Here is a 72089-nt window from a genome sequence, read left to right as displayed (position 1 = left end):
ATGAAAGCACACAGGGCTTTATATATATATATATATATTGTGAAGATGTGACCCCCATGTCACAGGTGAATGTGAGCAATGTATACCTGATTTTGGCAGGAATACTGATTGCACGCCTGTGGGCTGGGTTTATTTTCCTATCGGGAAGACTGCTCAGGGCTCACACTTGGGAACAGCTCCACCCTACAGGCAGGTGGCCTGGTGTAGAAGTCGGGAGGGCTTTCAGATGGAGACGGCTCCACGAGAGAGAGACAGGTGGTTTCTGGGAGTCTAATGCCATGTCTAAAAAAACAACGTTTTCCCAACTTCATCATTAAAACGATGTTGCCTACACACCATCGTTTTTAAAAAATGATCTAGCAAAGCGTGGTGACATACAACACGTACGACGGCACTTTAAAGGGGAAGTTCCATTGGCCTTTGGGCCGCTTTAACTGATTCCGTGTTAGTAAAAGACGATTCGCGCTTTTTTTGTCTGTTACAGCATGATGAATGTGCTTACTCCACTATGAACGGTAGTTTTACCAGAACGAATGCTCCCGTCTCATAACTTGCTTCTGTGAATGCGCAGGTTTTTGACGTTGTTATAGCCCACACACGATCATTTTTTACAACCCGAAAAACCAAATTTTTTAAAACGACGTTAAAAAATGCAGCATGTTCGATTTTTTTTTTCATTTTTCAGAACCCAAAAAACCATGTGCAGCCCACACACGATCATTTTAAATGACATTTTTTAAAAAGTTTTTTTCATGCTGAAAAATTATCGTGTGTACGTGGCATAAGGCTGCAGGTGGCAGATATGGCAGTGTATGTCTGAAGGAGGCAGATATGACCCAAGACCAAGCAGCACGAAGCTGAGCAAGTAAGATCCAGGAGGGAGTTTTGACTAAGTAACAGTGAGTGAGCCAGGGGGCTGACATTTATTTTATACAATGACGGTGGAACCCCCTGCGAGGGAAGATTTCTCTGTGAAGTTTGTTTCATTTAAATAAAATTGGGCAGCGCTACACCCTTAAAAATACAGTCTGGACTGACTGGTGTTCCTTAAAACACATTATTTAAATGTATTATTTATTTTAATTTTTCCCAACATAATTATATATGCAGAGTTCCAATAAAGCCTATTTTTACTTTCTCAGTTTTTTTTTCTGACTAATATTAGTATGCAATTCATTTTCTGATTATTACTGACAAAAAAAAATGCTTTATGGAGCAAGGGGGGTCTTAATAATATGCTTTGGGTGTCAATAGGCTGGGTAAGCCACTGCTTATTGTGCACCCCAACTGGAATCTGGGTATTATCAGGTGGGCTGGTCAATCCGATCATAGTCATTGGGTGAGAGGCAGACAGATGCTTTAAGCACTGTGCTTTTTATTGTAAATGATAGCATCATTCTAAAATCAATGCTAAAATCATTATTGCTTCTAGAGCTTACTGGTGGATTATTAAAGGATAATCTCATTATGGAGCACACAGAAATCTCATTTAGTCAGTGTTGTTTGGATGAAGCTGAACTAATTGCAGTACACAACACATCTTAAGAAAGTTTGGATAGCTTGAAAAAACTATTCTAGCCCGCTTAGTGCAGAGAAATATCATTGTACGCAGCTCCAAACTTGGAGAATCAAGTCATTTTTTAAGGATTCCAAACCATTTTTTACACTAACCTATCCTTGGAAAGCTCATTGTTTAAATCTGCTCAAAGGCCCCATGGTAAAACACAAAAAGTAATGTACTTAGGCAGATTTGAAATAATGTTCCAAAACATGACCCTATAAGAGGTAGTGTGGAGACAATTTGGAAGCAGCATTAAAAATGAGATGGGTCATTATTCATCGCAAGAATGTGAAGAATAATCATCCAAAGCACATTTGTAGGGCAAACCCATGCCAAGAACCAATACTGTTTGTCTTCTCATTATGCACAATCACTATAAACAATCAAGACGGGAACTATTACATCACGCTAATGCAGCGAGACTGTAATGAATGTCTAAAGCGCTTTCTACATTTAAGAGTTATCATCTAAGGAGGCAATTAAAAAAACACCCAATTAGTTTTGAAAATGTGTTTTATTCCACATTCAAAACACTAACAGGTTTATATTTGCTACTCTCCTTTAAACATGAGCCATTCAACGAGGAAACAAAGGAAAGTAACTCACAAAATCTCAAAAGCTATCATATGGTACTATACTGTTTAAACATGTGTAAATTGCTCAGTACACACGATCGTTTTTTCCATTGGAAAAAGATCGATGAGAGCTTTTGGTCGGGAATCCCGACCGTGTGTATGCTCCATCAGAATTTTTCCAACGTCAGGAAAAAATCAGATCAGAATTTCCTATCGTGTGTACTAATTCTGACACACAAAATTCCAACGCATACTCGGAAACAAATCGAGGCATGCTCAGAAGCATAGAACCTAATTTTCTCGGCTAGTCGTAGTCTTTTTATTTTTTTTTTGTGTATTTTGTGCGTGTACTCGAGAGAGGAGCCGGACTGCAGGAGTTGGGAGTAGGCAGGCCTCCCCCAGAGGCAATCTGCCACCTTTCTCCATGCCCCGGGTGGCAATGGCAGGTGTGTGAGGGGGTCCTCCCACACAGCCCGCCCTACCTGCTCCGCTTTGAAGCCCAACGGGACAGAGGGACTCCCTATAAGGGAGTGAGAGGATTTGCCCGCTCAACCAGCCCCATTAGTCCTTCGCCTCTCTTTTTTAGAGACAGCGTGGTCAAAGTGCGTGCATGTTAACCCAATTTCGAGTGCGTGTAAGTGTGGTGGTTTTTGTGGGAGGGGGTGGGCGTACTAAGCGCAGGCTTACCTCGCATAGCACACACAACGGGAGCCGGGCTGAGACCACCAAACTCAATTCACATGTAGCCGAGACCGGGATCCGAACCCCTAGCTTCACCAAACTTTTGTTTGACCATGTGTATGCAAGGCAGGCTTGAGCGAAATTCCGTCGGAAAAAATATCCAACTTTTTCCCGACGAAAATTCGATTTGTGTGTACAGGGCATCAGGTTCGGGTACCTAAAATATCACTCCAGGCTGCAACAATTTTATTTGAATACATCTTCCTGACATAATTACAATTGCAGCATGTGGCTAGGCCTCCTAAAGGCTGGGTTCCAACTGCTCCGACATGGAAGTAGCCCTCTAACTTCATGTCCGACTTCTATGTGACTTCAATGAACGGGATCCAACTTTTATCCGACCATACAAGGCCCTTTGAGTCTGGTATAAATCTTGAGGGGAAACCAAAAATACTCACCCCCCCATGTTGAGAGCATGTGCCTGGTATGGTCTAGGAGGGGGGATTGCTTGCTCGCCCCCCCTTTCCTGACCTGCCGGGCTGCTCGGATAAGTATCTGGTATAGATTTTGTGGGAACCCAATGCCGTTTTTGTAAAAAAAAATTTTTACGCTGGGTTTCCCCTCCAAATCCATACCAGACCAAAGGGTCTAGTATGGTCTTGGGGGGACCCCAATTTTGGTGTGGGGTTCCCCTTTAAGATCTTCAAAACACAAATCGCATGCCACAAGCCAGGTCAGTTAAGATGATGATCCGACTTGTGCTCTTAAAGTCGGAGCATATTTTGGACCAGGGTAAACTGACCCTAAGGGTGGGTAAGCAGGGGCCAGCAAAGTGGCAATTACAGGAACCGATCCCCTGTGGGTCTCTCCCTTCAACAGCTAAAAACAGCTTATCCTCCTCTCCCTCCTGCTTTCAGCTGCTGCAGAAAGAGACACACACACACACACAGATGATGTGTACCAATCACTCACGGTGTTCATTCATAAATTAAGCATAGTAAACTGTGTTTACTATGCTTCAATTTGTAAATGAACAGGACCCCCAGGTACAGAGCACTTTCTGGTCAATCACTGTCCAGTACAGCTGAGGCTGCTGAGAAAGGGACTGAGGGATTTATATCCTCAGTCCCTTTTCATGTCCCCAAAGTGAAATGTCAGGGGTCTGTTTCAACACTATATGCTATATCACCAAGCCCTGAATGCACACTCTCTGTGTTTGGGGCAGTAGACCTGCACCCATACATGTGTCAGATTAGAACCTGCAGCTGTGTTTGTACAGCTGCTGCATCCCAATAGCATAAAATAGGCTGCTTGCACACAGCTCCAGCCAAAAAAACAACAAAAAACACTGATTCACACTGTACAGGCCACGGCACCCATTTAAATGAGCCCCAAGACCTCATTCACACACACAGTTTTATTATTACCTCTATTCAGTTTTATCTTTTAGAATTGGCAAAAATGTTGTAAATCATATTGTGTTTGTGTCTACTAATAATGATTTTAGTGTACTTTTAGTGAAAATACCCATTTAATATTTTGGGGGTGGGGGGTAGGTTGTACGGGGCCCATGATTTCTAGCAGCAGCCTCGGTCACACCTCTTGGGAACCAGTCAACAGACCTGTTACCATGACTCATAACAAAAGGTTATATTAGGAGATGTGGTTGGAGTCAGCGAGTGGCATGTGGCCTGCAAATAATGTGATTAGGTATCACCTATCTAGATGAGCTAGAAAATGTGCTGCATCAAGGGCTGTAAATGTCCCTTCAGGAGGAAATACGCTTGGGAATGAGAACAAGAGAAAGGATTTAGGGGAATCGCTGGGAACAGATTGAACATTAGGATAGTTGATGAAAAACAGTCTTGCCACCTGAAAATGTATTATATTGCCACTTTCTAGAGAAGGTAACACTTACAGTGGAACCTCGGATTACGAGCACAATCCGTTCCAGGAGAATACTCGTAATCCAAAGTACTTGCCTATCAAAGTGAGTTTCCCCATTGAAGTTAATGGAAACAAAAAATTTTTTTTTCCACATTGACTTCAATGGCATGCAATACCACATACGGCCAGAGGCAGGGGGCCCGGAGAGCCTTCGGAAATAGCCAGAAAGGCCCGAGGACAGTTCGGCTGACCATGGCAAACCTTTGAAAGGCTCGGGAACATATTATTTCTGAATCTTTCTGAGCATTTCCGTTCAGCTCCGCTCAGCTTTGGCACCCCCCACTCTGCCAGCCCTCCTGGCTGCAGCAGCCTGACTTCAACACCAGTAACATCACAGTCTCTCCCGCTGGCTCTACAACCACTCCTGACATGCCTCTCCCAGCTCTCCCAACTGTGCCTGACACTCACCAACACATGGTGGATCCCTCCTGAAGACTTGCCTGGCAGTGTTCCCCGCTGTCCTCTCCTGCTCCTGTTCAGGACACCCATTGGGTTGCATGGGGTTCCTTCACAGCCCTGAGCCCTTGGCCCAAGGTCACACCCCCAGACTGGGGGGCTCCCTCCAAGGCCCCAACAGCCTAGCACTCTATCTCTAAGTTCTTCCACCTGAACAACTCCTCTCCAGCTGGGCTGACCCAAGGTATTTAAGGAGGTCTAACCGGGGATCGGTCAGGGCTCCTTACCACACCCCAGACAGCTCCACCTCTCTTCCCCTCCTTTGCTTCCAGAATCTTCTGAGAGCCAGAGGGAGGTAACCAAGAAGTGACGCTGCCTTTGAGTCACCAGCCTACTTTAAACCACAACCCCACAGATTAAAACAAACAGGCCAAGATTCCAGCTAAGCCTGCCTAAATATACCTGCACTGACCAAAAATCTAAGTCTAGCACCTACCTAAGGTAGAGGGTGCTACATGAATAACCCTTAGGGAGAATCCCATCGAAAATGTGGTTTCTTTCGAAAGTCTGACTTATATCTTAGTTCAGAGTTCTTCACCCAAGCAGGAAATTACATTTCTAGGAGTGTTCTGTACTCCAACTGTGTACAGAACACCTCCAGGTTTAAATTGTGCATTGAATTTTACAGATAATGACAGTGCTGCAGTTTAAAAAGGAAAGGTAATTTTTAACATTACATATGCTGTTTGTTTAATTTGCAATTTTTTTCCACAGAATTAGAGTTTCCCCTTTCAAGGAATTTTGCATTTTTAATGTTACCCTTAATGCGCTATTAAAATTGCTGTTCTCCAAACAGTATTTATACACATTTTTTTGCTTTGATACTTGTTCCCTATGGCAGTGTCCAGCCTGCCATTTGGTTGATAATCCCTTGTCTGTTGGCCTAAAGAATGGTTGTTATTGTATTTTATCAACATTTAGGTCTGATTGACTTCTGATTCGGCACCCAAAGTTTTCTCATGTTCTGAAAAACCTGCCTTAAACCAAACCCAGGTACGTTCAGCTCATCCATAGTCTATATTAAATATATTTAACAATACTCATAACATCATATTAAACTCCTAGGCCCGGATTCACGTAGAATCGCGTATCTTTGTGCGGGCGTAACGTATCCTATTTACGCTATGCCTCCGCAACTTTTACAGGCAAGTGCCGTATTCACAAACGAAAGTTGCGGCGGCGTAGCGTAAATAGGCCGGCGTAAGCCCGCCTAATTCAAATGTGGTAGATGTGGGCGTGTGTTATGTAAATTTTATGTGACCCCACGTAAATTATGCTTTTTACGAACGGCGCATGGAACGACGTCCATACTTAACATTGGTACGCCGCATCTACGCCTCATATAGCAGGGGTAACTTTACGCCGGGGAAAGCCTAACGTAAACGGCGTATATGTACTGCGTCGGCTGGGCGTACGTTCGTGAATTCGCGTATCTAGGCGTAAATCAGCGTGCACGCCCCTAGCGGCCAGCGTAAATATGCAGTTAAGATACGACGGCATAAGAGACTTACGCCGGTCGGATCTAATACAAATCTTTGCGTAACTGATTCTAAGAATCAGGCGCATAGATACGACGGCTCGGACTCAGAGTTACGACGGCGTATCTGGAGATACGCCGGCGTAACTCGTACGAGAATCCGGGCCCTAGAGTTTGGGACATGAGAACCTTTCTATGTAGAAAGCAATGTGTTGTGATTATAATATGATTTTAATGTTTTAAGAAAAAGACTCTCATGGAGCCAACCATTGACGGGGCACTATCAGTACAGATGCCAATGCATCCCTTCCAAGACATGCTTTTGCTTCCACATACTCCTCGTCTATATCACTCCTCCTCCTCAGAAAACACCACAGTGGGCAAAGAGCCATGTTTATAAGACACAGGCTTATGCTCACTTCTACTGTGAATACTAGCACTGACTGTTGTTTATAACATCCACTGCCTGCAGATCAGTCTGCCTAGGAGTACTTTGAATCCATTTAACATTCTATCATTTTACCCAGCCGAGATGAATAGGGATATTGTAGCCCCCAAAACGCATTGGCTGTCTTTTCCCCTGCTTGTTGTAAACAATTGGACAATAAAGACTTTGGACGGATGTTGGCTCAAACTTGCCTTGCATATGTAGCATTACCCCGATTGGAGCTGCTGGATTTTTGGGCGGCGTGTTACCTCGTGGCTCCTCCGAAATTCCTAGGGGTGAATGATGCATATTGCATGTAGTAGAAGTAAAGGAATGTCCAGACGGGTGCTCTTTGCTGTGCTCTTTATTACCCAGTCGGGTAAAAACAGTAAACCTATGGTGAGAAATGTAAAGCTGAAGAAGATAGGCAAATTGCAGATCAGGCAAAATGATAGGAAACAGTCCTGCTCCCAAACGTAACACTTCTTAGCACCACTCCCGCCAGAGTGGGTTTAGCGTACCCGGACAGGCCTCTCTCATTGACCTGGCAGCCGGAGTATCACTTGGACAATTGTAGGATAAAGTCTCTGCCACAGACCCTCCTTTGGTGAACTTAATAAATGGTGAAGGTGTCCAATGTTGCAAGTATTTACACCTAGGTCCTACCACATCCCTAAAAAATAGACTAACTGTATACACTCCGAGGAGTGTGTTTCCTCAGTGGGACTTTAAATTGGGAGGACTAGACAAGTCGTGAAGTATTCAAAAAATATCAATTGGTTTTATTGACAAAAAAGTGTGTGTATATATATATATATATATATATATATATATGTATATATATATATATATATATGTATATATATATATATATGAGAATTTTTCTTTTTTTGTAGTAAAGACTACACTACATATCGCATCCAAGAGATCAAAGGGCTTAACAAGAGGGGACAGCACAAACTGGGAGGCAAACAATTATTCTGTTGAGAACACTGACAACACATAAACAGACAAAAAAGATAATGCAGAGCCCAGTTGTGTCTATAGGGTGAAGACAGATAACCCAACGTTTTAACGATTCGAGGCGTCTTAATAGGACCTCTTCTTCAGGGGTAAGGGATTGCGGTGTGCATTGACAGCACGATCTATATATAAAGAACAAAATACAGACAAGAAAGAACAGAAAAAATAATAAATGATCGTAAAAATGCATACACGGTATAAAGTTTAACAACCTATTGCTCTCTATGCACAGAATGCAACATGACCATACATATGGGGGGGGGGGGGGGGGGGATAGTGTTTGGCTGTGGATCACCTTCTAAGTACAAGTAAGGATATATAATATTGTCACATGAATAGCAAATACTGACCGTTTTATGTATTTATGCGTATTCTCAAGTGGAAAAAATTATATGATAATAAGTTGCCGATTAAAAAGCAGAGGTGTCCGGGCTCACACAAAAGATTAAACGAAGGAACCTGGACCTCCACTCGAGCATGTAACCTGAAAAATTGGGACAGAAAGAACCGCTTTAAGCGAAAAGTCGCTAAAATCACATGAAACAGCAACTGGAGGACACTGGCACAGAGGGCGGCAAAAAAATGCAGAAACATACCTCTGTGTGCGCAGGTGGTTAAAGGCATCAGATGGCATGCATGATGACGCAGTCCCCTACAGCTGGCTAGTACCTAGTAATAAAGAGGGACATGTGGGGTCACCCAAATTTTAACTAAAATATGATATCCATAGTTAGCACCCAGTTGTATAGAAATATATACCTAAGATATTGGGGAGCAGATGGAAGAGGGAAGGTAGTTCATCTGAAACCTCAATATCGTGCTCAGAGCTACACCTGCCTACTTTTACACGATTGGTTCTTATTTCTTTTCTCTTTTTAGGAGGAGAGCAGGAAAGACCTCGAATCACATAAGAGAATCTATATGAATAAATAAATTGTAACCAAGTGTAGCGCTACCCCCTCAGGAGCCGCTGGTTGATTTGGGATTGGCGTATTAAGTTACCTCTAATCGTTGTCAAGGGGTGATAGTAGTGAGTAGAGCAGCAAACGAATTTCCAATCAGAGAATACGGTTTTCTGAATGCTTTATTTCTCGGCCCAACATCAACAAGAGGTAGGACAGGAAAGGTTGATGAAGTAAGAGAACCTTGCAGTATCAGGCCTGGATAAGAGGATAATTTAACTAGCACCAGTACTGTAAAATACATAGGCACTACACATACACACGGTCACACAATTGTTGTCGGAAATTCCGAATGTCAAGAACGCAGTGACGTACAACACTACGTCGAGCCGAGAAAATTAAGTTCAATGATTTCGAGCATGCATCGAATTGATTCCGAGCATGCGTAGAATTTTTGTGCGTTGAATTGTGTACACACGGTTGGAATTTCCATTGTTGTTGGAAAATTTGAGAACCAGCTCTCAAATTTTTGTTGTCGGAAATTCCGATAGCAAATGTCCGATGGAGCATACACACGGTCGGATTTTCCGACAACAAGCTCACATCGAACATTTGTGGTGGGAAATTCCGTCCGTGTGTACACGGCATTATGGATTTTTAAATTGTTGCTCCCTTTGACTTATTACACTTGGATTTCTCAACTCTGGTGAATGTCCTCTCCTGGGGGGTCCCCTGCTTTGTGGTGAGCTGCTGACAACAGACCAATTGGACTCAAGTACTGACTTCGTCCATATTTGGATAAAATGTAAAAATCTGTGTCGGGCACCCCTCTACTACTACCTCTAGGATAAAAGCTACAGATCAGGGTAAGTAGCAGATTATAAAAATTAGGAAAGAAGCCAGAGATCAGTGCAGGCAGCAGGCATTGAAAACCAAGAATAAGCCAGAGGTCAGGGCAGGCTACAGACATGGAAAACCAGTATCAGTTAAAGCGGGAGTTCACCCCCAAAAATTTTTTTAACATTAGATTGAGGCTAATTTTAGTAAGCAGAATCGGGTGTTTTTTAAAAAATCAATGCAGTACTTACCGTTTTAGAGATCGATGTTCTCCGTGGCTTCCGGGTATGATCTTCGGGACTGGGTGTTCCTATTTGATTGACAGCCTTCCGACGGTCGCATACAGCGTGTCACAAGTTGCCGAACGTCGGGAACTCGTGACGCGCTGTATGCGACCGTCGGAAGGCTGTCAATTAAATAGGAATGCCCAGTCCCGCAGTCCATACCCGGAAGACGCGGAGAACATCGATCTCTAAAACAGTAAGTACTGCATTGATTAAAAAAAAAACACCCGATTCTGCTTAGTACAATAAAATCTAATGTTAAAAATAGATTTTTTGGGTAAACCTCCACTTTAAGACCTTAGTACACAGGAATCAATAGGTAAGATCAGGGGTCTCCAAACTTTCTAAACAAAGGGCCAGTTTACTGTCCTTCAGATTTTAGGGGAGCCGGACTGTTTCCAGCGGTAATATAATTTTCTTTCTGGCATCAGTGGGAGTAAACAGTGCCCCATCTTTGGTCTTAGGGGGAGGAATAGTGCACCATTGTTGGTGTCTGTGGAAGAAATAGGGCCCCATTGTTGATATCAGTGGCTAGAATAATGCCCCATTTTTGGTGTTAGAGGACAGAATGGTGTCTCATATTAGTGGGATGAATAGTGCCCCAAGGGCCGGATAAAGGCAACCGAGGGGCCGCATCTGGCCTCCGGACTGCAGTTTAGAGACCCCTGGGTAAGATGCAGGCTGCATTGCAGGAAGGCTTAGCAGGGGCTCGGCAGCTAGCTTGCAAAATCTTGATGATGTCAAGGGCCAGAATTTTAGGAGTACCATCAAGCTGATACAGTATCATTGCGCCTATTGGTACTCATTAAGACACTTATGTAAGGATCTGCTACCCTCTACTGTTAGCTGCTGATATCACAGTGTTATGTATAATTATGTATTAGCACTTCCTATCTCTGGGAGACTAGCTTAAAAAAAAAAACACAAAGAGGAGGAATTGACACCACATGTCCACAGCTGCATTACTGCATTATGTCCACAACTGCATTACTGCATTATTGTATTTTATCCAGGCCAGAAGCAGAGACTATTAGGTCATTATTCCTGTTTTCTGGCTGTTTAACTGTAACTGTATATCGCTTCTTGATCTGAATCCTAGTGACAGACAAGTCTCTGTCCTTTTGTTATTATCTCACAGGCACAGTGCCAGGGAGCTAGGTCTGTGCCACTTTATGTGTGTAGAGGTCACCTTACAGTATATTATTGGGTGAATCTGTGAATCTCTTTATTGCAATAGTTTATATGCAGTTCCTCCTATTTTATTTAACCCTGTCCGTTCTGGTCTGAGACTTTTATAGCTAGTTTTAACTTAGGGCTAAATAACCATCATAGGCTAGAGCCTGTTTAAGCATCCGATGACCACTTCTGGAAGTTGGATGTCTGGCTACATTTAGATTAGAAACTACTAGAAAGGGACACAAATGCAGGGTCGGTTCTTCTGATGAAAACGGACTGTTTTCATCGGACGAACCGATCGTGTGTGGGCCCCATTGGTTTTTTATCCGTTGGTGAAAAAAAATAGAACCTGTTTTAAAATGTTCTTATGGTTAAAAAAACGATAGAAAAAAACAATCGTCTGTGGGGAAATCCATCGGTCAAAAATCCACGCATGCTCAGAATCAAGTCGACGCATGCTCGGAAGCTTTGAACTTCATTTTTCTCAGCACATCGTAGTTTTTTACGTCACCGCGTTGGACACGATCGGATGTTTAACTGATGGTGTGTAGGCAAGACTGATGAAAGTCAGCTTCATCGGATATCCGATGAAAAAATCCATCGGATTAGATTCCATCAGATATCGATCGTGTGTACAGGGCTTGAGTTACAGTGCCACACCACAGTTCATGCAGTGAGAAGCTGCGTTCCAGGCTGTTAGACTATAGTTGGAGGATCTTCCCAGCACTGCTGATCTTTTTTTCAGGTCTCTGACACAAAGATGGATGCTGCATTGCAGTCTTCCTCAGGCCCCTGCAATTGGACTTTGCTGCAACATTCATCTGGAGGCATCTGTATTAATAACTAAAGTATACAGGACACAGGGCGTGGCCTGGAGCGGCATGGGATAGGACGTGTGTGAGCTGAGCTCCGTCGGCAAACTATCCTGAACTCCTATCCTGGGACCCTAATAGCTATCAGAGGTGCATAGTGGATACCCCGCGGACCGGGCACCCTGAGAGACCATGTCTCCACCGAAGAAGTCTTCCGGAGCGATAGCTAAGCTGGCGCAATACCGCCATGCGGAGGCTGACCAGGCGGGCCAAGATGGCGACGCAGCACGTGGAGAAGAGACGGCTCCCGGCTCAGACACAGCCAGACTCCTCCAAGCCATTACAGCCTGTCAAGATGCGGTCACATCCTGCCAGACCACCCTCACAGCACGCATCAAGGAGGTGAAGGTAGATATCTCCTTGGTCCGGCAGGACTTTCAGAAGCTGAGGGAGAGGGTCAGGGAGGCCGAAACCCGAATAGACACAATGGAGGACTCCATCCCCCCCTTTCAGATCGCCACGGACACCATGCAGTTACAGATCACTCAAATCCTTCAGAAGCAGGATGACATCGAAAACAGATTACGCAGGTGTAATCTTTGTTTCATAGGCCTGCCAGAGGGGGAGGAAGGGAGAGACCCCCCAACGTTTCTTGAGACCCTGCTTGCAGATACGTATGGTAGGGGGTCGTTCTCAAACACATTCGTGGTGGAGCGAGCACACCGAATGTCGGGCAGACCACCGCCCGTGGGAGCACCCCCCCGCACCTTCATAGCGAAGTTCTTGAACTTCAGAGACCGGGACACCATCCTCCGCCTCAGCAGAGAAAGGGCTAACATTCCGTTCGGAAACATGATGGTTGCGGTCTTCCCGGACTTCTCGGCGGAGGTACTGAAAAAACGCAAAACCTTCATGGAAGCAAAGCGTCGCCTCAGAGTTAAGAATATCAAGTACGCAATGCTATTCCCAGCCCGTCTCCGAGTCGAGGGAGAAGACAGAGCACACTTTTTTGAGGATCCTGAGGCTGCTATAGCGTGGGTCGAGCGACTGGAAGCACACTGATAAGTATATCTGCTTTTATTCTGATCCAGCCTTTATTTTCTCTCCTGTAACTTTCTCCCCAAATCTGGCTTTATGATGTCCCCCCGGTCCGGGCCCCGCCATGTATACAACAGCCTAACTGCAACTGAGATAAGGGTGGGGATTGCATACTGAACATTGCTCACTGTTTCTATGCCCCTTAGCCCTGGCTGTGTTCCCCCGGACAAGCAGTGCCCCCTGCACTTTTGTTTATACATTCATTATTGGGCGACTGACACTCGCTATGCTCCTGTATCCCAGCGTACATCCGATGGAGTGGGGGAGAGGCGCGTACCTGCATAAAGACATTGCTCTCTGATACACCTGCTCCCCCCCTCCTATCCTCTGCGGACACCGGGGGGCTTTTGAGCGCCGCCACCAGGGGGGCTCATGGGTGGTTGTTGCCTGGCGAGTCAGGCGGGTGGCCGCCCGTGGGGCCTCGGACAGCTGACACCCCTGGAACAGTGCTGCGCCACAGGGGGTGCGGGATGACTACTGTGGGCAATGGGTGTCTTGCTGCCATTGCTCCCCCAACTTCTCTCCGTGAATTTCCCCCCCGCTTCCCCCCCCCCCCTTTTTTTTTTCATTTATTTATTATTATTTTTTTCTTATGTTTTATATGCTTTTATTTTGTGTATTTTGCCCATGGTCTTGGTCCCAGGTCTAATGCTTCCCTCAGGCCGACGGAGGGAACCACCTTGTTAGTGAGCTCACCCAGATTGGTGAGTGTTGTCCTTGAATAAGCCGCACGATACAGCGAATTATCGCCCTGTGCGCGGTGGTGTGCACCCTGAGTTGGACTGTTAGGCCTGCAGCCAGCCCTTTACTTATTGTGAGATGTGCTTATGCTGTATGGATACTGTGTTTTTTCCTCTCAGGTTGCATACTACTAATGCCACGTTGGCAGTTAGGGGTTGGCGCCCGCACCAGTTGGGGTCAGTGCAGGGCGGGGTGGGGGGTGGGTTGGGTTAAGGGTTAATTTTGTTTAGAGATGGTCATTTTTTTTTCCATACATCGCTCTCCTTTTTTATTTTTTATTTTCTATTTTTCAAACTTGCACTAATTGGTACATCTGTTGGTTATGGCTTTATCCTGATGTCTTTGGGGCTTGCGCCCGGCTGGGTACAACCCCCGTACAAGAATAATTCGGGCTCTGGGATTTCACCTTGGCTTTATTTTGACCCATGGCCACGTTGAAATTCCTCACATGGAATGTGAGGGGAGTGAGAGATCCTATTAAGCGATCCGCTGTATTTGGACAGCTGAAACAATTCAGGGCAGATGTGGTTGCCCTGGTGGAGACCCACGCTGAAGGCTCCATACAGAGGACACTTAGAAGACCCTGGATAGGATGGGCCTATCACTCCACTCACACCACTCACTCCAGGGGGGTGTCACTCCTGATAGCCAAGATGGTTCATTTTGAACTCCAAGATCTAGTGCTAGACCCACTGGGGAGGTATGTTTTTCTAAAGGCAAAACTACACGGTGATACGGTCCTTATAATGGCTTTCTATGTACCGCCCCCATTTCAGTTCACAATATTGACGGAAGGACTCAACTTTATGACATTACACCCTGCCATACCTGCTATCTGGTTAGGAGACTTCAATAATGTACTTGATAAGTCATTGGACAGGCTGGCTAGATCAGCATCACCCTCGGTGGGCTCACACCCAACGAGATTCGCACGACTCATGGGAGACTTTAGCTTAGTTGATACGTGGAGATATAGACATCCCACCCTACAGGCATACTCATGTTTTTCCGCTTCACACCACTCTATGTCTCGCATTGACTTAATCCTCTGCTCTAGCCCTCTCCTTTCTAGACTGACAGATGCAGGGTTCTCTCCTAGATCACTTTCTGACCATTGCCCGTACTGGGTTGTGTTGTTTTTGCCTCACACACGGCCACCGTTGACATGGCGACTGAACCCTTTCTGGCTGACTATTGCCAGAAGATGACGATCTCGGGGCTGAATGGGGACAATTTTTTACTACTAATGAAGGTTCCGCGCGGCCGCAGATAGTATGGGAGGCATTTAAATTACATGCTAGGATGACCCTCACATCTCGCATCAATCAGATTAAACGGACGTCTGCATCGGTGGTGGATGCTGCGACGCGGGCTTTAGAGACTGCAGAAAGAGACTTCCTAAATGACCCCACAGAAGACAGGGCTGGTAATCTCAAGGTGTGTTCTCGGGCATTAGATCAGCTGCTTTATGAAAAGTCCAAACGTAAAATGTTCTTCCTCAAGCAGAGGTCATTTGAACACGGTGAGAAAGCAGGGAAGCTACTTGCTTACCTTGTACATAGTGAGAAGCGTCCCCCGGTGGTGATTTCTTTACGCACCCCAGATGGCGCTCTGGTAAACGCACCTGCACAAGTTGCGGGAATGTTTCGGGAGTTTTTTGCCTCTCTATACGCTACCACGGTGTCGGACGACCTCTCTTTGATAGAATCCTTTATGTCAGGGATACAACTCCCCCAGCTAACTGAGGCCCAGACTAGGGAGCTTGAGGAACCCCTAACAGCTGAAGAGATTGCGCATGCTATAGCTGATTTTTCCACTTCCAAGGCGCCGGGCTCGGATGGCTTACCAGTGGAATTCTACTCCTCCTATTCTGAAGTACTGGTACCCCGACTATTGGAGTTGTTTAACTCCATTTTCGAAACGTCTGAAATGCCGGCCTCCATGAGAGGCGCCACGATAGTACTGATCCCCAAACCGGGAAAAGATTCCCACCTCCCGGAATCCTATCGTCCAATCTCCCTGCTTCAGGTGGATGTGAAGGTACTTGCAAAGGTCCTTGCCATCTGCCTGAACAAGGTCATCCTTTCTCTGATACACAGTGATCAGGCAGGATTTATGCCGGGGAGGAACACCTCCTTTAACCTACGGAGGTTGTTTATTAATCTGCAGGCCCTTCATGATAATCCGGGATCTAGAATAGTGGTTGCCCTGGATACAGCCAAGGCCTTCGACTCTGTCGAATGGTGCTACTTGTGGAACTGCCTGGGTAGGTTCGGCCTGGGCCCCAAGTTTATCAAATGGGTACAGCTTTTGTACCAAAGCCCGGTGGCCAAGGTCTTGGCCAATGGCTGGCCTTCAGACCAATTCACCCTTCACAGGGGAACCAGACAAGGGTGTCCTCTCTCGCCACTGCTATATGCGCTGGCGGCTGAGCCTCTCGCTGTAGCAATTTGTGCCCATGCGGACATTGTAGGCCTGCGTAGGGGGGGGGTGGAGAAGATCAGTACATATGCAGATGACACTCTCCTTTACTTAGATGACTCAGAAAGTTCATTGCCCTTGGCCCTGAACCTTATCGAGAGATTTGTCGCGTTCTCCGGCCTCAGGATAAACTGGGACAAGTCCCAGATCCTTCCACTCGATAGCTACTCCCCCAACAGAGACAGGGCCCTGCTCCCACTACAGAGAGTTAGCATTATAAAATATCTGGGTGTCAGGACCTCAAGAGACCCGGGAGACTACATATCACTCAACATTACCCCACTATTTGATATGCTCAAACAGAAAACACAGATATGGGCGTGCCTCCCACTGGGGGTTACGGGCCGGGTGAACCTGATTAAAATGGTTCTGCTACCTAAAATCTTATATATGCTTTGGCACTCCCCTGTATACCTTGTGCTCCGACACTTCATGACAATTGAAGCCATATTGAGGCCCTTTGTGTGGGGCGCTTCCAGACACAAACTACCATGGCACAAACTAAAGCACCCCACTGATCTAGCGGGCCTGGCCCTACCCGACTTAAATCTTTACTATCTTGCAGCTCAACTCTCGCAACTATTCCATATCGACAAGACAGACAGGGATAGATTTCTAGGCCTCATATGTCCAGAGTGGGCTAGTCGGATGATGGACCCTTTGGTGATGATCGCAGGGGGGTCAGGGAGGGGAGGTGGGTCAATTGACCGTAAGACTCTTATACATCAGTACAGGAGGGTGTGGTCCATAGCCTCGGCCAAACTTCATATACCACCCCTGACCACTTCTACCCCCCTGTGGCATAACCCGGCCCTCCCTGAACTTGCTAAAATCCCAGATGCTGAGTGGTGGAGCTCTAGAGGTGTCTTCTACCTCTCTCATGTGGTTACTGACAGTAGGCTGAGGTCCCTACCAGCTCTACAGCTGGAGTTTGCATTGCCCAATGCAATACACTTCAGATACATACAGCTACGCCATGCATATAACGCTCAGTTCCCTCCAGGGGACCTATCCCTAGATGCATGTCCATTGACGGCGGCTGTGAAGTACCCTGACCCTAAGAAACTTATATCGCAGTTTTACTCCATGTTATCACTCCCCTCAGCCACAGTGGGGGCGTATGCGGTAAAGACTCGGTGGGAGGACGACCTGGGTCCTATCGCAGATGACGGATGGAGTGACGCCCTAGATACTTGCAAGTTAGTGTCCCCTAAACTGTCGGATAGACTTACCCAGATTTTCATAGTTCACAGGTCATATCTTACACCTCTCAGGCTATCAAAGTATAAACAGGACTCCTCTTCGGCGTGTCCCATGTGTGCCCGACCAGCAGCTAATTTTTTTCATCTTTTGTGGTCTTGCCCCAAAATACAGGCTTTCTGGTCTCAAGTGGTGAAGTTTCTCCACGACAAAATGGGCTCACCGGTTGCACTTCAGCCGAAGCCCTGCTTGCTGGGGGTTTTCCCAAATCCGGAAGGTAATAAGCATACCAAGCTATTTTTACATGAAACACTCTTCTCAGCTCGGAAAGTGATTGCTAGGGTATGGATGAGAGCAGACCCCCCGAGATTATCTCACTGGATATCGGAGATAAATGCTGTACTACCATATAAAAAGCTTATATATACTCATAGAGGTTGTCCAACCAAGTATGAGAAAATTTGGGACAAATGGCTTAAAGCTCCTGATACGTGTATGTGATGGGCACAGGGGTATTGTGAAACTATTCCGTCACGGCTCCTATCCCTGCTACTTGCCCTGGTACTTAAGTGCTCGGGTTCACTGGGTATTGGGTCTGGAGGTGGGAGGAGGAGCCCCCTGGGGAGGCAAGAGGGTATGACTATACACTTTTTCTGTTGGTTGGGCCCTCGTGTCCGAAAAGCTCTATACCCGCTTATATATCTATGTACCGAAGTGAAGTATGATCAATTACTGTAACTTGAAGCCTGATGGAAAGTTTTCTGCTACATACATGTGCCATAAGATGTATATTTCCTATATGTACCATCTCTTGTTTTTTTTTGTTTTTTGTTTTCCTTTTGTTCAATAAACAGACTTTGATTTAAAAAAAAAAAGTATACAGGACACCTATTGGGTTTTTTGTTGCTAATACCTGTTCGTACATTGGATGTATGTACAGTACTGTTGTTAATCTCTCCTTATGTACAGCTCACATTATTTCCATACTGGTGTCCATCTATATACCTATAGTTAATGTTATATGCTGATTGCAGTTGTTCCTTTGTTTCCAATTACTTTGATTAGATTACTGGTCAATTTCCCAGGAAGGAAATCCCCTCTGTTCACAGAGGTCGTTTCCTTTATTATCATACCCACTTTCCCTCTTATCAAAGGTTATGGTTCTCTTATTTACCTACAGGTTTAGCATCATATCCTGGTTGGGGAGGGTCTCATTACCCCCCAAAGTAGGGCTACACTTAGAAGAAGCAACAGAAGGCACTGTTGGGTGAATATATCTCAGCTGCAATGGTGACTTGCAGGGCCGGCGCTACCACTAGGCGGATTAAGCAGCCGCCTAGAGCGCACTGCCACCTAGGGCGCATCCCTGGCCAGTCACCTACTCATCCCCGCTGGATGTAACCTCTGGAGCTGCTGTCCCTGTGCGGTGTGTCTTCGGGAGTGTATACTGGAGTTCCAGAGGAGAGGGAATGTCTGCTGCCAGGGATAGTGCAGAGGCGCGGGGAGGAAACTATCACATCCACGTGCAGCACACTGACAGGTCCCTCCCCCGGCTCCCACAGCGGCAGAGTTGTTTGGCGGTTCAGGGATCTGATGCCGAGGAGCTGGGCCGCCCCCTTCATGGTCGGGACTCGTGAGGGGGTGTGGCCAGCCAAGAGATGATCCCGCCTTTCACTGGGGGACGGAGAGCGGGCGGCCTCAGGAATGATAGCAGGTCTTTCTGGGCAGAGCAGCAGGTAAAAAAAAAAAAGGTTCTAAAAATGCTGTTTTGTTTTCACCCAGTCCTCTGCCCTTCTGTCACCCAGTCCTCTGCCCTTCTGTCACCCAGTCCTCTGCCCTTCTGTCACCCAGTCCTCAGCCCTTCTGTCACCCAGTCCTCTGCCCTTCTGTCACCCAGTCCTCTGCCCTTCTGTCACCCAGTCCTCTGCCCTGCTGTCACCCAGTCCTCTGCCCTTCTGTCACCCAGTCCTCTGCCCTTCTGTCACCCAGTCCTCAGCCCTGCTGTCACCCAGTCCTCTGCCCTTCTGTCACCCAGTCCTCTGCCCTTCTGTCACCCAGTCCTCTGCCCTTCTGTCACCCAGTCCTCTGCCCTTCTGTCACCCAGTCCTCAGCCCTGCTGTCACCCAGTCCTCTGCCCTTCTGTCACCCAGTCCTCAGCCCTGCTGTCACCCAGTCCTCTGCCCTTCTGTCACCCAGTCCTCTGCCCTTCTGTCACCCAGTCCTCTGCCCTTCTGTCACCCAGTCCTCAGCCCTGCTGTCACCCAGTCCTCTGCCCTTCTGTCACCCAGTCCTCTGCCCTTCTGTCACCCAGTCCTCTGCCCTTCTGTCACCCAGTCCTCTGCCCTTCTGTCACCCAGTCCTCAGCCCTGCTGTCACCCAGTCCTCTGCCCTTCTGTCACCCAGTCCTCAGCCCTGCTGTCACCCAGTCCTCTGCCCTTCTGTCACCCAGTCCTCTGCCCTTCTGTCACCCAGTCCTCTGCCCTTCTGTCACCCAGTCCTCAGCCCTGCTGTCACCCAGTCCTCTGCCCTTCTGTCACCCAGTCCTCTGCCCTTCTGTCACCCAGTCCTCTGCCCTTCTGTCACCCAGTCCTCTGCCCTTCTGTCACCCAGTCCTCAGCCCTGCTGTCACCCAGTCCTCAGCCCTGCTGTCACCCAGTCCTCTGCCCTTCTGTCACCCAGTCCTCTGCCCTTCTGTCACCCAGTCCTCAGCCCTGCTGTCACCCAGTCCTCTGCCCTTCTGTCACCCAGTCCTCTGCCCTTCTGTCACCCAGTCCTCTGCCCTGCTGTCACCCAGTCCTCTGCCCTGCTGTCACCCAGTCCTCTGCCCTTCTGTCACCCAGTCCTCTGCCCTTCTGTCACCCAGTCCTCTGCCCTGCTGTCACCCAGTCCTCAGCCATGCTGTCACCCAGTCCTCAGCCATGCTGTCACCCAGTCCTCTGCCCTGCTGTCACCCAGTCCTCTCCCCTGCTGTCACCCAGTCCTCTGCCCTGCTGTCACCCAGTCCTCTGCCCTGCTGTCACCCAGTCCTCTGCCCTGCTGTCACCCAGTCCTCTCCCCTGCTGTCACCCAGTCCTCTGCCCTTCTGTCACCCAGTCCTCAGCCATACTGTCACCCAGTCCTCTGCTGTCGCCCCGTCCCCTGCTGTCACCCAGTCCTCTGCCCTGCTGTCACCCAGTCCTCAGCCCTGCTGTCACCCAGTCCTCAGCCCTGCTGTCACCCAGTCCTCAGCCCTGCTGTCACCCAGTCCTCAGCCCTGCTGTCACCCAGTCCTCCGCCCTGCTGTCACCCAGTCCTTTGCTGTCACCCAGTCCTCTGCTGTCGCCCTGTCCTCTGCTGTCACCCAGTTCTCTCTCTAAAAAAAATTGAATTGTGGGCAACTATGCTTGCTGTGTACGGCAGTTCAATGAGGGTCAACAAACATCACAGGGGGGTATAGACAGGGCCAGTGCTAGACTGTTTTGCGCCCTTTCTATACCTTATATAGGTATAGAAATGATATTTTAGCGGTATAGAAGTTTTATTTAAAAAAAAAATTGGGGGGGGGGGGCGCAAGTAGCTGGTCTCGCCTAGGGCGCAAAATAGTCTAGCACCGGCCCTGGTGACTTGCCACAGAACCTCAGGGGACTTCTCGCAGACCTCTAGGGTTCAGTGGAACCCAGACTGAGAAACCCTGGATTGAAGATGCTTCTTAGAATAGGGTGACCAGACATCCCCAGTTTCAGGGGATAGTCCCCTGATTGAGGACACTGTCCCCGGACCAAGTCTGTCCCTGGTTTTGTCCCCAGATTGGATTTAATAGGGGGCAGGGGCAATTTCAAAGACAATCAGTGCAGAGTTAAAATAAAAAAAAATAGAATTACACCCCCCCGCTCCGCCGTGCCTACTAGCATAGGGGGGTTGTATTTTTACCATTATCTGTGCCCCTTTCTGATGATCATGTGCTGGTCGGAGCGGAGGGAATATTTCTTCAGTTTTGGGCGCATGCCCATTCAGCTCCACTCGCATGTTCTTCTGCCTTGGCTCAAATCCCGGCCATTCACCTGCTTATCTCCTTGCCTTCCCTGGCGGAGTGATCTTTCTCTGCTCCCCATCCAGTAGTAGCCGGGGCCCGAAGAGTAAGACTTGACAGGCTGTGAGGCGGGCGGAGACAGGCAGAGAGTCGCTGATTGTTGCCATTACTAGTAAAGAAAAAATATGTCCCCGGATTTCATTTTAAAAATCTGGTCACCTTATCTTAGAAGGCAATTACATGTTTTCCCACAATGTCCATTATTAGTCACTCTATTTTACCATTAGAGGTATGCAGAATAGTTTGGATAGTTTAGAAGAAAAGCAGTTCTGCAGAATTAAATATCAAAAGCGGTATAACCCATCTTTTATAGCAGATATATGTTTCTACTCCCGGTTCTCTAGGGAGCTGCATTCTGCACATATTTCAAACATCTAACATTGTTCTTTTTCCAGCCGCAGTAAAATACATTGACTGGATGGCGTTATTTACTTTTCCTGCAGGCATTTCTTCAAATGACATCCTCCTGGGTCCCTGAGCTTTTCACAAACATCCTCCTATAGAGCTTAATTTATACTTGTCTTCAGAAAATGCACTTTATTTTTTTCCTTAACTCAGGTTGGATTATCCTGTCACATGTAAAAATCGTACCAAAGTCATATTCTGTATGCAAATCAATGCATCAGCAATACAGAAATGTTGAGAAAAAAACTTTTCATGTGGTCACAAATCCCTGTCACCTTTCCAGATTCACACTTCCTCCGCAATGGCTGATACATAGGACCCTTCTTTGCTAACAGAAGTAAACAAAATTTTTGTGCTTCAATGGTGGTTATTATTTGGGCTTAAAAATAAAACTGTGTACGGTATATGTTTTTTTATATACTTTAAAGAAGAAAAAAAAAACGATATTGATATACGTATAGTGCCTTGAAAAAGTATTCATACCCCTTCAAATTGTTCACATTTTGTTATGTTACAACCAAAAACGTTTTTTATTGTTTTTTTTTTTATGTGATAAACCAACACAGAGTGGCACATATTTGTGAAGTGGAAGGAAAATGATAAATGTTTTTCAAAATTCTTTACAAATAAATGTAGCGCCCTGCTCCCAAATGACTGGGCGCTATGTCAAATTTAGTGGGTGTCTGAGCCGATAATGTGGCTCAGGCTGTATGTTTTATTCTAAATTAGCCTCTGTCCTGGCAGGGCTGTGCCTGATAGCATTTTCCCACTGTTACCTGTAGGTGGCGATACCCCCACAGGCCAGTGTTGGAACACAGCCAAGCCATAGGTCATTGAGTGTCTTTTCTCAGGAGCAGCCCAGTGGGAGTGGTGCCCCGCTGTGCATGCCGGGAAGAGATACTTAAGGGGCAGATGCCATGTTTTGGGGCACTTCGCCTCGTGGCCCTCTTGGCGCGAGGTATGTGTTGTGTGATTTCCAGCCCTGGGACCACGTTCGCCCGAGGCTGTATCTCTACTAGTAGGCCCAGTTATGCTGGCTGGAGCCTACGAATCAAGAGAGATCCTAAGCTGTCTATCTAAGTGAAGGAAGCTACACTTAATGAAGATAACCAGGGGAGGACCTGCCCTGTAGGATACCAAGCGGAAGGCTTATGTCTCAGGATAGGCCTGGTGACTTTATTAAGGAGGAATCCACATCTCAAATTGTCCTACAGTTCACCGGGTTGGCTTAAAGGCTCTTTAACTGTACGGCTGGAAGTTCGGGTGATACATCCTGTGGCAGAGGATTCCGGACTATTCAATTTGTTCCCAAGCAGTCTTTGGGAGAGACTGTTATCGAACTGGTTCGTGCTTCATTCCGGCTGCTGGGCCAGGTGAGAGGATCTATCCGGGTGAGCAATACCCACCCAGGAGGGAGTGGCAAATGACTTTAAAGTTTAGGGGTTTTCCCCAGTTATCTGTACCGTGTACCTGAATCTTCCCTTCCCCTTCATCCTTCTACCTTCTCTGCAAGTTCAAGCACAAAAAGAATAAAACCGTTATAGGTTTTACACCTTGTGTGGACATTGGAGTTATTTCAGACTTTCTTCCCCTAGACAACAAGTGTTGAGGTAACGTGCAGGCCCAAAACTAACCAGCAGCTCCTACGGGGGTAGTGCTACATAAATATATGAAAAGTGGGGCGTGCATTTGTATTCAGCCCCCTGTGTCAATACTTTGTAGAACCACCTTCCGCTCCAATTACAGCTGCAGTACCTTTTTGGTATTTTTCCACCAGCTTTGCAGATCTAGAGAGTGGAATTTTGGCTCTGGCTGTATGTATGCGCCCTTCATAAAACAAATCTGTAATTAGCAGCACCACCTGCTGGTGAAGTATAATAAAACATTATAAAACATGATATTTTAGCATTCTTTTTAAGGTGGTCGTATCTGAACCTGACCTGTAAATAACTGCAGGGGAGGTTTCTAATTTGGGATGTTAAGGAGCTCATTAAATATATATTGTTTTATAGAGAGGTTAAAAGATGGCAGACGGTGTCCACCAATGCTGAAAACTCCCTTTAATCACTTCAACCCCGGAAGGTTTTACCCCCTTAATGACCAGGCCATTTTTTTGCGGTTTCTTTTGGTGGTATGTGATCACCTCTGTGGTTTTTATTTTTTGCCCTATAAACAATATAATGCGACAATTTTAAAAAATAATCAATATTTTTTACTTTCTGCTATAAAACACATCTAATAATTTTTTTTAAAAGATAACATTTCTTCATCAATTCAGGCCAATATGTATTCTGTTACATATGTTTGGTAATAAAAATCCCAATAAGCGTATATTGATTGGTTTGTGCAAAAACTATCGCCTCTACAAACTATGGGATATTTTACTGACACTTTTTGACACTTTTTTGGGGACCAGTGACATTATTACAGTGATCTGTGCTAAGAATATGTACTGTTACTGTACTAATGACACTGGCAGGGAAGGATTTAACATCAGGGGCGATCTAAGGGTTAAACGTGTCCCTAGGGGGTCTTTGCTAACTGTGTGGGGGTTGGTCTGACTGGGCGAAGACAAGATCTCTATCTCCTCCCCTGTCAGAACAGCAATCTGCCTTGTTTACATAGACGAACCAGCTTTCTGCCTCTCGTAAACGATCGCGGGTGGCCGCTGGATTTTCTGGATCAGCGTACGATCGTGCTACCCAGTGGCTATTGCACGAAATGGCGTACAGGTACGTCATTTCGTGCAATAGAGCCGACCTGCCACAGTACAAGTACGTTAGATGGTCGTCAAGCAGTTAAGTTAGCTGTATATGCATTGGTTAAAATGTCTACAACATTAACAATAAATGTTTTTACCATGTCATTTACCTTTGCTTGATATGCTTTACACATTTCCAGTATCTTGTAAAGTAATAACACATATTTGCGCAGGAAATATATTTTATAATACTAACAGGATTTCAAATTTAACTTTAAATGAAAAGTACATATAATCAAAGTTCATTTTCAGGCAAGGAGAATGACATGTCGCACATTTTCTTGTTATAACGGCTCATTTAGTAGACTGATGTCTTACACTTCCTGGGTCTATATACACTGCTGTGGCTCCTGTGTGATTTACGATGGATATGAATACATTGTAATGCTTCTAAAAATACTTCCAATTCTTTATACCAATAAACAAGAAAATCCAGTGAGTTTTCAGCATATAGGGACCTGGTGTGTGTTTTACATACATCTAAACCTATTTTTTTTGCAGTCAGCTCATAATGATCTCAACGACTAGAACAAAAACACATTGCAGGCACACTGTAAATTCATGACATGTTTGTAGATGTACTTGGGGTGTATTGTGGGAATTAAATTGCATGCTAAGAGCCAAACTCTTTAATTTCTAATTAATTTCTAATTTATATAAACTCACTGAAAAGCATAAGAATTCAGGTTTAAGGTTCCCATAGGAAGTATGTATGCATTTTAAATGCTTTCACAAGTCAGACTGCAAAGTAAACATGGACCACGTATGTATATGTTTATATTAAATATAATTGTGTATATAATGTAGCCCTGGTATATGATTTAGGCTGGTTTCCCACCTATGCAAATTGGATGCGGGTGTCTATGGAGTCGGTTCCCTTATGTCCGGGGCGCCTGCGGGAGCCCCGGACATAACGCAGAAACGCTGTGTGTCTTTGGCTCTGGTTCAGGTCCAAATTCAGGCAAAGATTCAGCCCTCATTCATCCCTGAAATGGAGAACAGGGACGCACAGTGTGGCTTGTTTAGGTGTGCCTTAAGGACTGGTTTTTATTTTATTTTTAAATAAAGTGGTGAAGTGTTAAAATCTCGGCCAGGTTTTTATTGTTGCTGGTGACCCCACTTCTTTTCCTTGTCAAGTAAATACTTTTTTTATAGTATATTGGAAAAAGGGTTATATTTTATTTAAATTTTCTTTATTGCTTTCATTGGTCAGAAGTTAGTAGTTCTTACCCTTGAATTCAGCCTCCACCAAGTTACAAAGTAAACATTTTTTTAGTTCTAAATGTTTCCATTTTTTGTAAATTTAGTTTAATGCCCTGCACACACGATCGGTCAATCTGATGGGAACGGTCTGATGGATTTTTCCATCAGTTAACCGATGAAGCTGACTGATGATCAGTCGTGCCTACACACCATCAGTTAAAAAAACGATCGTGTCAGAACGCGGTAATGTAAAACACAACGACGTGCTGAAAAAAATTAAGTTCAATGCTTCCAAGCATGCGTCGACTTGATTCTGAGCATGCCTGGATTTTTAACCGAAAGACGTGCCTACAAACAATCGTTTTTTTTCTATCGGTTAGGTATCCATCGGTTAATTTTAAAACAAGTTTCACATTTTTTAACCGATGGATAAATAACCGATGGGGCCTACACGCGATCGGTTTGGTCTGATGAAAACGGTCCATCAGACCGTTCTCATCAGATTGACCGATCGTGTGTACGCGGCATAAGGCTCGGTTCACACTACTGCAACTTGGGGTCCGACTTATGAGACCCCAAGTCGCATGATATGTTAGTCAATGAGAGCTGTCTTAAGTAGCACTATTGAAGTCGCTCCGCCTCTGACTCTAGAAAAGGTTCCTGTACTACTTCAAGGTGACTTCTATCTTGTGCACATAGACTAATGGAAGTCGCCTCCAGGTCAGATTCTCATCCCTCAATGATGTGATTTGGATCCGACATTACAGGAAGATTTCCCAGGCAGTGCATGGCATTTTCCTGTATGCTGTTATCTCTGCACAAGGTAAAATTAGGGAAGAGATTTGTGCTAAATATTCCAATAAAATGACAAATTAAAAGGAAAAATAGCTGCTATCACAGATCAATAGATATACCAAATAATAAAAAAGTGCAGCGATATCATACATTAATAAAATTATATATTAAAATGAATGTGGCAATCATGAAAATAACATCAATAAAAAGTCCATGAACAATCGAAGGAGTAATCAAAGGAAAAGAGGAAGTGTGAAGATAAAATCCAGTGTTCCAATTAAATCCAGGAAAAAAAAAAAAAAGTAACAAGGGATGCACATAGGAAGAAAGTCCAGCTTCCCCAAATCCTGTAAACACCTCTCTCGTGACAAGGAAGGTTAGTAGTTTACCAGAATATATTGGCTTCCAACCTAATGGAAAAGCCAACTTTGCAGTAGGTATACCAATGCATCCACAAAAGGTACTGTCAGTCCTGGTGTATCTCTTAACCCAGCCTCTCACAGGTAAATATGCATTAAAACGAAAAGAGGACCATAGCGTGATACTGTATGAGCAATTTATTATGTAAAAAAGCAAAGTACACTCAGATGGTCAACAATACAAACGAGTATGGAATCAAGCAAGTGCTGCAGCAATTGCGAGACAGTATGTGGAGCGGCCGTCATCCAACGTCCCAAACTCCCCACTTATACTGGAGTGGTCATAGGAGCGTGGAAGCGTCACATCTGGTCCCACCCAACGCATTGCGTCATATGGTTGACTTCATCAGGGGCGTGGCTACCAGACACATACTATGCTCTATATATACATAAAATCCTTCTAAAGACTAAGGGGCAGATCCTCGTACAGCGGCGCATTTATGCGCCGGGCATAGTGTATCTAGGATACACTACGCCGCCGTAACGTACTTTTTTTTTGAATCCACAAAGAATCCGCGCCGTAAGTTACAGCGTCGTAGTGTATCTTTGGCGGCGTAATGGCGCGGAATTCAAATGGCTGTGATGGGGATGTGTTTTATGTAAATACGCCGTGACCCGATGTAAACAACGTTTTTTTTAACTGCGCATGTGCCGTCCGTGGGGGTATCCCAGTGCGCATGTTCGAAATTAACCCGGAACAAGCCAATGCTACCGACGGTGACGTCATTCTACGCAAATCCCTATTCGCAAACGACTTACGCAAACAACGTAAAAATTTCAAATTTCTACACGGGAAGGACGGCCATACTTAACATTGAGTACGCCTCATAACAGTAGCTTTAACTATACGCCGGAAAAAGCCGAACGCAAACGACATAAAAAAATGCGCCGGCCGGACGTATGTTCGTGGATCGCCGTAACTAGCTAATTTGCATACTCGACGCGGAATTCGACGGAAACGCCACCTAGCGGCCGCCGAAGAATTGCAGTTTAGATCCGAAGGCGTACTAAGACGTACGTCTGTCGGATCTAGTCGAGATGCCGTTGTATCTTGTTTTGAAGATACAAAACAAAGATACAACGCGCAAAATCTGAAATTACGTGGCGTATCAAGAGATACGCAGGCGTAATTCTTCTGTTGATCTGCCCCTAAATAAACATATTGAAAAAAAGAAAACTTAATGCCAAAAATGTCGGCTCCCAGCAATTCAGAGAGGATTCATTCATAAAAATAAAAAAAAATAGTGCGGGGGTCCCCCCAAATTCAATTACCAGGCCCTTCAGGTCTGGTATGGATATTAAGGGGAACCCCGCCGTCAATTTAAAAAAAAATGACGTGGGGTTCCCCCCAAATATCCATTCCAGACCCCTCAGGTCTGGTGTGGATTTTAAGGGGAACTCCACCCCAATTTTTTTTTAAAAAATGGCGTGGAGTTCCCCCAAAAATCCACACCAGACCCCTTATCCGAGCACATTAACCTGGCCGGCCTCAGAAAAGAGAGGGGGACAGAGTGCGGCCCCCCCCTCTCCTGAACCGTACCAGGCCACATGCCCTCAACATGGGGAGGATGTCCCCATGTTGATAAGGACAAGGGCCTCATCCCCACAACCCTTGCCCGGTGGTTGTGGGGGTCTGTGGGTGGGGGCTTATCAGAATATAGAAGACCCCTTTAACAAAGGGGACCCCCAGATCCTGCCCACCCCCCCTATGTGAATTGGTAATGGAGTACATTGTACCTCTACCATTTCACAAAGGAAGGTAAATAATTGTTAAAAACGCACACACACCGTAGAAAAAAGTCCTTTATTAATAAAAAAAAAAAGAGTCCATCGATGAGAAGATCTTCCGGGATACAAAGCGCAGCGTCGCCCGCCTCCTCTCTCCGCCGGACACAGCCCGGCGAATGACGCGGTGAAGCTGTGACATTTCTTTTATTGGTGAGGCGGGGCCACCCGTCACGTGACCCCGTCCCCCTCTGACGCACCCTCTGCTACGTCACTGGGGAAGCCTGGCTTCCCCCTTGCCTCAGAGGGGGCGGGGTCACGTGAAGGGTGGCCCCGCCCCACCAATAAAAGAAATGTCACAGCTTCACCCGCGTCATTCGCCGGGCTGTGTCCGGCGGAGAGAGGAGGCGGGCGACGCTGCGCTCTGGATCCCGGATGATCTTCTCATCGCTGGACCGGAGAGGAGCTCACCCGTCGCTGGATACAGACAACGTTGGAGCGGGGAGCCGGACCGAGTGGATTACCATCGCTGGATTTATTTTTAATTTTTTTATTAATAAAGGACTTTTTTCTACAGTGTGTGTGTGTGTGTTTTTTACAACTATTTACACTTCCTTCATGAAATGGTAGGGATACAATGTACCCCATTACCAATTCACCTAAGGGGGTCTTCCAGATTCTGATAAGCCCCCCACCCGCAGACCCTCACAACCACCGGGCAAGGGTTGTGGGTAGGGTTGTCCCGATACCGATACTAGTATCGGTATCGGGACCGATTCCGAGTATTTGCGGGAGTACTCGTACTCCCGCAAATACCCCCGATACCCAAATAGAATACAATGGCTGCATGGGGGGAGACGCTGGATGGGGGGAGACAATGGCTGGATGGGGGGTGACAATGGCTGCATGGGGGGTGACAATGGCTGCATGGGGGAATACATTGCTGGATGGGGGGTGACAATGGCTGGATGGGGGGATACATTGCTGCATGGGGGGAGACAATGGCTGCATGGGGGGTGACAATGGCTGCATGGGGGGAGACGCTGGATGGGGGGAGACAATGGCTGCATGGGGGGAGACATGGCTGGATGGGGGGTGACAATGGCTGGATGGGGGGGTGACAATGGCTGCATGGGGGGAGACGCTGGATGGGGGGAGACAATGGCTGCATGGGGGGTGACAATGGCTGCATGGGGGGTGACAATGGCTGCATGGGAGGTGACAATGGCTGGATGGGGGGTGACAATGGCTGGATGGGGGGAGACAATGGCTGCATGGGGGGAGACGCTGGATGGGGGGAGACAATGGCTGGATGGGGGGTGACAATGGCTGGATGGGGGGTGACAATGGCTGCATGGGGGAATACATTGCTGGATCGGGGGTGACAATGGCTGGATGGGGGGATACATTGCTGCATGGGGGGAGACAATGGCTGCATGGGGGGTGACAATGGCTGCATGGGGGGAGACAATGGCTGCATGGGGGGAGACAATGGCTGCATATGTGGGGGGACATTGCTGAATTTGGGGACACATTTAAAAAAAAGTATCGGTATTCGGTATCGGCGACTACTTGAAAAAAAGTATCGGTACTCGTACTCGGTCCTAAAAAAGTGGTATCGGGACAACCCTAGTTGTGGGGATGAGGCCCTTGTCCCCATGTTGAGGGCATGTGGCCTGGTACGGTTCAGGAGATTGGGGGGCCGCACTCTGTCCCCCCCTCTTTTCTGCGGCCGGCCAGGTTAACGTGCTCGGATAAGGGGTCTGGTGTGATTTTTTGGGGAAACTCCACACCATTTTTTTTTAAATTTAGGGTGGAGTTCCCCTTAAAATCCACACCAGACCTGAAGGGTCTGGAATGGATATTTGGGGGAACCCCACGTCATTTTTTTTAAATTGACAGCGGGGTTCCCCTTAATATCCATACCAGACCTGAAGGGCCTGGTAATTAAATTTGGGGGGACCCCTACGCAATTTGTTATGAATGAATCCTCTCTGAATTGCCGGGAGCCGACAATTCATTATAGCCGCAAGTCCGGTTTTAAATGACTTTATTTCTTTCAGAAATGACACTTTGTGCAGGGACAGTTCTAAATACTGGGAACATGCGCTTTTTCACATGCTAACTTTACACCCCCCCCCTAGCTACGAAATTTAAAGGTATATTTCACTTTTATTGTTTCACTCTAAGCATTTTTAAATTCATTGCTCCCGAAAAAACGTCCGTTTTTAAAACTTTTTTTTGCATTGATACATGTCCACTGGGGCAGGACCCAGGTCCCCAAACACGTTTTAGGACAATAACTTGCATATTAGCCTTTAAAATTAGTACTTTAGATTTCTCCCATAGACTTTAACAGGGTGTTCCGCGGCTTTTCGAATTTGCCGCGAACACCTCAAATTGTTCGTTGTTCGCCGAACAGGCAATGTTCGAGTCGAACATGAGTTTGACTCGAACACGAAAGCTCATCCCTACGTACAGGCACTGCAGCAGGGCTCTGCTGCAGTGATTAACCCTCCTAGCGGTATTCCTGAGTCTGACTCGGGGTGAGATTTTCATACCAAAAGCGGTAACCCCGAGTCAGACTCGGGCTCGCCTTGCTGCAGCAGCAGACAAAGTTACTTACCTTGTCCCTGGATCCAGCGATGCCACCGCGCTGTGTGAGCGAGCGGGACCTCGCTCGATTCACAGTGTCCTCCTGTGCCGTCGATCTCCGTTCCCTGCGACGTTACGACGCACGGGAGCGGAGAACGGCGCCAAATTCAAAAAGGTAAACAAACACATTGCATACAGTATACTGTAATCTCATAGATTACAGTACTGTATGTAAAAAATACACACCCCCCTTGTCCCTAGTGGTCTGCCCAGTGCCCTACATGTACTTCTATATAATAAAAACGGTTCTTTCTGCCTGCAAACTGTAGATTGTCCATAGCAACCAAAAGTGTCCCTTTATGTCAAAAATGGTTTTAGAGCAGCTAGAAAACAGCGATAATAAATTATAATCACTTGCAGAATTGTGCGATAGCGATTTGCGGGGGAAATTCGTCATAAAAAAATAAAAGTAATGACAGCGACAATTCTGCAACTGAGCAAATTTCAGTGATTTTGAGTTGATTACATTATTGAAACATTTTTATTATAATTATATTATTACTTGTTATAATTATTTATAATTATTTATTTTATTATAATTTATAATTTTGTTTTTTAAAAAAATGTCATACCCGGGATGCCTACTAGTCTCTTGTTTGATCAGATTTAAGTGAGTTATTCGTAAAAATTACAGACCTACAATATAAAACGCCAAATTTCCTTGCAAATAATGGTACCGCTTTCAGCATTTTTTTTCTGAAAGAATCATACCGCCAGGGAGGTTAATCACAGCAGAAGCCGACCTGTGGGTGCAGGGCACTGGGTGTCCACCGGCACCCACCGATCGTTGGTAAAACACACAAAATTGAGATTTTCCTTGTTTACATAGGCAGATCTCCGTTCTGACAGAGGGGAAGGGATGGATTTTAAAATACATCTCTTCCCTTAGTAAAAGCAGCACACACATGTGTCAAAAACACTGGCTAGGCATACAGTTAACCCTTTAATCACACTACATTTTTAACTAACTGTATTAGTGTCACTGGTTCCCACAAAGTTTCAAAAGTGTTAGTTAGTGTCCAATTGTCTGCCACAATATCACAGTCCTGCTATAAGTCGCTGATTACCGCCATTACTAGTATAAAAAAAAATCCATAAATATATTCTATAGTTTGAAAACGCTATAACGTTTGTGTAAGCCAATCAATATACGCTTATTGTGTTATTTTTTTTAACAACAAATGTAGCAGAATACACATTGGCCTAAATGTATGAATAAATTCGATTTTTTTACATTTTTTTTTTATTAGAAATGTTTTATAGCAGAACATAAAAAATATTGTTTTTTATTTCAAAATTTTTGGTCTTATTTTGTTTATAACTCAAAAAATGAAAAACGCAATGGTGATCAAATACCTCCAAAAGAAAGGTACAACGGTACCTTGGGTACGATGTACATGGGTACATCGTTGCATGACCGTGTAATTGTCAGTTAAAGTAACGCAGTGCCGTATCTCAAAAACTGGTCTGGTCACGAAGGGGGGAAAATCTTCCAGAGGTCAAGTGGTTAATATAAAGTGGTTTGGGATACTTAAAAACTATTTTTGATTGGCTCTGATGGGCTTCTGCATATTGATGATTGCACACCGTAAATAACCGGTGAAAGCAAGATATTTTTGTTCATTAGATCTTCTATCACTTTTGCTGTACATAGAGAGAGTGAGGATGATGAAGGATAGATTAAGAAAGAGAAGAATTGATTTACTTTATTTACCTCCCTGTAAAATCTATTTTTCTACAGTAATCACTCAGTGGTACATCCCACAATCCATCTTGTCATTTGCTTTGAAATAAAACATGTTTAATGTGACAGGTATAGTGAGGTGATTTCGCTAGTTGTTTGTAAAGTCTTATTTTCTTCAGCAGTCAATAAACTGAATGACCTTTGCAGAATGTCATGTCTTTTTGTTTGAGCCTTGTTCTACTGCCTTGCTCTTTGTAGTGTGCCCCCATTTGCCATTTTGCATTTGCAACAATTTAGGACAAAAAAGCAAAAATCGGCAATTTTCAATTGCAGATGTTTTTAAGTGCATTATATTATTTTACTTAAAAAGGAGACGAAACCCCATCAAATTATAGTTACAAACAGCCATTAAAACAAAATAATTTAATCAAGACAAAATCAGTCAGATCGGCCATTATGTGAATGGTCAAGTTAATATCATTACAGCAACTCCCAGCCAAGGAAATTAATGATTGGCAGCTTTGAATTTTCCTGACAGGCTGATACTAATCTTCCAAGATAATGTAAATGCAAGTCTACAGACCTATCTGCCACAAAAGGTCAGCAGCTACATTGTGCATGTAAGTCCACTTGCTATATTTTTACTATGGCTAGCTAAGTTTATCCAAGCTCTGGTTTTCCAGTACTGCTATCACAGTAATCTGTGTCGGGACCATTCATGAGCAGGATGGCAACCACACCAAGGTATACAGACATGAATACAAATGTAAAGTTTGCTCATTGTCTGAAAGTGTACTGTATATAAAATACAAAATAAACAGTATGCAGATAAGCAGGTAGTTGAGCATGAAAAAAAAAAAAAAAAAAAAAAGCCAAACAAGCCTCACATAGCATACAAGGTACAAGAAAAAAACAGAAATACTACTTATATAAGTACGAGATAAAACAAATTTTCGCAAGATGGGTTGGGGTACAACTGAACTGGAGATATGTATGGCAGCACTGGATTGGGGAATAGATAGAAAGAGCATTATGAAACTGATAGTAGCAGGGCAGGATAACAGTGAAACTAGACAAGGCAATGAGCAGAATGCTAATGAGTCAGAGGTAGAGGTAGGGTTATAAAATCTCCTAGCCACTATGCAGAGGTGGTGAGCACTACTGGCCATTGGAACCAGTTTCCTGCCACTGAATCCAATTTTGGCACACCAATTTTTCCTCAATCATCCACATACAGCCACAAAGGCATATTGCTTTGTAGGTTTAACACTCACTCAGGCTTTTTTGGGGAATATTTTGAAATAACCAAAAGATCAAACCTAGTGTATTGACTTGCTGACTTTGGAATGTTGTATTCAAGGCCAAATATGCCCAAAAAATGATATCACTGATGTAAGTTGGCCTTATATGCCTCAAATTTTGGTGGATTCCTGCAGAATTGGCTAGAGTTCAAGCTGTGGGTGGCCCTGTCGACACCACCCGGCTTGACAAACTTTGACTAAAAAATTGAGGAAGTTGGGTGGAAAATTGTCAGCCGACCGGTGACTGCATTAGATCAGATGCAGAGAATAGGGTGCCAACAGACAATATATCTCTCCTCAATAATAATGAAAGATAAGAAATCTGGCCATAATATAAGCTGTTACAACATTTTCATCCAACTCCAACAATGCTTATATCCCACTGCATACACATATAAAGTACACCCGCCATGAAAGAAACATGAAGGCTGCCACTACCGACCTCTTTGTAGAATACCAGTTGCTCTAGACTGTCTAGATAAAAACTTCTAGCTGACTCACCCATACTAAGCATGCAGCAGGAAAAGTGAAAAAAAGCCAAACTTTCTTTCCTCAATTTTAATCAAGATCGGTGTTTTAGAAATCACTGAAACTAAACATTGTCAATTCAAACAGTAACTAACAAGAAGAGTCAGCAGTGGCATCACCCAATAGTTATTTCATGTAAGATTGCTTCCTTTTCCATAAAGAACATCCTTCAGCAATAACAAAGACTTTCCAGAAAATATTTGCTAATTGTGCTGAAATTGTTCTCATCACCTGTGAAGCTAGGGACATTAAAAAGTTGACCTAAAAAAGGTATATCTAGATGCAAATAAACACGCTCAAGTGCAATACCACATATTCCCAATATTTGGATCTAAAAACATGTTTTTTATTTGATCACCTAATTAAAAAATCAACATAAAGCTACAGGATAAAAAGACTGAGCATAGAAGTGGTCCTCTCATGCCAAAAAGCTGTCAAATGTGTTTAATGACAATATACAATAAGACGTCTCCAATGACCCCACCAGAATGTTACCACATTTACAAACTGGATTAATTTATTCAATCACCTGATATTACAGACGTACCAGATGGTGCTTACTATGATTGATGGATACTAAGGAGGAAAAAGAGTTTTGGCACATAGAATTATTTTTCAGTAACTTACATACCTTTTTTGAGCTGATAATCTAATATGCTATCAATCGACATCAACACATTATCACAAAGAGATAAAATCAGAATCAAATATAATAAATACAATTTTTCAAATATTTATTATACATTATGAAAGAAATAAAAAATACATTACCAATCAGTCCAGAGGTCCTTGATATATATTACCTCTAAATATGCAGAACAGTTGAAAAGAGTGCTTGGACTTGGGTTATTGGTCAATAGAGATGTCGCAAACCTAAAATTTTCCGTTTGTGAACGGCGAACGCGAACTTCCGCAAATGTTCGCGAACAGGCGAACCGCCATAGACTTCAATGGGCAGGCAAATTTTAAAACCCACAGGGACTCTTTCTGGCCACAATAGTGATGGAAAAGTTGTTTCAAGGGGACTAACACCTGGACTGTGGCATGCCGGAGGGGGATCCATGGCAAAACTCCCATGGAAAATTACGTAGTTGTCGCAGAGTCCGTTTTTAATCCATAAAGGGCATAAATCACCTAACAATCATAAATTGTTTGGAATAACGTGCTTTAAAACATCAGGTATGATGTTGTATCGATCAGGTAGTGTAAGGGTTAGGGTTAGAGTTACAGACAGGGTTAGGGTTACAGATAGAGTTAGGGTTACAGACAGGGTTAGGGTTAGGGTTACAGATAGGGTTAGGGTTACAGACAGGGTTAGGGTTACAGATAGGGTTAGGGTTACAGACAGGGTTAGGGTTACAGTCTAACCCTAACCCTAACCATAACCCTGTCTGTAACCCTAACCCTATCTGTAACCCTAACCCTAACCCAAACCTTGTCTGTAACCCTAACCCTAACCCTATCTGAAATGGGCAGCATCCTGAGTTTCCATAAATTACGAATGGGAGTAAAACTAACCCTTCCATTCCCCACTAACTTTAGTGTAACGCCCGCATTGAAAATAAGGGGGCGCTACATACTCCTCCCACTTGAATTGACACTGTCCCCAGTATCCCAAAGCATTCGAGCCTGAATGCTGACCTGATATTGAACCAAACAGGAAAGTAGGAAAAGAGAGAGGGAAAAACCCTTTTACAAAATTGACATTACAATCTAATATACATTTTCATGACATACACACATACACAACCCTGCTATCTGACTGCCCATTCTCCACAGCATGGATGACAGGTGGGTCCAAAAAAAACCTGTATGCACATAAGAAATGTGCAATAATAAAAAAACATTGTAAAACATGCATCCTGGCATATCAATGTAATCATTATTACATTTACAACCTCTCAGTTTAGGATCAGGACTGCACGCTCAGGCCTGAACGCAAAATCCTCTCCAGATAATATAAACTTGTAAGTACTGTTAGAAAATACTTCACAGAAAAGAGAAAAAAAAATCAAACACATCAGTAATAGTATTGTCCCTTATAGTAACAGTGCAGAACACTGCCCCTAGTGGTCAGTGCGCTGGTACTGCAACAGTTCATCCATTAGAGGAGAGAGGGAGGAAGGAAAAAAAAGTCATAAGTGTTGAAGTAGCAGCAAAGAGGAGAAAAGGAAAAAAAAAAAGTTTTTTTCCTATCGGATCTTCCGATGCTGTATCTCCAAAGTTGACAGACTCCCACTCTAACTGGCTGAACCCCCCCCCCCCAAAGAGTTCTACACAAGAAAATCCATGTGGTTCTGGAGGAGTAGGGGGAATAGGGGAACTGGGACAATAAAACACAGTCAAAGAGTGGACATACTTGTCCGTAACTTCCCTTCTTCTGGGTGAGTACCCAAACCGGGTACCCCACCCAATTCTGAACAGGGCTCGTAGCAGGAGCACCGGGGTCCTATGTATAACAGCATGTCCCCGGGCATTTTGGAGGAGCGGTGAGTCAACTATAATAAAAAAACACAAAGCTCACAAGCTCCTCAAGGCAAACATGGGCCAGCAGGCTTGCATAATACGCTCTGGGCCTGGCACTTCTTCCTCCGTCTCCGTCTGGGGCCCTGACATTCCCTGAAGCCCTGTTGCTCCGGAAATTTAGGCTCAAATAGGTGATCGGGCAGATCATTCCCCTCAACAGTGGAGTCGCCCGACTAGAATATCCAATCAGAGGTGTCGGTCTCCTCCGCTCCGGCAGGGAGATAGGTCAGCGAGGTGGTGGCCGGGTTGGGTCGGATGGCTCTTCGGACCACTCCCCAGTCAATGGATCGGTGAGGTTTCACTCCGACGAACACACTCTGGACAGAAACAGCTCTGACTGACTCGATCTCATGAACGGCTTCGTCCTGTACGTGGGCCACAAAATCAGCAAGTCTCCTCTTCTCTCCCAATGGGCTTACCTCCTGAGGTCGAACAGCCCAGGCAGCCAACAGGGAGACCTCCAGGGACGAGCCGATGGCTCTCCAATCACTCAAGGCTCCTGGTTCTGTATCGACCTCGGTGGGGATGGCCTCCGACCACGAGGCCTCCACCTCCGCGGTGACAACTCCCGAGGACCCATCCATACAATAGTCCCGTGGAGGCCCAACCACTGGCAGAGTGGTGAATAAAGGTGCCCGACATTCCCGGCATCGGGCGAACGGCAAAGGATGGACGGCCAGCCCCTCACACCTGGGGCACAGGAGGCCCAACATCTCGGTCCCCCCGGATGACAGCAAAATTAACTGTGCGGTCGTGGACAGTTGGATCCCTGTGTCTGTCACAGGTACACCACGTCCCGCAGGCTTGGCAGGCATCCCTGGCGCAGTAAGCGGGCGCCTAAGTGCAGTCCGAATCCTTGGGGTCTCAGACACTTCCATCATGGAACCGCTCTGGCCAAGAAGAAACATGGTTCTGACGATCTGGCGCTCCAGTGGGCGTTCCTTCTCAAATGGCGCGAAATTGCCGTGCATGTTGCACGCAGGGGAGGGTGGCTCCTCCCACTTGGAAAACTTGTGCAGGCACGTTGCTGGCGCGCGCAGGGCTGCACGTACGCCCAGGCTTAGTGGTGCAAGGTTAACCCTCCTCGCTGCCGGACAGCTTCCACACGTCACCGAACACTCTTCGCCCCTTTAGTAAATCACACTTTTACTTTCTCTGGTTGTCAATGGCAACAGCCAAATCCCGGACGAGCCCCCACGTGTAGCGCTCACCCCCGAAGGAGCCGCTGATTAGTTTGAGATCGGCTTACTGAGTTGCCTTTTTGACTTAGTCTAGGGGTGATTTCTGTGAGTGTGAATAAAGAGCAAGTGTCCAGACATCAATTCAGTTTTCAATGCTTTATTCCAAGGCCCAACACGGCCAACATCAACATGGCACACGACAGAGAAAGGTTGATGAGCGTAGAGAAAACTTTAGTATCAGGCCTTGGATATGAAGAGAGAGCAAGCCTGCTCTCAGGAATGATATAGCTCAATCCGTCGCCACCCCAATCAGGGTGGGTAAAGTGCCCCCTGGACAGGCGGTTATCTCAGGCCTGGCAGCCGGAGCGTCACTTGTGGATCACTGGGAGGAAACAGACCTCTGCCACAGGCCTGACTCAGGGCCTCTGCCACAGGCCGGACAACTTGGGATTTGTGAGATCAATTTGAGCAAATCCTCCCAGTTAGTTCAATCAGTGTCACCCACTGACAGCTTGAGCATACCTGTCATATGGTGTAGTGACCGGATCCCTGATGGTTCGTCTAGGCCTCCTGGACAACCTCTAGTTCTAGGTTCCCCCAAAGCCGATCCCCCATCACACAGCCTCCAGCTTAGGATCCTCTCAACAGAAGGTTGGGACCCAGCAAGTCGCTGGGGCCCCTCTCAATGTCAAGTTGAAGCTCTGCATGGTGCACAACCTCAGCGAAGCAGGCCACGGTGGTGTGGCCCATGGATGCGCGTACCCTGAAGGTGGGTACCGCACCTGGAACTCGGGCCCAGCATAGAACAACCTGCCAAAAACGGCTGCCCCAGATATATCCCCCTCCCAGCATGCCCAACGAGGGAAGAACTCCTCTGATTGGCTGCTGGGAGAAGGTGGGTCCGTCAGAACCCCTCTAGCGCCAACTGCCACCCAGGGGTGACAACATACCCCTGGAGCGCAAACTGACCTACAGGACCGATTCTGAAATGGGCAGCAGCCTGAGTTTCCATAAATCACGAATGGGAGTAAAACTAACCTTCCATTCCCCACTAACATTAGTGTAACGCCCGCATAGAAAAAAAGGGAGCGATACATTTAGTACACAGATGGCTGACATCTACCAATAGAATGAACATCTGGCACTACACTTAGCAGTCCTGAAACAGCATACATACCAGCGTGATCCCACATATGATAAACCTTAAGCCTTCCTATGGGGGATATGTGGGCTGCTGTAAACTAAAGGATGACAATCATAGTAGTATAATGTAGTCTCTGTGCTCCAGTGGATAGCTCTGACAGGTGCAATGTCTTCATAGGAATTCACCCACACATCTCAGTACTATATGGCTCTCGTAAAAAAAGATGCTTCAGTCACTGATTCAACAACAAGGTGCATTTGTCTGTTCCTCTTACCCTGAAGATTGCAGCATTTCCAGGATTCTGACCCCAGGTAAAAAATTGGTGATTAACTGGTTAATTACATGGGTCACTTTTTTCTCCATCACAAGATGGTGGAAAAATCATAATGGACATGGATATGACATCTGTTTTTGTTCTGATCTAGACTAGGGCCTCCTGCTGAGATGGCACAGAGGGTGCATGTTGGGTTAATTTTTTAATGTTGGTCCAGTCACATCTGTATTACCAGTATAAAAATAAAATGTATTACACATTAAAGAATGAGTGCACTTTCAGATAAAATACTCAGTTGTGTACTGACCTGAACTAAGCCACCTTCCCCCTCCACAGATGTGTACTTACCATGATCTGATGGCCGCAGCCTCTGGTGGTTGTTTAAGTGCAGCGCCACAAGTCTCACTCTCCTGGCCATGCCTGTGCATTATAGCCCTATAGACTTAGGCAGTGGCAGCCCATCCATTAAGGGTGCAATGGCGCGACCCCCATCCATTCTTCTGGTCCCCTAAACTACATGCAGGGCGCCGGACGCATAAATTCCAACAGGGGTGTTTTTTTTTGTTTTTTTAAGCAGATGATTGGAGCAAGAGGCTCTAATATGCTTTAAAAAGTGGTGGGCTCAGGGCGCAGAGCACTGTTTTGTTATAGAATAGCGAATGAATGGGGTAAGTGTAGGGCTGGATGACCGACCGACTGCAGGGGTGGTGGTTGTTTGCCGCCCCCAAAAAAATATAATAACCACCAGCTGCCACTGGACTTAGGGTTGTGTTTGGAGGCCAGAGTGTTGGAGCAAGGATGTCTCTAGTGTAGTTCCCATTTCAGAGCAAAGTAGGAGTCATTAGAGTTCCTCATAGGTAGAATGACAGTGATAGGCGTCACTTAGAGTTAATTCTAGTCCTGCCCTTGCTAGTGGGGGTCCCTGGGTAGGAGACTACAACTTACATAATTTTGGAGGGGAGCTGACAGTATTCAGTCCTGATTGGAAGTATTGAGGACCAAGTTACAGCAGGATGTAGACTTTAGGGATCCATCTCAGAGTTTCTCCTTAGGGGGTTCTCATTTGATCAAGAAAGGACAAAGGTGGGAATTTAATTGAGGCATGCACCCAGGAGATTACACAATGACAATTGAATATGGCAGGTACCTGAGCCAGTAGAACTAAACACATAACATGAAAGCATTGCATGACAACAATTGACAATCAGTTATTTAATCATGTAAAAATGGCCGACCCACGTGCCGTTGGTGAACCACCCCCCACCCACATTGAGTATTTATACTCCCTCCAGTCTAGTTCCTTCCCCATGTGATGGTCACGTTCGTGGTTTTGGTTGCTCCTTGGTATTCATCTTCCTACCTTCAGGTATTCCCTTTGACCTTGTTCTACCCTTCACTTTTATCTACACTAGGTCCCCATTCCAAATCCCTTTTTATTCATGGCAAATCACCTCAGTGTTGGGGTCGATTTATAGTCCCTTCACTACCTTTGTTACCACAATGGGGCACACCTTAGGCCTTGTACACACGAGAGGATTTCCGCTGGAAACGGTCCGCCGGACCGTTTCCAGCGGATAAATCCTCTGGCGGCTTTGGATCTGATGGCTGTACACCATCAGATCAAAATCCCCGCCGAATACATCCGCGGTGACGTGGCCGCGCGGTCGCCGCGACGATGACGCAGCGACGTGCGCGACCCTGGAAGGTAAATACTTCCACGCATGCGTCGAATCATTACGACGCATGTGAGGGATGGGATCGGACGGACTTATCCGGTGAGTCTGTACAGACGACCGGATAAGTCCGGCGGACAGGATTCCAGCGGATAGATTTCTTAGCATGCTAAGAAATTTTTATCCGCTGAAAATCCGTCGGCTGGATTTTTATCCGCCTGAAAATGTCCGCTAGGCCGTACAGACGACCGGATCTATCTGCTGGAACTGATCCGCGGATCAATCCCAGCGTATCGATCCGGTCGTGTTTACGGGGCCTCACTCTACTTATACTATCTCATCACCTTAGTATATTTTTTCACTCACTGGCTGACGCCATATTACAATTTTTTTTTTTTTATAGTCACATTGCTAATTTCTGGGTTATTTTAGCATACACTTTCGCCTTTACAGATGGTCTCCTACAACCATTTATCCATGAGGCCATTATTTGGGGACTGCAGCTCTCCACTGGATATCCTTCAGTGTGGTGGGGTCCGTCCACCTCAGCTCCCGGGGGCTGTTACTTTTCCGGCCACCTTTCTGCCCTCCTGGCCTACGCCCGTAGCTATAGACATACCTGTAAGTACCTTGGGGAATAGTTACTACTCCATTCCTTTCTCCTTTCTCCATAACTGGATCTACTATATATATTTTTTCTAAAATTATATTGTCTTAATATTTATAGACCTCATACCTTGCTCCTGAGGAGTGGCAGTAGCCACGAAACGCGTTGAGCCAATAGATGCCCCCCTTCATACCCACCATTACTGCACCATCTATTATTCCATATACCGATTGAAGCTACCTATCATTCAATCATGGCTATAATTATTACGAAGACATATTTTAATGAATTTGGTTTTGTATAATTTCTATATTATGAACCAATGATGTATTATTAGGAGCCAACAGATGCCCCCCTGGTCAATATATGACATTTTTATCACCAACCATTTTTCTATACCAATTGGATTGTACCAACTTATCAAGATTATATATTTATCTACCATGGAGACACGCTCCAATGAATCGGCTTCTTTTTATTGTTTCTAGTATGAACTAACCCTGTTATTCTATTTTGATATTTTTAATCGTTGTAATTTATGTAATATTCAATTTTCTGACTATCGTACCAGATATACTATGTGACTATTGTATTTGCTATATTTTTACACGATTAAATAACTGATTGTCAATTGTTGTCATGCAATGCTTTCATGTTATGTGTTTAGTTCTACTGGATCAAGTACCTGCCATATTCAATTGTCATTGTGTAATCTTCTGGGGTGCATGCCTCAATTAAAGTTCCACCTTTGTCCTTTCTTGTTCAGAATATCGGGGATGGAAGTGCTCGGCTTTATGCCCTGTGCTTCAAATGAAGTCCCACCCTCTTAGTTTTTCATATACGGTTCTCATTTGATACCAAAGATGTTTGCTGTCTCCTGGAATCAGAATGGCTGATGATGACAGTGGCAAATTGTTTAAGTAAAGCCTTGGAAAGGATTTCTGCTTGTGGACTCCTAGCCAATAGACATGTGCAGAACGGAAATTTTTTTTTCATTTCGGATATATTCATTATGCAACTAATTTTGTTTAGTTAGTTTAGTGTCGCTTTGAAATTTGTTTAGTAATTTTAGGAATGCTTCGAATGACTCCCCAGCTGTCAGCAGGCTTTCCCACTTACAGCTGAAATGTACACAAAACAATGCTGACAATATAATATTTTTTTTAGAACAGCGTGAGGTTCCCCCCAATCCATACCAGGCCCTTTGGGTCATCGAACGTTCCCACGGACTGCAAGGTCCTCCGTCTGACATTTCTTAACCACTTCAGCCCCGTAAGGATTTACTCCCTTAATGACCAGGCCATTTTTTAGCGATACGGCACTGCGTCGCTTTAACTGACAATTGAGCGGTAATGCAATGCTGTACCCAAACAAAACTGAGGCCCCTTTTTTGGGACCAGTAACATTATTACAGTGATCAGAGCTAAAAATAGCCACTGATCACGGTATAAATGACATTGGCAGGGAAGGAGTTAACACTAGGGGCGATCAAGGGGTTTTCCCTAGGGAGGTGTTTCTAACTGTGGGGGAGTATACTGACAGGTAGGGATGAGCCAAACACCCCCCAGTTCGGTTTGCAGCAGAATGTGCGAACAGACAAAAAATTTGTGTGAACATGCGAATACCGTTAAAGCCTATGGGACACGAACATGGAAAATAAAAAATGCTAATTTTAAAGGGTTATATTCAAGTTATTGCCAAAAACAGTGTATGGGGACCAGGGTCCTGCCCCGGGAGACATGTATCAATGCAATTTTTTTTTTTAATTACCATTTTTCAGGGGCAGTGAATTTAATAATGGTTTAAGTGAAACAATAAAAACAATGAAGTAAAGTGAAAACATAAAAATGAAATATTCCAGAGATTCGCCTAAATCCTTTTATGACAAGTGGGCTTGTTGGTTACACTTTAAAAATTCCACTGAGTTTCATTTGTTTAAAAATGCCTCACCGTGAAATTATTATTTTTCACTCTCTCCCAACACTCCTTCTTATGTAATCTTAATAAGGTTATTATCCGTTGATATATATATATATACAGGCATACCCCACTTTTAAGTACACAACGGGACCAGAGCATGTATGTAAAACGAAAATGTACTTAAAGTGAAACAATACCCTTTTTCACTTCTAGGGTGTAGTGGGGGGTCAGGGACTGTAGTGGGGGTGTCAAGAGTTGTAGTTGAGGTCTCAGGGGCTGTAGTGGGGGTGTCAGGGGCACACTGGAACAGGGTGGTGTATGCTCTCGGAGCTTCAGCTCCTTCTACTGTGGCTGCAAAATGTCCGTCTAGTACTTGTAAGGCACTTTACATACACTCTCAGGTTTGTCCTTACTCGCGAGTGTATGTAAAGTGAGTGTACTTAAAGCGGGGTATGCCTGTATATATATATATATATATATATATATATATATATATATATATATATATATATATATATATATATATATATATATATATATATTCCCTCTCTTCTTTTTTCTCTTTCCCTTCCTTTTCCTTTTCCTCCCCTTTCCTTCTTCCTCTTTTTGTCTTTGTCCTCTTTGGACATGGTATGTATCTATACAACATTAGAATTCTCCTTTTGAGAAGTATTTTGTGTAATATACATATTATATGAATTATATGATTTATGTATAATTATTGTTTTGCATTTAATTCTTAAAATTTCAATAAAATATTTGAAAATAAAAAAAAAATTAAATATTCATTTAAATATCGTGCCTGTTTATCACAGTACCACAGCAAAATTACATTTCTAGAGGAAAAAATGTCTCCTTCCCAGTCCATACCAGGCCCTTCAGGTCTGGTAACAATCATGATGAGCGCCACCACTGCCGATCCGGAAAAAAAGCTCTATTCCAGGCATGTCCAAAGTCCGGCCCGGGGGCCAATTGCGGCCCCTGTTCCAGTTTGGCCCCCCTGGTAATTTGGATATATACTGTATTTATCGGTGTTGCCTCGGAGGGGATGGGGGGGGGGGGGAATGAGTGCTGTCAAATTACATACAGGAGAATCTCCTGTTTTCTTGGCGGCATCTGTAATAGGAAGTCTCGTCTCCTGGGTTGCCATTGGATGACTGAGGCATGCACCCCTCTGTCTATCATAGGAGGCGGGACATTGTATTAAAGAGGCTGCTGTGTAAACAGGAAATTTTCCTGTATGTAATCTGTTGCCGCTCGTCCCGCCCCCCCTCCCCTCTGAGGCTACAGATGGGCATCGATCAGGCTGCATTCATGGCAATAGAGAGGCTGCATTCATGACAATGGCAAGGCTGCAGATGGGCACTGATTGGGCTGCATTGATGGGCAATGATCCATATTTTGCTTCACAGTTCTTTATTTACATTTTTTTCCCCCTGAAACTCCCTGTCATGAATATGCATCAAGTCTGTCTGCCTACCTGATCTCCATGTGTTCATTAGAGGCAGATCCTGTTCTGGTCTCCCTTCTTATCACTTCCTCTTCCTGTATGGCTCCACCCTAGTCCATCCCAGGAAGCCTATATTAACCTTTGCTCTACAGGTCTGCAGTGCTGTTCAACAGTGTTCCTATGCTTAGTTCCTGTCTGCAGTGTAATTGCTAGTTCCTGTTTGCAGAGTGCTACGATCATCTTCCGTGTACCGTTTTGGCTTGTCCCCGACTTCCTTGTCTGCCTGTGCCCCTGACTATTTGCATGTTCCACGGTTATCCTTGTCTGCCTGTTGCCCTGACCTCGGCCTGTCCATCACCACTGCTTGTCCTACTGGCTGCTTCCCCCTTCTCCCTGCGGAGTGTGACTTGAGGAATCTCGGGGATGCGACCTGGACCCAGTTGCGGCCAAGACCATCCCTACCATCAAGGGCTCTGGTGAATACAAAACTGGGTCTTAGACTCCGCGCCCTGGGTGATCTTAGGTTCACGCTTCGTCTCTGCTAGCAGCAGTCGGCCATAGGATTCACCACCCTGTGGTGCATCCCTGACCCCTACGGGGTGCACTTGTCACCTGGCTACGGGTGACCTGACAGTTTGAACAGCCATGAATCCGGCCGACATGCCGCTCCCCGCAGATGATCCATTACAGTGCATTGTTCGCAGACTCGAGACGCATGAAGCTAATCAGGATCAGGTGATGCGTTTCCTTCAGGATCTGGCTTCCCGCTTTGATCAGCTTCAGACCTCGCTGGGAACCCCGAATCCGCAACCCCAAGTACAACCAGCAGCTGCACCTGTTGCACCAGTCGCAGAGTCGCATTCACTGAAGTTATCACCTCCAATCCGTTTTTCTGGAGACTCCAAAGCCTGCAGGGGATTCCTTAGCCAATGCACTATTCATTTTGAGCTCCTGCCCCAGTACTTCTTGTCTGACCGGGCCAAGATAGCCTATATCATTTCTCTCCTCTCCGGGGAAGCCTTAGCCTGGGCTGCCCCTCTGTGGGAATTGAATGATCCAGTGGTTTCTAGCCTGCCTGTTTTCTTAAAACTTTTTCGGAATATCTTTGAAGAACCGGCTCGTGTCTCTTCAGCAGCCAGCGCCCTTTTACGTCTCCGCCAAGAATCCCGTTCAGTGGGACAATATTCTCTTCAGTTCCATATCCACTCAGCTGAACTGAGTTGGAACAATGAGGCCTTAGTCGCAACCTTTTTGCATGGCCTATCTGATAGAGTGAAGGATGAACTAGCAGGAAGAACCATCCCCACTGATCTGGACGGAGTGATCTCCTTGTGTAATCAGATCGATATTCGCTTTCAGGAAAGGACCCTAGAAAAGCGACGCCAACATCCCTTGGCCCTTAGTCAGCCTGAGCTCCCCTCTCTTCGACCCGTGGAGCATCCCTTGCCAACTGAGGAACCCATGCAGCTGGGTCGGACCAGACTATCCCCTGAGGAACGTGCCAGGCGCAGAACTCTAGGCCTGTGTCTATACTGTGGGGGCAAAAGTCATTTTCGTGACACTTGCCCTCTTCGCCCCGAGAAACGCTCGGGTTCAATACATCTGGAAGGTGGAGTATTGGATCCAGAAATATCTCCTTCACCTTCTCGTCTTTTTCTTCCTGTGTCCCTTCATTTTGGTGTTTCTTCTCATTCGGTCTCGGCATATCTGGATTCCGGAGCCGCTGGCAATTTCATAGACTGGGAAATCGCATCGTCCATGAGACTTACCCTTTTGCCCCTCACCACACCATTGGTGGTCTCGGCGATTGATGGCACTGTTCTCCCGGGGGGTCCTATTCGCTTCCAGACAGTCCCTGTTAAGATGTCAGTAGGCACACTTCACCAGGAGTGGATATCCTTCCTTGTTCTACCTAAAACCTCAGCTCCTATCGTTTTGGGTCTTCCTTGGTTAAGACTCCATTCTCCTCACATTGACTGGACTGCCGGACAGATCCTGGCTTGGGGTCCCTCCTGTTCCACGTCTTGCCTACCCAAGGTTGCCCCAAAAGAGAAACTTCCTGTTGCCACCATTCCAGAATCTTTTGCTCGTCCTACCACATGTAGTGGTGTCCGGAATGTGCCCTGCAATAGTCAGGCTGATGCACTTTCTAGCCAATGTAGCACTCTGGATGAGGAGCCCGTCTGTGAACCTGAGCCGATCATTCACTCCAGTTTACCGTTGACTGTCCCTAAAACGCACAGCCAGGCTAACTTGTCTGCGAGTTCTGCAGTCACTACGCCCTGTGATGCGATTCGGGTAATCACTACACCTGACTATGCTATTCGATCGGCCTCTGCATCAGCTATGCCAGGTCAGCCCATGCCCAGTGAGCCTCCTACCTTTTCTTGTTCAGGTCCTCCTGCAACCTGTCTAAGGGGCTCAATCCATCCTTTGGATAGATTGCCTCATTCGGCCAAATGGGGTTTCCTACCTTGTTTTCAGTGCTCTCTGCATTCTGCTGGTTTCCCTACTATCCAGCTTGACTCCTGTGCCCTGTCACCTTCTAACCAACCTGACTTCAGGGTTCCTCCGACCTCTGCCCAGTCTGATGGTCCTGTGCTTAATCCCCAGTTCATCTTTAAGGGTCTGCTTGATCCTCCTCGGATTCCTGTTGACCCTCTCATGCCCTTACTTATTCCTAAAAGGCCTTTGGTCCTCAATAAATCCTCTCCTCCTGTCCCTACTTCGGTTCTGGTCAATGAGGATACTCAAGTTCTGGATTCTCGTCTCCGCAGAGGCGTTCTTCAGTACCTTGTGCTTTGGAGAGGATTTGGTCCTGAGGAGGCGTCTTGGATTTCTGCATCTGAGATCTTTGCGCCCCATTTGTCGAGGAGGTTTCTTCTGGGATTCCCCTTTAGCCCTGGCTCCAGGCTGGGGAGGGGCCTTAAGAGAGAGGGTACTGTCATGAATATGCATCAAGTCTGTCTGCCTACCTGATCTCCATGTGTTCATTAGAGGCAGATCCTGTTCTGGTCTCCCTTCTTATCACTTCCTCTTCCTGTATGGCTCCACCCTAGTCCATCCCAGGAAGCCTATATTAACCTTTGCTCTACAGGTCTGCAGTGCTGTTCAACAGTGTTCCTATGCTTAGTTCCTGTCTGCAGTGTAATTGCTAGTTCCTGTTTGCAGAGTGCTACGATCATCTTCCGTGTACCGTTTTGGCTTGTCTCCGACTTCCTTGTCTGCCTGTGCCCCTGACTATTTGCATGTTCCACGGTTATCCTTGTCTGCCTGTTGCCCTGACCTCGGCCTGTCCATCACCACTGCTTGTCCTACTGGCTGCTTCCCCCTTCTCCCTGCGGAGTGTGACTTGAGGAATCTCGGGGATGCGACCTGGACCCAGTTGCGGCCAAGACCATCCCTACCATCAAGGGCTCTGGTGAATACAAAACTGGGTCTTAGACTCCGCGCCCTGGGTGATCTTAGGTTCACGCTTCGTCTCTGCTAGCAGCAGTCGGCCATAGGATTCACCACCCTGTGGTGCATCCCTGACCCCTACGGGGTGCACTTGTCACCTGGCTACGGGTGACCTGACACTCCCCTCCTAAAGTGAAGGTGTGATAAATCCGGTATATCCAAATAAAACACCCAAGCTCATCTCTTCACCACACACAGCCACAAAGGCAGGAGAATTCTTGTTGGACCGTGTATGAGTTGCTCGGGCAAACACACTTGGACCAAATTTTAATGGTTCAACAAATGTCAGCAAAATGGTCGGCCCTCCCGCATGTTCACTTCATCAAATCTGGCCCTCTTTGAAAAAAGTTTGGACACCCCTGCTCTATACCAAATGCTGGCTCCTGCAGCCTGACAGCTCTGCCACCTTCTGCTGCTAAATTAACTAATGAGCCAGCATGCCCCAGTCCATGATGTTATAGGGGCCCTGCCCCTTGGTTTAATTAGCGGTGGGAGGCGGCGGAGCTGTCAGACTGAGGGAGCCAGCATCTGGTTCAGGCTTGTTTTTTTCGGGTTGGCGGCATTCTTAGTGATTGACAATTCACTTTTGTTTTGGTGAATGAGTAGGCATACAATGTACCCCATACTCATTCACATGGGGAGGGGGCCTGGTATGGATTGGGGGGCCCTAACGCTGTTTTTTTCTAAATTTTAATAGACGGCAATTTTTTTGTTTACATTCAGCTGATTAGTCATCGGTTGTTAAGGACGCAGCGGCCGGCTTACCGACCCACTCCTTAACGAATAGCTATAACACAAGAAAGGAGGGAAATAGAAAAAAACTGCCAAAATTGTGTTCAAACCTGATAACATGTGCAATTTCCCTTTCTATGTGCGATTAAGAAGCATTCCAATACAAGTCAATGAGCTTGTAATTCACACCAGAACCGCACCGCGGTGCTCAGAAAACGTACAGGACTGTTTTTCAATTTTGCACTGCGGATGCTTCGCATATACAGCGGGTAAAATAAGAATTTAACACGTCACCATTTTTCGAAGTAAATATATTTCTAAAGGTTCTAGTGACATACAATTTTAACCACATGTTGGTAACAACCCATACAATCAATACATACAAAGAAACCAAAACACATACGTTCAGAAATTAAGTTATGTGTAATAAAAGAGAATGACACAGTGAAAAAGTATTGAACACATGAAGAAAGGGAAGGATAGCCAGGACACCAGCTGAAATCTATCAGTAATTAGAAAACAATCCTGCCCTTTCTCAGTTCAAATTAATATCAGCTGGTTCAGTCTCAACTGATGGCCTATAAAAAGGTGTCTCATTACCAAGGTGTCACACAAGAAACATCTCATTATGGGTAAAAGCAAAGAGCTCTCTCAAGACCTTTGCAACCTTTTTGTTGCAAAACATACTTATGGCATTGGTTGCAGAAGGATTACTAAACAGCATGTTCCAGTGAGCACTGTTGGGGCCATAATCCGGAAGTGAAAATAACCTCATTTCACCATTAACCGGCCACGACCAGGTGCACCTCACAAGATTTCTGACAGAGGAGTGAAAATAATTATCAGAAGAGTTGTCCAAGAACCAAGGAACACTTGTGGAGAGTTTCAAAAAGACCTGGAATTAGCAGGCACAATTATTTCAATAAGTAATGCACTCAACCGCCATGGCCTGACTCCATTGCTGAAAAAAAGCATGTTGAAGCTTATTTAGATTAGACCAACATTTTACTTTTAGGATGCCGTAATACTCACCATATTTGGAGGTCAAATGACACACGAAAACACCATACCAACGGTGAAGTTTGGAGGTGGGGACATCATGGTGTGGGGCTGTTTTTCAGCATACGGTACTGGCAAACTTCATATTGTTGTCCAGACTAAAATGACCTTGGAAGTAGCTCAGCTATGGCTTTAGAAATCTATAATGGTGAGTGGGTTGGATGTGTAGAACACAGTCTGATTAAAATTCTTTGGCATGAAGTAGGATTTATCTACTTCTGAGGTGGAAAATAAATTCCAAACTCTTTTGTAGTGTGTATCATTTTAGCCCACCGGAAAGAACGTTGCTGGGTAAAGCCTAAACTAGAAACTATTCTTGTCTTTGCTAAGAGTTGCCATTGACATGATAATGCCAAAGGATGGTATTGCTAGCAGCCCCATCTATAGGTGCAAAGAAAAGAAAGAAAAAGAAAAGGAAACCTGTTTTTTAACATTGTGTGGGTGGTCAATGCAGTGTTTAGAGCTGCTCTTGTGTTTTTCTTGTTGTTATGTCAAAGTGGCAACATATTTTATTGGGTTTAACAGACTGCATGCTTTTTGCTATTCCTGATCAAGGTAGAAGAGTAAAAGGGTGAAAGCAGTATTCTGTCTAGTTTTTGTTTTTGTTTTGTCTGGTTTATCAAGTAGCATTGTAACTCTGGAATATCTCTCTTGCATTTGAATCTAATTCTGCGTACACACAATAGGTTAGTCTGATGAAAACGGTCTGATGGACCGTTTTCATCAGACCAAACCGATCGTGTGTGTGCCCTATTGGTTATTTATCCATAAGTTAAAAAAATAGGAACTTATTTTAAAATTATCTGTTGGATAAAAAAACGATTGTCTGTAGGTACGTCCATCGGTTAAAAATTCACGCATGCTCAGAATCAAGTCGACGCATGCTTGGAAGCATTGAACTTCATTTTTTTCAGCACGTCGTTGGCCCGGATTCACAAAGGAGTTACGACGGCGTATCTCCAGATATGAAGTCGTAACTCTGAGTGTAAGGCGTCGCATCTCCGCGCCTGATTCATAGAATCAGATACGCCTCACAGTTGCCTAGATACGAGCGGCGTAAGTCTCTTACGCCGTCGTATCTTAGGATGCATATTTACGCTGGCCGCTAGGGGCGCTTACGTATATTTCCGTGTATAATATGCAAATTAGCTAGATACGCCGATTCACGAACGTACGTGCGCCCGGCGTATCAAGATACGTCGTTTACGTAAGGCGTCGGACCGGCGTAAAGTTACCCCTCATAAAGCAGGGGTATGTCATGTTAGGTATGGACGTCGGAAACGTCCGAACAGCGTTGTAATTTACGTTGTTTGCGTAAGTCGTCCGTGAATGGGGCTGGGCGTAGGTTACGTTCACGTTGCCTAAGCATTGAGCGGGCGTAATTTACTTTGAAAATTCGACGTGATACTGAGCATGCGCGCGCATGCGCCGTTCGATAAGAGCCTCATTTACATGGGGTCACAAAACATTTACATACAACACGCCCCCTACCAGCCTAGTTTGAATTAGGCGGGCTTACGCCGTGTCAGATACACTACGCCGCCGTAACTTAGAGCGCAAGTTGATTCTGAATACGGGACCTGCCGCTCTAAGTTACAGCGGCGTAGTGTATCTGAGATTCGCTACGCCCGCCTAAAGATAGGCGCTTTTTTGAGAATCTGGGCCTTTGTGTTTTATGTCACCGCGTTCTGACACGATCGGTTTTTAAACTGATGGTGTGTAGGCACGACTGATCATCAGTCAGCTTCATCGAATAACTGATGGAAAAATCCATCAGACCCTTTTCATCAGACTAACCTATCGTGTGTACAGGGCATTAAAGTTTGTTTTATGTCTTATTCTGCTAATTGTTTTTATGTAGTAAATATGTTATCGCTCTTCACTAAAGGCATTGTATTTTTGTAGAAATGTGAAACTAAGTTGCAGAGAGTTTTTGTTGTTGATGGTTTTGAGGAATGTATAAGTTGTATTATTCCTATTTTATTCCTATTCCTATTTTGGTCAAAGTGAAAATTTAACTTGTTTGTAGATACCATTTGGGTTCTTTTAGTGAAAGGATGAAACATTCTAAGGTATTTAACTGTGGAGGTCTGGTCAGTGAATCAGATAAAGATTAATGTAACTGTATAATTGAATTACCATTTTTAAAATCAGTTGATTTGAGCATACCGTACTTATCAGTCTTTAGACTATTTTGGAAGTTGATTTTGCTGTAAATTGCTTTTTTGGTGGTAAACTGAATTGGGTGTGGAAAAAGATATACTCCCAACCATCTGACATGAACAATGCCACCATCCCTGGTAAATCGAAAAAGAGAATACCTCCAGAAATTGGGATTTTATGGGCAATGAAAAAAAGGGGTCAATATTATATAAAAAATATAAATTTAATATAAAAATTACATGTAGCGCCCCCTTACTTTCAGTATGGGACTACGCTAAAGTTAGTGGGGAATGGGAGAGTTACTTTGCTCCCATTCACAATTTGCTAAAATTGGGACTTCTGTCACTCCAGAAACGTCCACTGGGTCAGTCTGTGCTCCAGGGATGCAATACCATCCCTGGCAGAGCAACTTTCCCCAGCAGCCAATTAGAGGAGCTTCTCCCTCGCGGGGCATGCTGGGGGAGGGTATATCTGTGACATGTGCTAGGCAAGTTTTCGCGGGGTTCCGGTTCCAGGTGCGGCATCCACCTTCAGGGTGCGCGCATCCATGAACCCTGCCAGCGTGGCCCACCAGGCCAGAATTGCAGGCTACACAAACCCTCATCCGGAGGTAAAAGGGGACTCCATTGACTTACTGGGTTCCCAGTTCTATTGAGAGGATCCCAGGCTGGGTGCCGTTCGATTGGGGGGTTGGCTTGAGGGGAACCCAGAGGCAGGCAAAAAATGCTTGAAAAAGGAGTGCGGCAGCCACGTCATTCGCTGCCTGTCCACTCAGAAACGTGTCGCATACCCGGTGACGCCATCATGCCTCGCCTGCTGTCCATCTGCACTCCAAGCCTCAGTTTGAGGATCCTCCATCGCAGCCGGCGATCTCCATCAGCGGTGATAGTGAATCCTCCCCACACAGCGCTCCAGCAGACTCTGAATGAATGAGAAACTTATATAGCGCGACACATGCAAACTTAATCGCCTCTGGGCGCTTGATGTACCTGACTCTTTTGATATCAAAAGAGATGAGTTTTGATATTTTTCCTGAAGGCTAAGTGGTTCTCCTCCAACCGAATGCTGGTTGGTAAAGCGTTCCATAGTCTGGGATCTTGGACCGCAAATCTTCTATCTCCTTTGGTTTTGTAGTTGGCTTTCGGTATCTGAAGAAGATTTTGATTGGTGGATCGCAGAATGCGATTGGGATTATGGGCTTTTATTTTTTTGCATAGATAATGGGGAGCATTCCCATGGATACATCTATGGGTTAGACACAGTGCTTTAAAAGCAATTCTGTATTTTACTGGCAACCAATGAAGGGTTCTCAGTGAGGGTGAGATTGATTCCCAGGGCTTTTTCCCGGTCACTAGTCTGGCGGCCGTATTTTGAACGACTTGCAGACGAGCGATTTGGTACTTTGGGAGTCCGAGGTAAAGGGCATTAGCATAGTCCAGTCTAGAGTTCACAATTGATCCCACTACGACCGCTATGTCTTCTTTGGGAATAAAAGGAGTCAGTCTGCGTAGTAGGCGCAGCAGATGGTGAGATCCGCTGACTACCGACCCTATTTGTGCGTCCATTGTCATGTCGGATTCGAAGATGACCCCGAGACTTTTGACTTTGGCGCTAGGGGAGATGATTTTGCCCAGAATGGGCGGGGGTATCCACGGTGTTGCATGTTGATTCCGCCGTTTGCCGTGAAACAGGAGAAGTTCTGTTTTAGCTCCGTTGAGTTTAAGGTAACTCTTTGTCATCCAGTTCTCTATCAAAGAGAGGCAGGTCTCTAGATTGAGGTGGTGATCCTTTCTATTGCAAATGCGGAAATACAGTTGCGTGTCATCTGCATATGAGTGATAAAGCATTTTTTGGCTGCTGATGATTTCAAAAAGAGGACGAAGATAGATGTTGAATAACACCGGCGACAGAGGCGATCCTTGAGGGACTCCGCACGATACTGTGCGTTTCTCAGAAGTGAAGGGTCCTAGCTTCACTGTTTGAGATCGGTTTTCCAAAAAAGAGGAGAACCAAGATAAATTGCACTCTGCAACTCTGTCTACTTCAGTTAGCCGTGACAATAATAGTTTGTGGTCTACAGTGTCAAAAGCTGCGCTTAGGTCTAACAGGACCAGAAGACAAGATTCTCCTTCGTCTGCGGCCTCGAGAGCGTTGTCCCATATTTTAAGCAATGCTTTTTCCGTCCCGTGTCCTGGTGGGAAACCCGATTGAAATGGATCAAGTAGGTTGTGGGTATCTAGATGCTGTTGCAGCTGTTGTACCACTACTTTTTCCATGATCTTTGAGAGTACATTTAGGCATGTTATGGGACGGCGGTGGAGAGGGTCCTTGGGGTCTAGTGTGGGTTTCTTCAAGATGGGTTTGATTATGCCCTCTTTCAACAGGGATGGCACTATGCCCTCCTTGAAATATTGGTTTATAAGCTGCGTGATGGGAGGTGCCAGGATGTCGACACATTCCTTCAGCAGTTTAGTGGGGATGATATCATTCGGTGCTGTGCCGTTACGCAAGGCACCGATGATGTTCTTAGTGGCATGGATAGAGATGGGTTCCAGCGTGAACTTACCTGATTGTGGTGGATTGTTGTGGGTATAGTGTGAATAATTGCGGGAGGAGTTGAGGGGGGTATTGTTTTGCTGAATGCTTTCACGGATTTCCCCGATTTTATTAATGAAGTAATCCGATAAATCATTGCAAAATTCTTGGGTGTCCGAATTGGGGACTTCAAGAAAACTTGGATTCATGGTCTGAGTGACCAGCTTGAAGAGTTCGCGGGGGCGGTTGAGGGCGCTGTTGATAGCCTTAGAAAATTTTTTTTTCTTGGCTTTGAAAATTTCTTTGTGGTATTTTCTTGTTATTGCTTTGTAGAGGGAGAGGTTTTCCTCTGAAGTGCTTCTTTTCCAGGCGGCTTACGCCCTTCTGCGCTCTTGCTTCAGTAACGCCAGTTGGTTGTTGAACCAGCTGGAGGAATTTTTTCGGATGCACGTTTTACGTTTCGGCGCTATTAAGTCAGCGGACTGTAATAGGGCTGCGTTTATGGCATCCAGTGTTTCTTCGGCCGTTTGATGCGGCTGTATTGTTTTCATTTTTTCCCTTAATGTGGTTTTGAAGAGTTCCGAGTGGAGCTTCTTCTGACATCTAGTCCAGTGTGTTGTCACTGGTTTTGATGTTTTTGTTAGGGGGGGGATTTCTGAAATAATGAATTTAATTGCATGGTGATCAGTCCATGGCAAGGGTTCATTTTCCAAGATTTTTATTTCCAGATCTTGTCTGAAAATAAGATCGAGTGTGTGACCTGAAGCATGTGTGGGTCCACATACTAATTGTTGTAGCCCTAAACCTTCCAGATGGTCAATACAGGCGTCGGCAACGGGGTCTTGTGGGGAATTGGCCCAGAGGTTGAAATCCCCGAGCAGCAAAAAGTGTTTGCCGTTAAGGGTGTAAGTGGAGATAAACTCTGTCAATGATGGTAACAGCTGCGATTTTGGACCGGGTGGTCTATAGCAGAGTAGAATCCGGACAGTCTCCTGGGAATTTATTTGCAGTTGTAGAGTAAGGGTTTCCATGAATGGAAGACGTTTCTGAAGGACTGGTTTGGTGATCGCAAGATGAATCTTATGGATCACCACCAGGCCTCCTCCTCTTTGCCCTATTCTGTTTTCCATTATGATACGATAGTTATCTGGCACCAGGATTGACTGAATCCTCTATCCTGACTTGGTCCAGAGGAAGGCAAAAAAACCCTGGCCGAGCTGAGCCAATAAGCTATGACAGGGAAAAAAAATTCCTTCCTGACCCCTTGAGAGGCCATCGGGCTAACCCTGGATCAAGTTTTAATAGTATTGAGAAGGGGAGAGTGGGGCTGGGTGTAGCAAGATGGCCGCCGACCTGGCAGCAGGGACCGGGCCGGTGGCTATCAGATTGGGTGGATCGGTGCTGCTGGGGAGGACAGGATCAATAGTAAGGAAAAAGGTACTCTTCAGGGGTAGGGGGGGCTTTTCTGGGTCGTTTGGGCAGTTAGGAGAAGGTTCTGGGGGAGTGGAAGCGGCGCACTGCTAGGCCGTGGATGAAGCCGCGGCCTTTCCTAGATCGCGGCTGCCGCGATTCCTTACAGGCCGGCGCGGACGCCCGAAAAGGCGGAGATTGAGCCGGAGAGGTGGCTGAGGGATGCCTGGAGTAGTGGTGGTGTGGGGGGACAGGAGAGGGATGTTTCTGTGGGGCTAAGGAAGCCGGGGGAAGCCAGATGGGGGAGTCTATCCGGGCGGAAAAGCCGCGGCTTATCCTTAAAAGGACGGCCGCAACTCGCCCCCGGACCGGACCGGACTGAGGATCAGGAAAATGGACGGCGATCCGGTGGAAAAGAACACCTGCCTAGCTGTCTGTTGCTTGGAGGGAGCGTGCAAGGAGGATGGAGTACTGGAGGTCAGGTGAGAGGAGCTCTCGGGCACACGTCCGTCTGCCTGAGTGACAGTGACGGCCGGATGACACCTCTCCCCACCTCAGGATTATTATCTACATGCCTATTTGTCACTTCAAAAATGTGAGTGACCATTACCTATGTTTTACTATTATTACAATTGTTTTAAACTACTACACCCAGAGGCGCCTCTTCCCTTGTTGTTTTCCTATAGAATTGGAACATGGTTTCTGTTCCCCTCTGATGGCAGCCCTGAAAGTGTGTACCCTCATCAAAAATCTACAGACTCTTATTACCCACCTTTGTCAGCCAATGTAAACCATTACCTACTGACTTTGCCCCTTTTTTCTCATATGGTGCTGACTTGATACCTGAAGCATTGCTCATTTGCGCATTTTTAACTTGTATTGCACCTAAATTAATTGGCCTGTGGCAGAGGCCCTAGAGCCAGGTCTGTGAGAGAGATCTGTTCCTCTCAGCAAATCCTAAGTGATACTTCGGCTGCCAGGCTTGTGAGAGGGGTCTGTCTGGGGACACTTTACCCAGTCCAACTAGAGTGGCGACGAATAATAATTTGGTACTTCATTGAGCAAAGACTGCTCAATTAATATCCGGGCCTGACACTGCAAGGTTCTCCCATTTAATGTTGGTGTTGGCCATGTTTGGCCTGGAATAAAGCATTAGAAAACCCTTTATTCACTGTCTGGACCTTCGCTCACTGCTTTGTTCTCCAACTGCACCCATACACCACACTAAGGTAACTCAATGTGCTGATCCCAATAACAAATCAGCGGCTCCTGCGGGGGTAGCGTTACATACACAAAATAAATCAATTACAAAAATACAGATATATGTATACAAATACACACCACAGAAACGTGGATAAAAACAATAAATAACAATGCATGTGTAGAAAATGATGAATGGTTACTGTGTTCTAAACCTCAAGAACCTAAGAGAAAGGGTTCCCCGGGATATGAGACAGCTGACATACATCTGTGTCAACAATAGAACCAGTCCCCCTCATATGGAGCCCGCAAGGTTCACCCCAAAAGAAAAGAACGTCCACAGCAAAGGGAACCAAAGAACGAATATACCATAAAATCCCAATTTTTGGAGGTATTCTCTTTTTCAACTGAATTGGGTGTAGCAGTTTTTGGCAAAACACTGCCAGTGTTTAGTATTTCTATTGTCTGTCAGGAGGTTCCCTTCCACTATTGTTTATTGTGTATTTACTGTCCATACTGTATCTCCATAGGCACGTCTCCTCTATCATTTGTTATTAAATCCTTGAATTGGAAAGATGGAGGGAGTAATCTGCCCAAACAGTAAATAGTAAAACAGAGGATGAAATACCAGATATGTTATGTTTCAGAGGTCTATGGCATTTTAGTTTCACTAGCGGGGATGTCAGTGACCATTTACCAATGCACACGCAAGAATGTAGCATTGTTTGCTTTCTTTGTAGGTTAAAGAGTAATAACTTTTGTCTATAAGTTATCTTTTTCAGGTTCAGTAAGTTCCTGAAAGTGTATGTACATATAAAGCAGGTGTATGTAGATAGCTGCACAAATGCATAAATACACACGCCTAAAAGAAGGTAAAGTATATTAGACTGGGTACTCCTGTTTCATAGTTTTTTTTTTTGCACCATTCCAAACCCTGCGTCTGTTCTTCATATTTATAATGAGGAAGTAAAGGGGGGGGGGTAATGGTGGTGAGAATGTCAATTTTCAAACTAACAATACTAACCTCTTTAGTGGAAAGAGAACAATAACTACAGGTAGATATTGATGGTCGGACTTTGAGGCCAAGGAAGTATGTTAAAAATAAAGTTTTAATATCATCAATATAATACAAAAAAGCACATAGTTATAGAATACAAATACAAAAATGACCACTGTAAACAAAATCCTTAGAAGTCGCCGACGCACGTTTCGCCGTGGGGCTTCGTCAGGACGATGACAAGGATTTCGTGGAATAGTGTGTAACAGAGAACAAGTGGTTATATAACAGATGGTCTCTCGATGGATGCATCCGCAGGGCACGTATAGCAGGCGGTATAACACAACCGACAAGGAACTTGTCCTCAAATTTTGAAAGAATCTTGCAGTGACTTTGAGGTCAAAACAAAATGTATTTCAAACTTGAATTAGGCGTCACAGGTGTGGTTACACATCATCTGTACTAAAATGAGTGACCCTGCAGCCAACTGGGACAACAACCTTCTCGCAAGCGACAGGATAAGATACCATCCGCACATAGCAAGTCCCCAATATAATATGCAGCACAGGCTACCCCCCCAGGACATACGATATTCCTTCCTTGCTGAGGCCTCCAATTCTTTGGCTTGTCCTCTAGTGGACATTGCAGTGTGGCTGCCTAGTATGTGGATCTAATTTCCATCCTGGCTTCTTTCCCCTGCTCCGTGCCTCATTGGTCCCGGTCTGTATTGGCTCTCGTTTTACTTCAGAACCTATCCATTTATGTAATTTTGATACATTACGGTCTGCCGCCAACTATAGGAAACCTTTTTTTCTCTTCCTATTAGGCTGCCCGAGTTTTTTCTCACAAGCTATATACCTTCTGTACATCTGTGATTCCAATCGGTTTTCGATGCACGTGGATGGCTAGCAGTCTTATTGACTTATGATACTAGCAATACTTTATTGTCATAAACTCTCTCTCAAACTCGTCCTGAAGAAGCCGCTAGGCGAAACGCGTAGGCGAGACGAAAGAAAATATTGCTTGTGAATGTATACCCTGTACTTTTTCATTGTATTTTATTGAAGTTATTGTATGTAATTTTTGCAATTAAATTTATATTTTTCTAAATCCCTATGTCCCTGTGATTGCCTGAAAAAGTCCGCCTTGTCACTACCTTGTGTAGTACTTTTTTTTTTCTCCCCAATATACTGGTTCCTGTGCTGGACATCAAAATTTGAGCCTATAGAGGTAGTATCCAGCGGCTGTCTGAGGGTCAAATATGTGTCCCAGGGTGTACACCTACGTTACACATGTGTACACCCTGGGACACATATTTGACCCTCGGACAGCCGCTTGATACTACCTCTATAGGCTCAAATTTAGATGTCCAGCACAGGAACCAGTATATTGGGGACTTGCAGATTACTCCCTCCGTCTTTCCAATTCAAGGCAAATTAATGTCTGCAAGGTAGACAGACAGAATAGTGTAATGATTCTGTTAAAAAACGAGTAAATACCTATTAAATTCCTTCATCTATATCACCTCCGGCATTCTAGTTTCTGTTCTCTCATTCACTTCCTGGTTTGCATCGTTCAATCATGTAAGAACTACATTTCCCAGTATGCATTGCGGCACGCCCAGTAATTCACACCTCCTTGAAGTCTCTAGCATGTAGAGAGCGTCCTGCCGCACAGATGTAGTTCCCAGGAGGGGGCGAGCACTTCACTGACCACCGCAGTAAAGCCTCCCTTCACGGTGGTGAGTAAAAATCAGACAAGCAGGAAGTGAACAGAACAGAGAAGAAATAGAGCTTCTGAGCAAAAACAAACAATGAGGAAGTGAAAAGAGGAATGTCTGCAGGTAAAGGATGCTTATTAAGATAAAAAAAAAATCCTTTACAACCCCTTTAAGTTCTTGTGTGTTATGTGAGATTATTTGTAAGGTTGAGTTGGGAGAGGTTGTGCTAGACATGGATCAAAGTATGGGGTATCTTGAAAACGTATTGTGCCTTACCCATTGTAGACAGGTCATCTGGCAGTAAAGAGTACTGGCGATGGGTGTTGCAGTCCGGACTGGAGAGTAAACAACATGGGACTTCCCAGGACTCCTACAGAAAGAGATAGGTGGATAGAGAAAAAGACAGGAAATAAAAAGGAAAAAGAAGTATAAAATATGAGAAGGTTAAACTGAACAATATAAGTGTAGTGTAGGCTATAATCCCTGAACCCCACCCAGGTCAGGGAGGGGCCAGTGCTGTCTTAATGAGAGGGCACACCTGGGCACTGCCTAGGGGTCCCAGCTGCATGGGGTGCCCCTGCATTTTCCCTAGAGCAGCTGGTCCTTGAGCCCACACTGCCCTGAAATTGAGGGCCCCATGATGGCACTGAGAGTGATAGATACACAGGGGAGGCAGTCTGCCTCCTACCTACTTGATGTCTGTTTACCTGCACTGTCATCGTTGTAGGGGTCCCAGAGCATTTCTTTGCCAGGGGCCCATGATGCTATTAAGACGGCCCTGGGAGGGGCCAGTCCCTTCCTGCCCCATGACCCAAAGGTCAGAAGTCCCCTGAGTAGGGGAGCCTCTGTCAGCCTCAGAGAGAAAATAAACAACCCTTTAAAGGCTGGTGGAGGCACATTGCGTCCGCCGAGGTCTTACCACCATAAAAAAAGTAATAGTAATTGTGAATGAACAGAACCTCATTCCCCGTAAATATAAGTAAACCGGAACCAGGTGAGCGAGCCCAGACCCCCCCCCCCCCCCCACCAGCATATGGGTGCCCCCTGTGAGGATCCTGACCAGAAGAGAGGCCACTATCTCAAACCCCACATGAGTTGGATAATAAAGATTGTCAGGCTGATGAGGATATGGATGAGATAAGGATATTGTACAATGGGATGAAAGAGTTAATTCCTGGAGTCTCCCTTCCAAAGGGAAGAGTTAGGCATTATTTCACATTCAGAACATGTTGAATTCAAAACAGGATCATATTTAAAGGTAATAACCACTAAAATGCGGCCATAATTTGCCACTGTAACTAAAATATAACTTTAAGTAGTAAAATAAAGGGAAAATGTTCTGAACAGCCGCACTCCAAAAATGAATTGCTTTTATTGTAAAATCAAAAAACACACAGGATACATGCCACAGCAAACGGGGTACAAGCTGACGCGTTTCACACCAAATCTTAGCGCTTATTCATAGCTTACTAACTAAACACTTTAAGTAGTGTATTGGATATCAGGGAGGGACCTTTAAGTGTGTCCCTTCTCCCTTTCTCCCTCTTAGATTGTTCCCAATGGGCTGACCCTTCCATAATGTAAGATGAGTAAGGCTCAATTGGGATGGGGTCAAAAACAACATTGAGAACAAAGTAGGGAGGTCAGATCAAAATGACTGAAACTGCATCCTTCCAGCGGGTTTTCGATTTGGAATTCAATTATTTTATTTTTTTTCGAATTCCGATCGAATTTCGAAATTATATTCGAAAAGAGACTATTTGTTGTCGAATCCGGTCGAAATACTTTCGAATTCGACCGGATTTTTCGAAATTCGGTCGAAAACGAACAAATTCCGAAAACGGTCGAAATATTTTTGAATTCGACCGGATTTTTCGAAATTCGGTCGAAAACGAACGAGTTCCGAAAACGAATTTAACACATGTAACAAACCTAACTTAACGAAATTAATTAAATAACGAATTAAAACGAAACAAAACAAAATTTTCCCTTTTGCACATGCCTACTTTTCATCACCTTTAAAGGTTTCATTTTTATTTTTAATACACAACAAACAACAAATACACAGGTATACATTTGGAGCGAACATCCCTTAATCCTTAAAGCGGAGGTTCACCCAAAATGGAACCTCCACTTTTCGGAACCCCCCCCCCCCCCGGTGTCACATTTGGCACCTTTTCAGGGGGGAGGGGGTGCAGATACCTGTATAAAACAGGTATTTGCACCACTTCTGGGTATAGATTCCCACGGAAGTCCTGCACCTTCGCGTCACCCCCCGCTGTGTTCTGGGAAACACACAGCTTCCAGAACACAGTGGGCCAGTGAGGACGGCGCAGCGTGACTTGCGCATGCGCAGTAGGGACCCAGGCAGTAAAACCGCAGCGGTTCACTTCCCGATTTCTTCACAGAGGATGGCGGTGGGGGGAAGCCGAGAGCCGAGCGGTAGCTCGGCTTCGGCTGCCGACCTGGACAGGTAAGTGTCCATTTTTTCAAAGTCAGCAGCTGTAGTATTTGTAGCTGCTGGCTTTAAAAAAGAGAAATCCGGTCAACCTCCGCTTTAATAGAATACATTTATCTGGTATCAGGTCAGTAAACACAGAGTAACACAAAAGTCATATTTCTATTCTGCATAGTCCAACCCATATAGGGTTCAGGTACATACATACTGTACATTCAACTTACCAGTGCCCATGAAATGCAGCCTGACCTGTGCCAAAGAAATGCAGCCTGACCATTGCCATTAATGCAGCCTGACCATTGCCATTGGCACTGTGTAGCGCTCCTCTTACCTTAACTATGGATACTGTAGCTGTGGCTGGCTCCCGCGTCCTCTGTGGCTGGCTGGCTCCCATGTCCTCTGTGGCTGGCTTGCTCCCACGTCCTCTGTGGCTGGCTGACTCCCGCATCCTCTGTGGCTGGCTCCTGTGACTGGCTAGCATCCTGACCCTGCTGTGGATGGGTCACAGTGGCTGGCTGGCTGCTGTGGGTGGTTGGCTGGTTTCCTGGTGTGTGTGAGTCACCCTGTGTGGATGGATGGCACCCTGGCTCTGCTGTGGGTGGGTCACTGTAGGTGGCTGGCTGGCACCCTGCTGCGGGTCATTGGGTGGCTGGCATGGTGCACCCTGCTGTGGGTGGCTGATTGGCATGGCAAACACTGCTGCGGGTGGCTGGCCGCCTGGCTCCCTACTGTGAGTCAGTGAGTGGGTGGCTGGCATGATGCAACCTGCTGTGGCTGACAAATATGGGGTGCTGATAGAGAGAGGTGGGCTGACTGACAGAGGGGGAGGGGGTTTGACAGAGGTGAGGCGGCTGACAGAGGGGGGGTGGTTGACAGAGGGGGGATATCTGAGTGAGGGGGCGCTGACAGAGAGGGGGCTGACAGAGAGGGAGGGGGTGCTGACAGAGAGGGGTGGGCTGATAGAGAAAGGTGGGCAGGCTGACAGAGGGGGAGGGGGCACTGACAGAAGGGGCGCTGACAGAGAGGGGGGGCTGATAGAGAGGGGTGGGCTGACTGACAGAGGGGGAGGGGGGCTCTGACAGAGAGGGGGTGCTGACAGACAGAGAGGGAGGGGGTGCTGACAGAGAGGAGTGGGCTGATAGAGAGGGGGGCTGACTGACAGAGAGGGAGGGGGTGCTGACAGAGGGGGAAGGGGGCTGACAGAGGGGTGGGCTGATAGAGAGGGGAGGTGGGCTGACAGAGTGACCAGAGGGAGACCTCAGGAGACACACAGCGCACCAGTCAGAGAGGCGGGACTCACACATGCAGCTGGTCCGGTCGCCAAATCTGACGGAACACCACGATCCTTCACAGGCCAGCCCAGCCTCCACAAAGCTCTGCCGCGGCCATTCACAGATACCCATGTCGGCCGCCTGCAAATGACATCAATCGGCCAATCACAGGGCGCTCGTCGCCCATCGCTAAGCACGGCTCGCAGCGGTTTCCAACAGCACAGGTGTTCTGTAGTTTCCAGTCAGTCCACCCCTGCAAGTGCCGCTACATTGAGAGCGGCTCTTTCTTTAATTCCCATTAATTTACTGTTTCATTTAAAGTCCCAATCTCCTCATATTTTTCATATTGAACCCGGGATGGAGATACATTTTATATGTTATCTCATTTAAAGTCCCAAAACGCTACCAGCGTTCCCCTTTCTTACTACCTGTACCAGGGATGGAAACAGTAATTTATAGCTGACAGTGTTCCCCTGCCAGTGTCATGGGTCTGCTTTTTCAAGCCAGGCACCATTTATCCACATCATTAGAACACTCCACTCAGCTGTTGACTACACCATGTAATGTCTGTGCAACATAGTGGAACTGCTGGGATCCTCTTTGTCCACAACCCGGGACTTTGATGCGCCCATGGTGTCCTCCCTGTTTTCCCTTCTTCCGCCCATCCTTTGGGCAGAGGATGCATAGGAGGTGGGGCGGAGGCTATCAGCGCATCAGCGTCACACATTGCCCACCCGGGTGACCTCCCTAGGGGCGTTGCTCCGTGTTAGGCGGTTACCATTCAGTTCTAGCCGACTCAGCTGGTATGTGTGGTGTCATTGCAGGGCGGGGCTCCATACCGCCCTGCTGCGGCTCCACCTACCACTGCGTCCAGCTTTTAAACGTGATGCTGGTGGCAAACACACGCACATGCGGGACACTATATAGGTGTCTCCCACAGTATCCAGCTTTTTTCCTGGTACATATACACTCCATCCTTGGTCAGTGTTCCTTTCAGGACACCCACGAGGTAACCCTTGTCACCTACCAGCCAACCCTTATTGCTCTACCCTTTACTATGCAATAATCCTGATGGATTTACCCATTCCTTACAGATTTTCCCATGGCAGCATTAGGGATGGTCTCTAATCTACGACATCCATGGCAATCTGGTTACCTGGGGATGATACCTTTGTGTGCTGCTAGTTGCCTGTCTCTTTGCCGCCTCAGGTCCCGGGACGGACAACCCTTTGGGTCCCACTTTTTTCACACACATTATTACATGGCACACCTTGTAAGTAATCAGAACTTATTATTTTTTCTATCTTTTTTTTGTTAAAAGTTAGTTTATTATCTTCACTACCATTTACTTTGTTATCCTAGATATCCCAATTCATCTGCCCCTGAGGAGTGTTTTATATACACAAAACACTGCGTCGGGCTTACTAAGATGTAGCCATATGCGCTAATGGGATTTCACTTTGATCAATGTGAGGATTCTTTCATATTTTATAAGCTCTGTTACACTATCTGTGGTGTGCTGTTCAGTTCTCATGTGTCCACATTTATTGTTTGAATTGTACAAATCATTGTCAAATGTTAAACACTGTATTTTAAGACGTAAAAAGACGTAAAAAAACGTTGGGTTTGCCATGTGTCACTGTAAACGCTGCCTGTTTTTACTGTGTAGATATTTTATCTATTTAATACATGTATACTACTTTCAGTGGCTTGTTTCATTCTTTCTTTAATTCCCATTAATTTACTGTTTCATTTAAAGTCCCAATCTCCTCATATTTAACCCGGGATGGAGATACATTTTATATGTTATCTCATTTAAAGTCCCAAAGCGCTACCAGCGTTCCCCTTTCTTCCTACATTGAGAGGCCATGCAGGGCAGGACTTAGGGTGGTGGGGGCCCCTGGGCTTGAGTGTTGAAGGGGCCCCCTGGAGCCGAGAATTGGGGGGGATCGAAGTTGTTGAGCAGGGGGGGGCGAATTGAAGTTGTTGAGCGGGGGGGAGCGCATTAAAGTTGTTGAGCGGGGGGGGATTTTGCAGTTGTTGAGGGGGGGAGTGCCTCTCACCTGTGCCAACAGCCAGGGCCACAGACTGTCATTAGCCCGGCTCTCGGCTTTCTTCCCTTCAGCAGCCACAGTCCTCCACACACCACTCCGGTTCCTCCTGCTTCCGTGCTGCCTCCTCTTGCAGTGCGGGAAAATTAACCCTTTTGCGGGACTGCGGGAAGAAGCTGTCTGTGCGGGAAAGTCCCACAGAATCCGTGCGTGTTGGGAGGTATGCGCAGGGCCGCCATCAGGAATTTTGGGGCCCCTTGCACAGCTTAAGGCATGGGCCCCCTGAAGCAGAGAACCTAGGGGGGGTGGGGGTGCTGCCGCCTGAAATTGAGAAGCGTGGGGGCTGCCGCAAATTGAGAAGCGGGGGGGCCTTTACAAAAAAAAGAAGAAATAAAGAAGAAAACAAATATATATAAATATATGTAGCCATCCGGGGCACTGGGGACCTCTGGGCCTTTTAATAAAAAGAAAAAATAAACCTCTGGGCCCTTTAATAATAAAAAAAAAAACATTTATAAAAAATACATAAAAAAAGGGAGGTTGCCAAACCCGGGGGCCCTGGGGACCTCTGGGCCCCTGGGAACCTCTGGGCCTTTTAATAAAAAATAAAAAAATAAACAAAAATAAAAAAATAAACATTTATAAAAAAAATAAAAAAGGGGGGGTTGCCACATGGGGCCCTGGGGACCTCTGAGCCCTTTAATAAAAAAAAAAATATATATATATATATATAAAAAAAAAATGTAATTTTTTTTATAAAAAAATAAAAAAGGTGGGTTGCCATCCGGGGGCCCTGGAGACCCCTGGGCCCTTTAATAATAATAATAAAATATATATATATATATATATATATATATATATATATATATACACATATATATATATATATATATATTATATATATAAAAATAAAAAATATATACATTTTTTTTTTTTTACAAAAAATAAATAAAAAAAAGGGGGGTTGCCATCCGGGGCCCTGGAGACCCCTGGGCCCTTTAATAATAATAATAAAAAAAAAAATATATATATATATATATATATATATATATATATATATATATATATATATATATATATATTATATATATAAAAATAAAAAATATATAAAAAAAAACATTTTTTTACAAAAAATAAATAAAAAAAAGGGGGGTTGCCGTCCGGGGCCCCCTATTGGGTGGGGCCCCTGGGCTTGAGCCCAGTCAAGGCCAATGGTAAGTCCGGCCCTGAGGCCATGGGAGAACGGGTGGGGGGGGTTCAGCAATTTTCTTGTGCAGAGGAAAAAACACAGCACTGAGCGGGTTGTTGGCAGTGGTGGGGGACGATGCCGGCAGTGACGGGAGGCGTTGCCAGCGGCGGCGGGGGGGGGGGGGGGGGGGGTGCGGTGCCTAATGTACTTTCGCTCCATAAGACGCAGAGATGTTTTCCCCCATATTTTTGGGGGAAAAAAGTGCGTCTTATGGTTACAAAAATACGGTAATTCGGAATTACAGCTTCATTCTGTATATCAAGGAGCAGGTGGTATGGTACTATCTGAGCTGACCCAAGAGTCCTAAATCTTTGAGAATTTTTTTGGGCATCCTCTGGCTTCATATGTCAACTTGTACAATGGTATGGCATGATTGACAATGGTGAGCCAAAAAGCTATAGTAGGTGAGGATTGAGATTTCCAGTGCATGGTTATTGTTTTTTTTGCATAACACAGTACTATGCGTATAAAGGATTGTACATATTTAGATAGTCCTTCATCATCATTATATCCTACAGGCATTGCAGGGGATTACAGATATTAGGTATCTGAGCTATGGAGCCAATAAAGGCCGTGACCTCCAACTAGAACTTCCTAAGTACATTTCCACATTAAATGAAAAAACGTACCATCAACCATGCCGCATCAAGAGCACAGTGCAGAAGACAATATATGTAGTCTACACAGTAAACAAGGTGTGACTTGGGACCTGTGCAACAATTTGGTTTGGATTACCTTTTCACGGGAAGAAATGACAGAGGCAACCTGGAGGGGAAGAACTTCCTGCCAGATATCCTCCGTCAGCTCAGGTATGTCAGAACACCACTTATTTTCAGTGGCGCAAAACCTGTTGGTCATGAATTGGAGTAAAGATTTATATATGTAGAAATAAGTTTGGTGTGAGAAGAATCAGTCAATAGATGTTCTAACAGAGAAAGTTGAATATCTATATTACGAAGACTAAACTGTGTTGCAGCAGTGTGACATATCTGCAGGTATTGGAAGTAAGCTATGTGGGGAGACCAAAGTCTCTACGAAATTCCATGAAGGAGCGGAACATGTTATCCGAAAATAGGTGTGAGAATTTCACTCCCCGTTTAAACCAGGATCACCCATCTGTTCTACAGAAAAATTCTTATAGACATGGGTTCCCCCAGAACAGGTATTTAGTGAGTATGTAGCGTGTGCGTTGGATGGCAACAGCTTAGAAAGTCTAAAAATCCATAGGGACATTGCCATGACATTTGTACCCTCTCTTCCCCTAAGAGACATTCGATGTATTAGGTTCTGGAGGGACTCGTTGGAGGTAACAATGGCTGTCTCCAGAGCAGTGGCCGCTTTGTTAGCTTCAGGGTAAAACCACCGATGCGCATGTGCCAACTGTGAAGTGACATAATAGGTTTGAAGACAAGGAAGTACCAGACCCCTTCCATAACAGGTAGTTGTTTTGCAATCTGAACAGCTCCTCCCCAGATAAAGTTGGTAAGGATTAAATCTATCTCCTTAACTTGTTCCTGATCAGCCGCTGCAGATATACTGCGGCAGGTTGGCTCTCCTAGGCGAACCGTCGTAGCTGTACGTCGGTTTGCCTTTTGACCACAAGGGGGCCTGCGGTCCACACAGAGACAGAACGGAGATCTGTCAATGTAAACACACAGATCTCTGTGCTGTCAGAGGTGAACAGAGTGATCTGCTGTTCATACTACGTATGAACAATAATCGGTCTCCTCACCCAGGCAGTCCTATCCTACACAGTTAGAAACACTCCCTAGGTAACATAGTTAACCCCTTGATCGCCCCCTACTGTTAACCCCTTCCCTGCCAATGACATTTACACAGTAATCAATGCATTTGTATAGTACTGATCACTGTATAAATGCCAATGGTCCCAAAAATGTGTCAAAAGTGTCCGATCTGTCTGCCAAAATGTTGCAGTCCTAAAAAAATTGCTGATCACCGCCATTACTAGTAAAACAAATAATAATAATTAAAGATGCCATAAATTTTCCCCTATTTTGTAGACGTTATAACTTTTGCGCAAACCAATCAATATACACTTATTGCTTATTTGTATTACCTAAAATATGTAGAAAAATACATATCGGCCTTAACTGAGGAAAAAATTAGCTTTTTTTAAAAAAAAAGGGTCCAAATTACGGTAATCTTAATATAAGAAATGATGGGTGTAGTATCAAAACCCCTAGGTATCAAAAAGTGTGGACTGTCTGTAGTCGGCACGAGGGAGGCAATACTATTGATGCCGCCTGGTCTATCATAAATAAAAGAGATTTATCCCAGTTGACCTGGAACCCAGAGAAATTATCAACCCGCCAGATAACATCTAGCAGGGTTGGGAGAGACGACTTTTTCCGGCGTATAGTTACCCCTGCTATGTGAGGCGTATCCTATGTTAAGTATGGCCGTCGTTCCCGCGCCGAGTTTTGAATTTTTACGCCGTTTGCGTAAGTCGATTCAAAAAAGTGCTGAACGCAAGTTACGCTCACGCCGAATCCTAGCGAGTCATTGGGAGCAATGCACGCCGGGAAACGGCGGACGGCGCATGCGCAGTTAAATTGGCGCGGGGACGCGCCTGATTTAATTACTACACTCCCCCTAGCCACGGAATTTGAATTCCGCAGGGGGATTTACGATACGCCAGCGCAAGTTTCGAGGTAAGTGCTTTCTGAATACTGCACTAGCCTCTCAAACTTGCGCCGGCGGATCGTAAATCAGATAGATTACGCGGATCTAAAGATCCGCTAATCTATCTGAATCTACCCCAGGGTGTGGGGGGTAGTGTAGAACAGCGGAAACTGTCAATGGAGTTGTCAAGTACTGTATTATAATAACCAGCTATCAATAAAGGGCCCTCAGCAATTTCCAATATTGTGCCCATCATTCGCTCAAAGAATTGTTTAGTAAAAGGTGGTGGAACGTACAGGCTAGTCACTGTGTAAGGTTTACCAAGGAGTTCAAGCACAAGAATTACAAAGCAGCCACCAGAATCTAGTTCGATGTGTTTGATATAAATAGACGCTGATTTGGCTATAAGGATAGACATACCCCCGGGCATACGTGGAATGAATGGGATATGCTATTTTTGCTCTTTTAAGGGCCATAACCCTGGAACACTATAGATGGGTTTCCTGGAGAAGGATCAAATGCGGATTATGTTGTGCCAGATATTCAAACATTAGTGATCTTTTCCATTTACGCCCCCTAACCTTCCACAAAATTAGACGTAGTTTAGCCATAAGTAAGCAGTAAACATCAGTGCCGAGCTATGTAAACCATTAGCCTTGTGCCCAGTGCACACCATGGAGCCTTGTGCCCAGTGCACACCATGCAGCCTTGTGCCCAGTGCACACCATGCAGCCTTGTGCCCAGTGTGCACCAAATACAGCCTTGTGCCCACCAAACGCAGCCTTGTGCCCAGTGCCCACCATGCAGCCTTGTTCCCACCATGCAGCCTTGTGCCCAGTGCCCACCATGCAGCCTTGTGCCCAGTGCCCACCATGATGCAGCCTTGTGCCCACCAATGCAGCCTTGTGCCCAGTGCCCACCAAATGCAGTCTTGTGCCCGCCAAATGCAGCCTTGTGTCCACCATTCAGCCTACCTGTGCAGGGGAGGAAAGGAGAGGAACAGGAGAGCCGCCCAGATGATCAGCGCACAGCGCAGGGAACACAGCGATACCAGCTTTCATTTCAAATGCTGTGTTTCTGCCACTCAACGTCATATACAACCCCGCCCCCTGGTCGGGGAACTTTGATTGACAGATCATCCGTC

The sequence above is a fragment of the Rana temporaria genome, chromosome 3 (assembly GCF_905171775.1).
Source record: "Rana temporaria chromosome 3, aRanTem1.1, whole genome shotgun sequence".
In the NCBI taxonomy this organism is placed as follows: Eukaryota; Metazoa; Chordata; class Amphibia; order Anura; family Ranidae; genus Rana; species Rana temporaria.
Note: the sequence above shows the minus strand (reverse complement) of the source record.